The sequence below is a fragment of the Hibiscus syriacus genome, unplaced genomic scaffold (assembly GCF_006381635.1).
Source record: "Hibiscus syriacus cultivar Baekdansim isolate YM2019G1 unplaced genomic scaffold, ASM638163v2 tig00110029_pilon, whole genome shotgun sequence".
NCBI classification, from domain to species: domain Eukaryota; kingdom Viridiplantae; phylum Streptophyta; class Magnoliopsida; order Malvales; family Malvaceae; genus Hibiscus; species Hibiscus syriacus.
Genome location: NW_024062571.1, coordinates 849,251 through 921,339, shown reverse-complemented (window position 1 = coordinate 921,339; position 72,089 = coordinate 849,251). Strand labels below are relative to the sequence as shown.

The 72,089-nt window shown below is 32.7% G+C and overlaps 1 pseudogene; it reads left to right on the top strand.

The window, feature by feature from the left end:
• Positions 1–55,394: 55,394 nt before the first annotated feature.
• Positions 55,395–58,307, top strand: LOC120213527 (annotated as a pseudogene).
• The last annotated feature ends 13,782 nt before the right edge of the window (positions 58,308–72,089 follow it).

Below are 72,089 nucleotides of genomic sequence, written 5' to 3'. Positions count from 1 at the left end.
CCGATCTGGGAAGTCATATTAGGGCCACCGGAGCGACCCACTGTAAAATAACGAAAAATTTAAAACTTTACTTAAAACATGCAAAATCATAAAATGACTTATCACTGTTCAGAAATAAAAAAAGTTTTTAGACTCATATAGAAAACAAAATACAATTACATGCCCCCTAATCACATGTAGCGTACTCTACAAGAAATCCCGGAAGAACTCCCTTACTGATGTCGATAGATATACTGGTACGATTCATTTAACCTGCAAAGGTGAGTAATAGAGTGAGCTTCGAAAAGCTCAGTAATACAGAACTACCAGATGATGCTGATGAACGTGCAGATACATATAAACATATATTTTACTTATCGGTTCAGGCATTTACAAATCTTTATATTGAGTAGAAATCCTACTGGTATTTCAGATGGTACCGGACAATGACCTTTCAGTTCAAAGAAATATTTCAGATGACTGAGTTCAAGAGATCAGAATAGGTTATCTAGTGAGTTCCTGTAAAACCAGTAAAAAGATACAAATCTTTTAAAACATATTTATATATATATACCCCTATCCGTCACGTACAAAATGTGTAGGTTCCTCAAAACCATACAACCCCGTCACGTACAATAAGGTCCTGAGCACACAGCCGAGAAACCGGTAAGTAAGGCCCTGAGCCCAAAGCCGAGGAGCCTCCAGGTATTCTTTCTCCAACCATACCCCCCAAATAAAACATGTTCCGTCCGTAAACAGATATATCAAAAATCAAAACATAAATCATGTCAAGTATCATATCAAAATCTGAGTCAAGTATCATACCAGAATCCAAGTCAAGTATCAGATCAGAATCCATATCAGATATCAGATCAGAATCCATGTCAAGTATCAGATCAGAATTCAAATTGAAAATCGGATAAAATATTCTTGTGAGTAGGGAACACACCAGAATTTACAGATATTATTCAAAGATATTGGATAATTCTTAACAGGTAGAGGAACACGGATCTTCAGTATACCGATAGAATATCAGAATTCAGAATCAGTATTGGAAGAGTTCAATAACTGACGGAATCATCAATTATTTAGAATGTGATTTGAGCTGATAAGGAAGAAATGATGGTTCATGACATTTACAATCTATGTCAATTGATCGGATTATCGAACAACTCTTAGATAAATATCTCCCAAAATTAATACTTGTTGACTGGTCAATTCATTGTCCTTATAGGGTATTTACACTTTAATACCACAAATTCTTGTCCATATATTATCTTCGGAATCATCGCTGAAAAAATCTTCCAATGTCTTTATTTCATGTTTGCGCTTCCACTATATCATGAAATGTTGATATGTCTGATTTGTAGTTCATGACCCATAAGAACATTACATCATGCATGTTTTTTAATATTTCTAGACTCATCCAAATCACTTACTTAATCCTTAGTCCTTGGGTTTACTTAATTCATTTTGTGGTCCAGTCTATTTTAGTTATTTCAGGGTTTTCTAGGATAATCCAGACGTTTATGAATTTCAGATACATATTGTACTTTCGTTTAATTCAATTTGGTCTTTGTGGTTGATTTGTCGAACAAATATCCAATTCTCAGTATCGAAACGCTCTAAAGTTAAGCTGAGTCAAGTACTTCTAGAATTATCATCGATCCAAACTTGAGAACATGAACACACATTCAAGTAATATCTATGTCATTCAGGTATTGACATATCATTAAGGTTGATTGGCTCACTTAAGTTGTGTTCCATAACTTTTAATGGTAGTACAACACCTATATTTACTTGGATTCCTTGATTAATCCAAGACATTTACTTAGTATAGGCCATAAGGGTATTTTGGTCATTTTGGTGTTCAGTTTATTTCATTCATTTCAGAGCTCGAGGATATCCAATCATTTCTGAGCTCGGTGATATTCTTGGGTCATTTCCATTCCAAGGGTATTTTGGTCATTTTACAAATCTAGTGTATTACAATCATTTCCTTCTGTTTGATTTTATTATCGAATTCAAACTTATCATTTATTTCAGTCCTTTCGAATAATTCTGTCAAAAGAACAACCCCGATAATTTGTTCTTCAAGTATTTACTCATAACTCGGAATTTTCAGGTCAAGTGTCTTCTCAGATTTTTACCAACGGAATATCATGAATTTTCTTCACTAAGTCGGGATATTAACAATCAAATCCGTACTTTATCGATTTAAGTTCGAATCCTCAAAGTATTTTCTCATCAGGGTCAACTCATACTATTTTACCTCTCAAGGGCATTTTCATAATTTCTCAACCAGATAATTTCGATATTAGCTCTTAACGAAAATAATTATAATTTAAAGATCATATAGTTAATTGCTTTCCCGAACATTCTCTGATCTTGAAATGATTCCTTAACAGACTTCTAGCATCTTGCTCAAACCCTCTTGGTGTTAAACACCGGTTATCCGTATTTCCTAAGCAAAACTAACATTTCTTATGCACATCAGTAATTTTTACCGGATCAATATGTCTTTTCAGAGTTATTAACCAACTTCCAAAGACAATTCTTGTCATCTTACAATATAAGGGTATTTTTGTAAGTTTACCCAACCAAAGTATTCTCATAATTTCTCATCCGAGTACCTTTAATATTTAACCTTTGTTGATATAAAATATAAGTTACAAATCCAGGGTTGATTCCTTTATCACTAATAACAAAACTTGTAATTTAATTCTAACAATCTCTTAATCTCCTATATTAATCATCTGAACCATAATCAGTTGCCAAATTTCTACTATGTTTAGATCGAGTGTAGAAATTCCTTAACTACACAAATGAGACCAACATTATCTTATTCATGCATTTACCAATATTCACATGTTCCATAAAACATAAAGAGGTAGTAAAGTATTGCCTCGATTTTTGTACCACACTGATCGACCGTTAAAATTCCATTCGAACGCCCTCGATTTTGAAATCAACTTCCAATAATTCCTCAGATGCATATCAACAGAAATTACATAAAAAAACGGACCTTAATTCTGAAAAACGGATCGAATCGGGTGATAAATAAGTCAAAAACAGCTTATCGGGTTCGAATTTGGTGAAACGAACCCCAAAAATAGATTTAGGACATCAAAAACATAATATATGACTTTTCAAAAATTTTGAATTTTTGGTCAAAGTCAAAGTCAACGGGTTTGACTGGCAATTAGAGGCCTTCTGGTCCAAATTTTGAAAAACGGACTACGAAATCGGACTCGGAACGTCGAAAAATATTAGGATAGGTATACTTGGTCAAAGTCGAAGGTAATTTAATGCCTAGTCAACGCTAGTCAAAGTTCTGGTCAATAGTGGTCAACGCAGGTCAACGGTCAACAGTCGACCATTTTACACAAATATCACCTAACAGAAATTAATTACAAAATTAGTCACCTTCATCAATTATTTACAAAACTAACACCTGAATTTTACACAAATAGCACCCAAACAAAAATTAATTACAAAATTAACACTCAGACGATGCCCACTCTCATGGGTGGCGCGTGCGGCGCGTGTGAACAGTAACACGGTGTCGGATAATTCCCGAAAAAATTCCTAAAAACTATTTTAAGGCATTTTGAGGCACTTACCAAGCTCGGTTCACAATTTTGAACGGCGGAGAGCTCGATTCCTAAACGTCAGAAACTTTGACGGTCTCACCCCTCCACACGCCGACGACGTCAGAGAAATGGAGGACACCGACGGACTCGGAACGATGCAAGGAACACGCTGGTGGTTTCGGTTCGTCGATCAGAGGTCGAACGGCGAGTAGATCGGAGTTGAAAGTGGATTGACCGGTGGAGGAAAATGGGAAACATTCTGGGTACAGAGCACGGGAAGGGGCTATAAATTTTCTCATAAATAAAAATTGTTAAACTATGAGTTTAGCCACTGAATTCCTTTCACTTCTTAAAATGGTCTACCAACTTTGAAATTTTACAATTTAATCCTCAATTTTCTTCCAAAATATCAATTAAATCCAATACTTTATAATTTCTAAAATTTAGCCCCTAAATTGGGGTGTTACATAATTTACCCATTTTCTTTTTATATCACAAACTTACCCTTTTCCGTTAAAAGCATCGAGCGACCACCTTCAATTTCTTTTTCCTTCTCCTTGCATTCATTCGCACGAACGTCGTCATTGCTCCCATCTCTCGTTGTCATTTATTCGAGCCACGGCCAGTAGAGTAGATTGCCAAAAGCCTTGTTGCTTTTGCCACCATTAGCTATCTTCGTCGGTCCGTTTTTTCTAGATAAGAAGAATCGAAATCAAACCCACCCACCCCATTGCACAAACTGTCACTCGGGGGTGTCCATGACTATCCATGGCCTTGCTACGGTTAGGGCTTTGCGATGAGGCCGAACAAGCCCGGTGAAGGTCGTGCGTCACCCTCGGTTGGCCATGGGAGCCCTCTGTCGTCCTCTTCCACCCTTCAACTACTGTTTTGAGCCATGGTTTGGTCGATCATGCACTGTCATCGTCCCCTTGTGAATGATGTCGGTGAATTTTCTTCACTGGCAGTCTCATTTTACTGAAATTGAAAGACTTGAATCGAGTCATAACCTCACTTCCAGGTTCCCTCATTTTGAGCCGGATTTATTTTAAAAAATCGTTTCATCGTTGCTTTACTCGAGAAATTACGTGATTGGAATTTTAATATGGACATTGTATTTTCGTAGGAGATATCAAACTGGAAACAGAATTACTACCCCTTCGCCTTTACCCGCTAATTTCAAACTGAATCGTGTTGCAAGGACTGACAATGAGTTTTAGATTATACTTTAGATTTAGATTATTATGAAATTATTCTGTAGAAGCTGATTCAGTCTGACCCACTATTCGAGCCGGTCGTAGCAAATGTTATTTTCATCGGTACAGTTATTTTTTCAGGTGTGTCTCTGCACGGTGCTATATATTATTTTTCTGTTATTGTCTGGTTGATTGTTGTATACACTGTTGACTTGAGAGCATGTCTAAATGAAAAATTGATTATATATTATGAAATTGATAAAAAAAAATTATATGTGATGTATGTTGATATGTTAGACCCAGAATTTATGTGATACACTCGGATTATTTGTATGTGCTATATTTTTCATTCAGATCATATCAGAATTTGGATAAAATGTGCTATCATGTCATATTACGTTGGGATTGTGATAGGGGAAGTTCAGTGTATTCACCCAACGAGGGGAATTTCACTTCGAATTTAGTGGCTCCTCCCTTCAAGGCGGACTCAACTTTAAATTGTGTATGTAGAGAGTGGTTATGGGTAACCTACTATTCGGACGATGTAAGGTGTATGGGTGCATTCAGATTTGTATAATATTCTAACTGTGAACATTACTATTGATTCAAATTGTGTTTTTGACTTTTGATTGTTTGAACTTTAGAGGCACATCAAGCTTAATAGCTTACCCCATAATCTTTTAGATACTCGTACTTAGACGGCCAGTACTTGGAGATACACTTCATTTTTTTATCAAACAATTATATTCAATATGAACTTTTATTCGGATTTCTTATTTTGAATTTTTATTTGCATTATTATTTGGAGATCATTATTTTTTATGTATTTGGGACTTTGAACATTATAATTAATTTTAGAATTGTTTTATGCATGTTTTTAAATATTTATCATTTATTCTGGATTTTTCCACAAACTTTTGCTTTAAATAAAATTATGAAGTTTGAACTTGTGAATGGTTTATTTAATACAAATATTAGTTTTTGAGTTTTACATCAAAAACGGTTTCCTTGAGCAACAATTTACAACATGGACTCTTTAGATCCGACCTATTTCTTCTAGGTCAGGTAAAAAGTGTTACACAATATATACGTAAATGTGTTGTTTTAAACTTGAAAAAGGCTGGATTATGATGGATTATATTCAACCATAAGGGTCTTTTATATGTAGAAAACATTGTAATTACAATGTTGAATTGGAATGAATTTTATGAATTTTCCTACACTATATGTGCATGGGTTAGATAGATTCTAACATGTGCTTTTGATTTTTTTTGTTATATGTTTAATGTGTTATAGACTTTAATCAAAATCGAGACTAAACAAGCAATAGAGTAAACGAAAATGATTGAGTTTAAAGTTTTGTGAGGCTTATATTTTGACTTGTATAAAAAAATGCCATGGTGAGTGCCATACATACATAACACAATACATGGATGTTTTATATATCAATAGTAAGGCTTTCGATAAGACAACCTTCTTTATATTGTCATGAGATTTATGTCATTGATCATATAGTTGACATGTTCTAAATATGTCAAAAGTTGAATATGGAATTCATTGATCACTAACTTTTTTTATGATGATACATCATGAATGTTATTTATGGTATGAACTTCTCAGTTTTGAATTATATTGACATACATTGTCATGGATAAAATAAATTTTGAATATATGCCCAAGTATGTCATTGAGGGACAATGGTATAATTGAAATGTCATAATGTCTAGCAGCATGTTGCATATTTAGTTTAGCACTATAGTGTATATAAAGGAAACTTAGTGCATATCGTGGGCACGACCTTATGTGTATTAGCACTTCAGTTCATATTTTGACTCGTGTACCCAGGGTTCTTATAGTCTTATATTTGGGCTACGATTTATTCGTTAATAAATGATAAACATGTGAATAAGCTTATGAGATTTTGGAATAATTGACAAGTATATTGGTAAGAAATTTTATATATAGTTTATATCATGTTAATATATGGTAATACGACAAAAATACAAGTAAAGTGATTATAATGCATTCAGTACTGTTATTTATTTATATTTATGTGTTGTATTGCATTGACTATTAATATGATTACCTCACTAAGTGTATACTTAGTTTTTGATGATTTTCACGCATAGGTAAAAAGCAAAAATCAGAGTAACAAGTATTTGACATCCTACCTATCATTGAGTGTATCTACAATATTAGTAATGACATCTATCTGATGTGTTTTGATTTTACTAATTGGCATGTATATGATAATAGTGGATGGTTATAAACTAGTTTAGACATAGTTGTAATAGATTACTAACTACTTTATACTGATAAAATGAATGACATATAGTTATATTAGTGATGAAAATGGTTAAATGAATTATAGGTATAATATATAGTAAACAATAGAATAAAAATGGATGAATAGATTAAGGTTGAATTTAGGTAGTTTTTAGACAGTTATACTTTGATGTTATGCGAAAAATAAATAAATGATTTAATTTTTGTTTTTTTGGATAATTGGTTATTAGTGAATTTTAATAATTCAATTTGTGATATTCTGACTCGCATTCACGATTTGAGTACGAGAAAGGGTGTTACAATTCCATCTTTCAAGTTTATTTATTCATAACACTTGAACAAAGTTTTAATAAAAGAGTGCGGGAATTCTTTGTTTTAATGTGATTTCTTTTATGATTTTCGAGAGGACTTGACATTGGGATTGTTACTTATAGTCCACTTGGGAGAGGTTTCTTTTCATCAGGGCCTAAAATTGTGGAAACTTTGTCCAATGATGACAACAGGAAGGTGTTTCGCTTATCTTTCACAATTTCTTGAATAATTTCTCGTCTTGGATGAGCCTTGTGACCGAAATCCGAATTAGAAATATATATATATCTAAACATGAGTATATGGTTATGATTTTTTTGTGAATCCTGTAAATACATTGTGAATTTCATTGATGAACTTAATATTTAAACTTAATTTGTGTACCTTTTGAATATTACAAATTAAAAAAATATTTTTAAATTGAATATTAGTAGGATAATTATTCTATGAATATGTCAAATTAAAAGGTATTTGCTATCTATTTAACTTTGAATATTAAAGATAATTATATCCTTTTGAATATTTCAAATTAAAATAATATCTATTTAAATTTGAATAGTAAAAGGTGATTTTATCTTTTGAATATTTGAAATTAAAATATATTATTATATGTTTAAATTTGAATATTAAAATAATATCTCTATTGAAAATCCCCTATAAATTTTGAGTTAATATGATAGGTTATGCACAATTGACAAGCTTTTACGTTTAAAAAGTTCAAAAGTAGAAAAGTTTTTCTTCACTAGTTTTTCGGTGATAGATGATGGCAAGGATAGTTCGTGATCTCTACAATTGTGCTATTGTAGCTGACCATCTAGTTGTTGTATCCTGTGAGACATATGACCAATGATCTCAAGCACCAAAGGAGTGGTCGAAAATCTATTTTAAGAAAACTGTGTAGCGACAGCCCTCAACTGTTCTCGATAAAAATATCAATCAAGAAAAGATATTCTATATATCATTAATTTCATAATGATATTTGATTATTATTGACATTATTTTATTCTCGAAATTAACGATATTGCCTAAAAATCTTAAGATAGATTTTTTCTTATTTTTCGGAGATGATATAGATTCTTTTGAGTTTAATCCTTGCTCTATACAAGGGAAGTGCCAAAATTTGGTAAAACAAATATTGAGCAAAAAACAAGAGGAATTTACGTAAACGATAAGTTTTTTCAATTTTAAATTATGAGTTCTAAAATCTTTTGTCTATGAATTTAGAATGTAATTTTAATGTAGGAGATGGTTCCACTAATTTCTAATTTCTATACATGGATTCCAATTATTATATTCCAAAACCTTTTGTTTGTTTCAAAATCGGTGTAGCATGATGAGGCTACTTGTAAATCAAAGTTGTAGATAGCACACAATGTTCTTTGTGGTTGCGTACTTTGTGGGGGCACACATTGAATTTTGATAGTTCAAGTTTTTCGTTGATGTTGTGTTTTGTGAATACTACAAAATTATATGCAAATGATGTGCAAGTATACACAATCGCAATAAGTAATATAATGATAAGTGAGTGTCGTCCTTTGGGATTGGTGGAATTTATGAGCTTGACCACATCATTATAATAAATTATCTAAGTATAGAAATGATAAATACACTAATGATGCATAGGCACTGAAGATGAAAGGGTGAATTGAATGATAGTGAAAGAATGTGATTGTGTCATGGAAAGAGAACATTTTATAATGTGAAATGATGAAAATGCCAAGGCAATGTAAAATGGTAGAAATAGCAAATAAATGGAATAGCTTTATAATCCTTACACATGAAACTACTTCAAGAATGAATGATTGGGAGTCACTTAAGGAGATGAAAACTTATCTTTCTAGCTGATCTAGTCTTCTAATGCTTTACTTGTTCAACGGAGTTTGCTAAAAGTGTTCTCGCTATCTCTAGTCTAAGAACCTAACATAATAGAATGCCACAACATCTCCTCTCATTCTCAACTATGGCAACCTACACTATTGAAGACGCACTACCCCTCTTAGCCATTGAAATCCAAGCTTAGTCTTTCTCAAGTACTAAGGGATTAGGCTATAGTGATTAACTATACCGAATTGCTTATGTTAATCATATATTTTCTCTCAAATACTTGAGAATTACTAACTAGATTTCTCTCAAACATCTAGTCTTCATATAAGAAATGTACACACTCATGCCTCCTACAATCTTATAAGATGCACACATAAACAAAATAATTAAAAATAAAAGATAAGCATTCATCAACCATTCAAATAAAGTTTCAAGTATCCATCAAATGAACCCTACCAAATATAATTTAGTTCATTCAAATAAACCATAGAGTGTACCAAATCGTTCATTCGTCTCTACAACCCAATCAAAGTTTTAAGCTAAAAAAAGGAGTAAAGATTGGAGAAGAAAACACTAGGTGTACACGACCGACACTTCCTTCAAACAACCATGAACGACTATAGTGCGAGCTCCTCTCGGATGTTACGCCACTCCCTTGAGCTTCACAAATGGAAGAACACTACTAAAAATGGACGGGGGAAGAAGAAGAAAAGAGGTGATGCTATGTTAATGGAATAAGATAAAAACTATAGAGAGGATGATGGATCCTCTCTCTCTTTTTCTTATGTAGTTACTTTTAAATAAAAATTGAAGGATATTATTGGGAGATTTTTAACACAAAATACTCATCATACCAATAAATGCATTCCTTGTGCGTGAAGTTTTACTCCATAGATGGCAGTGTACCATATTCAGACCGTTACCATCAACATGAACGTGCTTGACAGACAACTGTCATCTTGTGTAAATATCTTGTTATATTTTATGTGCTAGAAATGCCAAGGCATTGTAGTCTGCTTTAGTAACATGTGATGATGCAACATTCTTCTTAGCGCACCCTAGCCACACCTTTCACAGCATATAACACCTTAACAAAATAAAATAACACAACTACCACAAATGCAACTACATGCTCCTAAAATGACCTATATGAACCCTTAGAAAAATAATAACTTAAGTGAAAAAGGCCTTAAAAGTATCCTTTTTATGGAGTTATCACACTCCCAAACTTAAGCTATTGATTATCCTCGAGCAACGTATATCAATTAACACAATCAAGATGTCATGGCAATTTTCAACAATAAGACAAAACTAAATTTCAACCCTTAAAAATATTGGCTTCAACATGCTCGACATATCAAGAAATCAAGTATTTTTCCCTAGGTCTTTGTGGTTATGTGTGTGCGTTATTGTATCTAATCTATACTTAATGAGTCTAGGCGATTTCTAATTAAGCTCGCTAGTTTCGCTACTACATTTTATTCATTCATTAAGCACACATTTATACTCCATTAATACTTAATTAAATTTTTTTATGCTGCTAGTAGGAGAGTTAGTCCATCATAACTATGGTGTACACTTGTTGTGGCTTTCATTTATTGAAATACAGTATCTAGGCATTGCTTTAACAGTGAAAACACATAGAGTCATTCCATGACTACTTTCATTCACTCGTATGCGTGTGGTTGTCATTTACTAAAGAGAGTTCCAGGCAATGCCATGAAAAAGAGAAGTGTCCCTCTACAGCTATGTCGAAGCATTTACTCATTGTTAAACAAAATTAAAACATAAGAGAGTTCTTTAAACTATGATTTATGATTTAAGTACAATGCCAAATTTTAATACCAAAGCAAACCATAGTTCTTTAATAAAAACTTCCTAAATTCCTTAAGTATATAAAACATACAAATTGTGTAAGAATAAGTCACAAAACCTCAAGTCCTAGAGTTAGTTATATCATTCTCAATAGTCATTTACATTCAATTTCTAGCCTAAAAAGGTCATCATCATTGGGTATCGTCAAAACATTTCATCTAATTGTCCTACCAATTACTGATGCCATGGCATAATGTTATGCTAATACTATCATGCATATGTTCTACAAAGGACGCTACCTGCCCCAAACTTGATGGAAGCATTGCCCTTAATTCTTAAAAGAACTAAGTAACTAATTAAACTAAATACAATGTCATTCTATGTAAAAATGAATGCAAAATGAGGACCTCAATTTCTATTGTGGTGGTAGTGGAGTTGCTTGCAATTCCACTCCTGGTGCACTTCCGTAGTGGGGTGGGGCTGGATTTTAGAGATATTGAGTAAGTTGTGGCAGCATGGGTGTTAATGTGCCTGCGAAAGTCTTGATACGATAGATGGTCCTTCACGTGGAAGAATGCCTTGGCTTTACACTTAGGCTGGGGGCTCCAGGAGACGGCTCGTTAGGAACAACATGATACGGGGATGGGTATCGCATTGGTAACCATTCTACCCTTTGTGCATGAGCTTTAGCGAGTCCCTACAGTAAAAAAGAATTTCTAAATATCCATTAATAATAAAATAAGAATAATTAAAAATTATAAAAATAAATTCTTTAGTTACGTATAAATAAAAAAATTCAATGTCATGGCATTTACATTTGGTTCACGGAGGAGGGGGCACACTCAAACGTCGTGCAGGTAAAGCACAAATTTGTCATGCAAAGGCGAAGCTCCATTGTAAACTTTCAAGCATTGACCGTTGACTCTAAAGATCATCCCATCATCTTTATTTTTTATATCAATTGCTCCATGGGGGGTAGCTGTGATGCATCTCAAATGGTCCTAACCATCTAGATTTAAGCTTTTTCACGGAGGAGATTAAGCCTTGAATTGTAAAGTAATACTTGTTAGCAAACATGGAAATGTTGTGGCTTCATCATTTGGTCATGAAAATTTTTAGTATTTTCCTTTTATAGCTTGACATTCTCATATGCTTACACCATGAACTCTTCCATCTCATTAAGCTCAAGAAATCTTTGATTCGTAGCTAATTGAGCATCAAAATTGAGCCTTTTATTGGCCCAATATACCTTGTGTTCCATATCAACGGGAGGTGACAGTCTTTTCCATACTTCAACTTGATGGGTGACATACCGAGAAGAGTCTTAAAAGCCATTTTAGATGCCCAAAGTGCCTCATCTAACTTTGGCGACCAATATTTTCACTTTGGATTGACCACTTTTTCCAAGATTGTTTTATCTCACGATTAGATATTTCAGCTTAGACATTCGTCTATGGATAATATGTTGTGGCAATCTTTTGATAGACTCCATATCTCCTCAATGCCTTGGCGATAAACTTGTTGTCAAAGTGTGTTCCCTTGTCGCTAATGATGGCTCGAGGAAGTTTAAACCGTGTAAATATATTCTTGTGCAAAAACTTAACCACACTTTTGAAATTATTTTTGATGTTGCAATCGCCTCTACCCACTTGAATACATAATCCACAACAAGAAAAATGTATAATTCACCACAAGAAGATGGGAACGGTCCCATGAAGTCAATGCCCTAAACATCAAATAGATCAATCTCCAAAATACCTTGCAATGACATTTCATGTCGTCTGGATATGTTACTAATGTGTTGGCATCGATTACAAGACTTGTAAAATGCTTGAGCACCTTTGAACAATGTTGGCCGATAAAAGCCTGATTATAGAACCTTGGCAGTTATCCTCGCTCCTCCAAAATAACCTCCACTTATGGCCGTGTGACAATGGTATAGGATGTTCTGTTGCTCCTCTTCAGGTACACATCGCCTAATGATTTGGTTTGCGTAATGATTTAATAAATATGGCTCATCCCAAAAGTAGAACTTTTCATCATGCTCGAACGCTTTCTTCCCCTAGCTATTAAATTTAAAAGGCAGTATACCACAAATAAGAAAATTAACAAGGTCAGCGTACCACAGGATTATCGTGGCATATAATATTTCTCATCAGGGAATTCTTCTTGAATATATAAGATGTCATGGCATTCAGAATTGCTTTCTAACCTAGATAAATGATCGGAAACTTTGTTATCAGTACCTTTTCTCTCTACAGCCTCTAAGTCAAATTGTTGTAAAAGTAAGATCCACCTAATAAGTCTAGGCTTTGCATCCTTTTTGCTCACTAAGTATTTTATAGATGAGTGGTCAGTGTGAACAATAACCATGGTACCTATTAGGTATGGCCTAAACTTATCAAATGAAAATACCACGACAAGTAATTCTTTCTCGGTGGTTTTTTAATTCACTTGTGTCTCATATAAGCTAGTACTAGCATAATATACGACGTGGAAAATTTTACCTTGGCGTTTCCCCAAAACATCTCATATGACATAATAACATGAGTCAAACATCAACTCAAATAGTGATGTCTAGTTAGGAGGAACTAAAATAGGCGTTGAGATCAATTGTTGTTTCAACTCAGTAAATACGCCTAGGCAAAACTTATTGAACACAAAGGGCTAGTTTTGTTGAAGCAATGTGCATAAAGGCTTAGAGATTTTGGAGAAATCCTTGATGAATCTTCTATAAAATCCAACGTGTCCAAGAAAACACCTGATGCCGTTGGCAGAGGTAGGAGGTGGAAAATTTTCAATCACTTCAATCTTAGCTTTATCCACCTCAATGACCTTGTGGGATATCTTGTGCCCTAAGAAAATGTGCTCAGTCACCATGAAGTGACATTTCTCCCAGTTCAAAACCAAGTCAGCCTTCTTGCATCTTTAAGAATTTTGCAAATTTCCAAGGCATTGCTCGAAGTCATCTATAGAAATAGAGAAATCATCCATGAATATATCAAAGAAATCCTCAACCATATCAGAAAATATGGCTTACATGCAGCACTAAAAAGTTGATGGGCATTACAGTGTCTAAAAAGCAACCTCCAAAAGGCTAAAGTTCTATAGGGACATGTGAATATGGTATTCTTCTAGTCCTCTGATTCAATGGTAATTTGATTGTACCCATAATACTCATCTAAGAAGCACTAGAATGTTTTACCTACCAATGGATCCAACATTTGATCGATGGATGGTAGAGGAAAATGGTTATTCTTTGTAGTTTTGTTGAGCTTACGATAGTCCATGTATATCCTCCAACTAATGACAGTGCACATGGCCAATAACTCATTATCTTCATTGGTCACCACAAACGTGCCACCTTTCTTGGGCACACATTTGACAGGATCATCCACGAGCTATTAGATATGGAGTAAGTCACTTCAACGTCAAGACATTTGATTATTTTTTCCATCACTACTTTCTTCATGATTGCATTAAGTATTCATTGTGGTTCTATCGAGTTCCCATGGCATTAATGTAGAAGGATTGTATGCATGCAAATCGTGGGACTAATCCCCTTCAAATCAGCCGTAGCCCATCCAAGTATTTTCTTATGTTGTGACAAAACATTTAAAAACTTTGTTCTTGGTTAGTAGTAAGGCTAGGTAAAATAATCACAAGCAAAGTATTATCACTACCGAAGTAAACATATTTAAGATGCCCTGGAAAAGCCTTTAGCTCTAGGTATGTACATGCAATAATTATGGCTTATGAGGAGTAAATTCATCAAAATCAAGGGGTTCAAAGTGCATACTTGATCTAGCTAATACTAAGGTAGATTGCTCCACCCCAGCTGTCAATTTGTCATGCTCCTCTACTTTCTCATCATCAAAAGGCCATCATAGTCTGCTAATTGAATAAAATTTCTTTGAAAAAGTTGTTCAATTTCCTCTTCAATCAATGAGTTCATTTCAAAGATGTCTTGGCATTCTTTGGAGTCATCAGCATACTTGAATGTATGAAAAACATCGAAAATCACACACTGATCGACAACTCTCATAAATTCACCTTTTTTACAATCAATCAAAATACGATCAGTGGTTAGTAAAGGCCTATCCAATATGATGGGCGCCTTGGCATCAACTTCACAACTAGGAATAAGGAAGTTGACTAGGAACACAAATTTATCCACATTCACTATGACATCCTCGACTCTCCCTCCAAGTCTAACATGGGATTAGTTGGAAAGTTGTAGAATCACTCAGGTGGGTCTGTCATTTCCCATACCAAGCTTTAATAATATAGATTTTGGTATTAAGTTCACACTTGAAATAAGGTCGCATGGTGCCTTTCCAACAAAATTAATTCCTATAGAACATGGAATAATAAAGTTGCCTGGATCATTTTACTTTGGAGACATCTTGCTCAATTTAGAGCAATATTATTTTCCATGGAATCTATCTCATACTTGTCATTTTTCCTCTTCTTGGTACAAATTTACTTAAGCAATTTGGCATAAACATAAGTCGGCATTTGTTCAAAAGCTTCCAAGAGCTTATCAAGAATGTTCACAAACTCTTTGAACTGAACTTCATTATTATGCTTCTTCAATCTTTATGAGAAGGGTGATGGGGTCTAACTTCCTCAACTGCGGGAGTATGAATTGTTTTTTCCTTAGAATCAGAAATTAGTGCTTCGACAGGTTCAATAGTAGAACCCTCGTCTTTTTCTTTCTCAACAATGATATCATCATACAATCCATGTTTAGCTTGATCAAAAGTGGGGGGTAGAATCATCATGTTGATTTCCCTCAAACTTGACTTATTGATTAATCTGAGTTCCACTTCAAAGAGTTAATACATTGCATTGTTCCTTTCCATGAGATTTATTGACTTTAGTGTCACTTGGCAATCATCCTTTCTGATGCTCTTGCAATGTAGCGGTAATCTGAACAATTTGGCCTTCTAAAGCTCTTAGAGATGAGCTACAATTTTGAAGTAAGACACTTTGACTAAGAATCAAAGTTCCTTGATTCTTAATTGAATTAGTGTGGTCTTGCAACATTGTCATCATGGTAGATATGAAATCTTGAATTGTGGCCTCCAAAGAACCAATGTTTACTAAAAATGAGGTTTTGTTGTTAGCAGTATACCATGGCATAGTGTTTTTATAGTCTTGATATTCAGTATAATTTTGTTGACGAGTCGGTTGACTAGAATTAGGGGATCCTTGATCACCCCATCAAAAATAAGGGTGTTGGCACCATCCTGGATTATAGGTGTTGGAGTAGAGATTATTATTGCAACGATTGAAATTGCCTACAAAATTGATGAACACATGATTGGTGAGGCAGTAGCTCTCATGATGATTGCCATGGCATAACAAACATGCCAAACAAGTTGTCTTTACTTTACCTCAATAGAGTGTTGTAGGTTTTTCAACATATTAGTGATAGTTGAGAGTTGAGCGGACACAGAGTCCTTGGTATCTAACTCGAATGCCCCAAGTACTTTTCTCCCAATTCCAAGCCGTGAGAAAGGAAATTAATAGTCATCATTGGCAATTCTATCCAAAATAGCAAATGCCTCTGTAGGTGATTTATCAAGCAATGTCCCATTTGCCGAGGCATCGAGCATCATCCTCGTACTCTGTTATAAAATGTAACTACTTGAGTCCAGTATTAAAAATCATGATTAGAACATTTGCAAAGAAACTCTTATAATGATCCCAACATTCATACATGGATTCGTCATCTCTATTGCGAAAGGATGCAAAGTTATTCCATAACTGAGTGTTCATATTTGGTGGGTTATAGCGCAAAAGAAAACATTTACAAAGATTGGCCCATGACTCCATAACCAGATGAAACCCCACTCAACCAAGCCCTAGCTCTGTCACGCAAAGAGTATGAAAATATCTTTAATTACAACACATCCTCTTGCACTCCTTGTTAGTAGAAGGAATAACATACCTCCAAAAGGATACGAATATGTTGCCTAGCATCTTCAACTAGCATGCCCCAAACCTTATAAAATTCAGCATATCGAACATCACAAGTTTAATCTCGAAATGGGATTTTTGAATTTCGGGTACTATAATTCTAGGATTCAAATCATCCAACATATGATTCAAATGGTCATGAATAGTACGAGGCCTATCAACAGGCGCAACATTGTGGAATACCTCGTCATACTGATTGCCTTCCTCTTGACCAATGCCCTAGTTCCCAATTTGATACATATTTGATTAAGCACATTGAGCTTGTCTCATTTGCATAAAAAGTCTCTCAATCTCAGGTTCAATTGGTTCTAATGGTTCGTCGTAATGTCTTCTGGTCATACACTAAGTAAGCCTGACAGAGAATAAAGTAAAATATCAAGTAAATTATAAAAAAATAAAGAAACAAAATAAAATGCTATGGCAAACTAATTAACTTCATATTGCTAATCCCCGAACAACAACGCCAAAAACTTGTTGTGTTTTATGAGTACTGTAAAATTATACGCAAATGATATGGAAGTATACACAATCACAATAAGTAATATAATAATAAGTGAGTATCTTCCTCTGTATTTAGTGAAATTTATGAGTTTGACCACATGATTACACTAAATTATCTAATTATAGAAATGATATAACACTGATGATACTTAGGCACTAAAGATGTTAGGGTGGTGGAATGATGGTGAATGAACGTGATTGTGTCATGGAAAGAGAACATTTTATAATGTGAAATGATGAAAATTCCAAGGCGATGTAAATGGTAAAAATAGAAAATAAATGGAATAGCTTGATAATCCTCACGCGGGAAACTACTTCGGGAATGAATGGTGGGGGAGTCACTTAAGGAGCTGAAAACTTATCTCTCTAGCTGATCTAGTTAGCTAAAAGTGTTCTCGCTATCTCTAGTCTAAGAACCTAACATAATAGAATGATACGACATCTCTTCTCAGTCTCAACTATGGCAACCTATACTATTGAAGACGCACTACCCCTCTTAGTCATTGAAATCCTAGCTTAGTATCTCTCAGGTACTAAGGGATTAGGTTATAGTGATTAACTATATGCCATTGCTTATGTTAATCATACTTAACTTTCTCTCAAATATTTAAGAATTAGTGACTAGATTTCTCTCGAACATCTAGTCTCCATCTAAAAAAATGGACACTCTCATGCCTCCTACAATATTAGAAGATGAAGCACACATAAAAAAAACAAGTAAAAATAAAATATAAGCATTCATAAACCATTAAAATAAAGTTTCACAACCATCAAATGAACCCCACCAAATATAACTTAGTTAATGGTGGGGTTCAAAAAACCATGGAGTATACCAATTTGTTCATTCGTCCCTATAACCTAATCAAAGTTTTAAGCTAAAAATAGATACAAGGTTGGAGGAGAAAGCCTTAGGTGTGCACGACTGGAACTTTCTTCAAGTCATCATGAATGTCTATAGCGCGAGCTCCTCTAGGATGCTATGCCACTCTCTTGAGCTTTACCAATAGAGGAACACCACTAAAATGGATGGGAGAAAGAAGAAGAAAAGAGGCGCTGCTACGTTAATAGAAGGAGAGAAAAGCTATAGAGAAGATGATGGATCCTCTCTCTTTGTTTCTTATGTAGTGTCTTTCAAATAAAAATCTAACGATATTCTTGGGTGATTTTTCACTCAAAATACCCATCATACCCCCAAATGCATTCCTTGTGCATGAAGTTTTACTCTATAGGTGGCAGTGGACCCTATTCAGGTGGTTACCATCAACAGGAACGTGCTTGACATACAATTATCATCTTGTGAAAACATTTTTGTCTTTTTTGTGCCAGAAATGCCAATGCAATATAGTATGCTTCAACAACATGTGATGTCATGACATTTTTCTTAGCTCACCTATGCTTCTTGTTACCTACACATCACTAACAATCCACACCTTTCTCATCATATAGCACCTTAACAAAGTAAAATAAAACAACCACCACAAATTCAACTCCATTCGACTACATGTACCTAAAATGACCAATATGAACACTTAGACAAATAATAAATTAAGTGAAAAAGACCTTAAAAGTAGCCTTTTTATGGAGTTAACAGTTGACAACAATAAAGTTAATCAGGTTGGTCCCTTTAATTCGAGAATATTCAAAACTTTTCCTTATACCTTTCTTTAATCTGAAATGATTTAGATATCGTGGTGAAAATGAGATAACAAAAAAATTTATTTTGGGATTTATCTTGTCGTTTAAACATGTTTGATTTAAAATCAATGTATACAAATTTGTTTAACAAAAATTGTTGTGAAAGTAACTTTGGTTGCTGATTTTGCTTCAAAACGTTGATTATGTTCGGTAACAAAATCAAAAATAAATGAGAATTAATTTTTCATTTATTAGAATTTATAGTTTTATGCTTAAAGTCTATTGGGATTTTAACAAAATTTATTCGATTAATATTTATAATAAAAATCGTTTGAAAGTAACAACTTAGTTACTGATTTGTTTCAAAATGTTAATTTCTAACTAAATTATGTGGTTTAAAAATCAGATGGTAGAATAAACTATAATTTATTTTTTGTTTATTGTTGGAATTATTATTAATTCTAATTTATTGTCTTAAAAGAAAAATGGGTAATCAATTGATTCACAAAACTCATGATCTAGAGTATTGCTTATACCCATGCTTTGAATTAAAACTCAACGAAGTTGACAACCATGAGCCACAACGAGAAACTTGTGAAATTCTGTGGATTGAATTTCAAAACATGACAAAAAAAGATACTGTTCTATTAGGTCATATTGAATTTGACCAAATATCGAATGATCCTCCTATTATTAAAGAGGATGAGGTAAACGTTATTACCGCATTCACTGTTGTTTAGGCTTCAGAGCACTTTGACTTCTTATACTAAAAATACATCCTAAATGGATTATCAGATACACAATATAAAGTGTATAGAATCCATAAGATGGATAAAAGAATTATGGATGTCATTGGACCATAAATACGAAATGGAATATGCTGACTCTAAGGAAATTTTAGTGGTCAAGTTCTTAAAATTTGTAATAATATAACATGCGAGGGAAAACAAATATTTTATTACCTCCATTGATTATAGAAAAAGTATTGTTACATGTATTTACTAAAAGAGAAAAAGCAAAGTTATAGAGAAATTTATTATCTATAAGCAAGAAGTTGAAAACCAACTTAAAAGATTAAGATGGTCAAAGTGATTGTACATAATATGATATTATTCATGAAGTGACATTTCTATAATCTCTTAAAATAAATGGAGTATCAAAGTAGAAGAATTGAACCTTAAAGGAAATGATGAATGTAATGCTAGAAAGTTATGGATTGTCACATAACATGTGGGGGGAAAGAGAAGTTGTTCTTTCAACTAATTATCTTTTAAATAAGGTTCCCACGAAAGAAAAGTGATTAGACACCTTACAAGTAATGAAAAGGTCAAAAACTTGTTTCATAAAAACACTTGAAAATGTGGGGTGTCATGAGAATGTAATGATTATATTACCACAGTAAATGAAAATAGATCCTAACCAATGGATTATATTTTCTTTGACCATCCTATTGTCTTAGAAGGATAGATTGATGCTAGTTGTAATTTGATTTTGAAGATATCAATGACACAAGTGAATATGTTTCATATTGGGAGGAGAAGCCATATCATGGAAATTCTCAAGAAAATGGTTATAATCAGATCAACACTGGAGTCTGAGTTTTTAGCTCTAGATGAGTCTAGAGAATAAGCTGAATGGCTTTAGAATTTCATAAAAGATATTCTTGAATGGCTAAAACGTGTGACTAGCATAAAATTTAAATTATAATGGTAAGCCAAGGCATATGTGTCATCGATATAATACTATAGATAATTGATCTCAAATGGAGTTATCTCTATTGATTGTATGATCAAAGGATAACATTGTGGATGCACTAACCAAAGGGTTAAATTTAGATCAAGTTGAGAAAACATCTAAAGGAATATGACTAAAGCCGATGAAATTTAAAGGGTTATATGTGAAGTAAAACCAAACCTAGTTGACTTGAGATCCCCAAGATCTAGGTTAAAAAAGGTAACCTAATTGCATAAACCGTGTATAGTCACTGTGGGGGTTTCTTATCCCAAGTATGTTCCTATGATGTAAAAAGTGGTCAAATTGGTATATGCTAAGCAGAGCTTTTAATAAACATTGTGTGCTTTGGTGAGCCGAGGAGTATAAGTCACCTATGTGAGAGTGAAATGGAGTCGTTGTAAGGAGACTATTGGCATAATTCTTTCAAACTCTTACAGAATAAGAAGATGTCAATGGCTTTAAGAACATACCCATGAGAACTAAATTCTTGTCAGAGAGATAGTTGTGTGAACTATGTCATCGTTTACACAAACGACAGAACAATTCAAGGATATCACATCTACTGGTTAGCCAGTAAAGTAAATATATTATCACAAGGGAAGGTTCAAAGGAGGACACCTACCTATTCTATGCAACTATCGATCATAGAGTTTATCACCACACGTAGTCAAAATGGTTTTGATAAAATCATCAATTTCATTCACGTGCGAGATTATTGGAAAAGGAGTGAATTTCATTGTTGCATTTAATATTTAAATTAAATTCGTGTACCTTTTGAATATTAAATATTAAAAAATATTTTTAATTTGAATATTAGTAGGATAATTATTCTTTAAATATGTAAAAGTAAAAGGTATTTGTTATGTATTTAACTTTGAATATTAAAGATAATTATATCATTTTGAATATTTCAAATTAAAATAATATTTACTTAAGTTTGAATAGTAAAAGGTGGCTTAATCTTTTGAATATTTCAAATTAAAAGATATCATTATATGTTTAAATTTGAATATTAAAATATATCTAGTTGGAGTAATTATCTCTTGAAAATCTCCTATAAATAATGAGTTAACCTGCTAGGTTATACACAAGTTGACAAGCTTTTACATCTCAAAAGTTCAAAAGTAGCAAAATTTTTCTTCACTAGTTTTTCGGTGATAAGATGAAGGCAATGATAGTTTGTGATCTCTACAATTGTGCTACTGTAGCTGATCATCTAGTTGTTGTATCCTGGAGATAGACGACTAACGATCTTGAGCACCAAAGGAGTCATTGAAAATCTATCTTAAGGAAACCATGTAGCGACATACCCCAATTGTTTCTGATCAAAAGTTCAATCAAGAAAATAGTGTGATTATGGTCTCAGAATATTATACTTTTAACAATTATAAGACATGGTAAATTCGTTCTTTATCATTAATTTTTATAATAATATTATTTTTATTATTATCATTGTTTTATTTTCTATATTATTATCGGAATTAATGATATTGTCTAACACTAACACTAGAATTTAAGTACCATAGTTCATGATGACTGAGGTTGAAAAATTATAATCGAAGGTTGAACTGGTTGGACCTTGCTTCCTCATTCAACCTAATGATTCATTACTCTCTAAAATTTTTTCAAGAATAAACTAATTATAATGTCCAAAAAATTAATGATAAAAAATGAACAAAAACATGATGAAAAGCTCATTTTTTTGTTCAAAGTATCCAAAATTAATTAAAAATCACATTTTATTCCAGATTGTTTTTATGGATTTTCTTATTTTTCACTTTGACTTGTATAGTTGTATTGTTGGACTAACCGATTGAACCAACTTATTCGGCTTGGTTTTTAAATACATTTGAATGACGCTTTTCTAGAGTTTTGCAAGACCCCAATTACCTCTTGTAGTCCATAGCATCACTTAAAGATAAAAGAACTTTTCTTTATTTGTATAGTTGAATTGTTCTATTCTCTAGAGCCGCTCTTCCATTCTAGATTGTGCATACTTGTATGTATATATATATATATATTCCTTATTTTGTTATACATGTTGGAAAGTGAAATTGGTTGTATTGGTAATTCTTTATCTCTCCAGCATTAATTAAATAGTACATATATATTATACAACTTTTGTTTGTATATTAAAATAATTTGATTCATAGAATGAATATACTTTCCTGTTTGGTGTTCTTACTATTAATTTATTTGTTTAATTTTTAACTTGAGGAAAATCAACACTTCTGCATATATACATACTGTTTGTAAGGGCTAATGGAGTGTTACGTAGGCTTTTATCTTTGTTTTTTACCGCCGACCACCGTTGGATCGTGATGGTCTTCAAGTATGGTGGTCCCTTCACTACTACGAGATCACACATCACTCACATCTGTCTGATGTGGTCTCGGCCGTCATGGACCAGAGGTAATATTTTCCTTCCTTTCCCCTTTTGATTTCTTCTCTAACCTTTTATCCTTTTCATTCGTAAGTTTTTGTTATGAGGTGGATGTGTTTGGTCCGTTGATGGTTTTTTCCTGATGCAATCGTTGGGAAATAGTGATTGTGCTGTGGTCGGATTTTACAAGAGAACAAGAGTGGCAGAGGCTGCACTTGTATGCCTAAACCGGTCAAAGGTTGTGTCAGGTGTCGACATGCCACGAAACTTCCATACAATCGATCCTAAGTTCTATGTACATGTTTGATCTTATTTGAACCACTTAGAACGTTTCATAATATATATGTAGCATGCTTCATAACGTCATTTAACACAAGTTACATGAATCTAGCATCTAAAGTCAAAATTTGCATAAAATGTCAACTTTAACCCAAGTCACCTAGTCATTTGTGCATTTTAGGTCATTCCATACAATCTATGACCTAGCATTTAATGTTACCTTAGTGTCACTTGTCTAGGTGATCAAACCACTTAATTAATGCACATATCAACATTGGTCACTTCGACCATAAATGAACATAAGACCACATATGATCAACAACATCATCATTCATTATTCCTTGTTCAAGTGTGGACCTAAACATTTCAAAAGTAGCATTATAGGTCTCATATGGTGCTTATCATACCACAATACTCAATATTCCCAAAAGTTATCCCACATTGCCTTAAATCACAATATAAACTACATAAAGTTTTAAAACGCTAAGGCTTGCTAGATCACCACTGGATTCTTGTTCCTCACTTCAAAATCAGTGACTAATCCTCTATAAAACTTGAAAACAACAGTTGTGAGCTACAAGCTCAGTGAATGACTAAATATTCTAACGTGATGAACATAACAAGGTTAAAGGAAAGCATCCTATATGCCATGAAATCCTCACTTGTTTTTACATACCAATGTCGTGCCACGATTTCTATAAGATGCATCATCAATGTAAATAAAATTCAGTATATAGTCATGCTTAAATTCATCCTATTCATTGTTATTGATTACATACCCTCATCCACAATTACCTTGCTTGCAAAGTCCACACCACATATATATTTCCATTTAAGATCATTGTCATTTTGTTCAAAATACAACATATATACTCATTGGATAAATGGACTCCATACCACACCCATTTTATTTGGGACTCACATATAGATCTCAAAACCATAATGTTCGGAGCAAAACTCAATGCACCAACCTTACCACTTATTATTCTCAAAGTAAAGCTCAACGCACCAATCCTACCGCTCGTTATTCTCGGAATAAATCTCAACACACCAACCAAACCATTTATATCCCTATTTAAAACACATAAACAAAACATAGAGTACCATATCCTAGAAATGCCTTTCATATCTGATGGTTCTATTAAGAATAATTTTCGAATTAATCCAAGTTTATCAAGAGTGGTTTCCATTTGCATAACATATACATATACATATACATTTCTAAATCACACTTTTAAACACAATACACATTGATTGTCATGATCAAACTTTAATGGACAACAAGTTACTCATTCATCCATGGATAACAGAGTTGTTCTATTCATCCCTCAACTCGTATATATTTCCAAAATTTCCAAAATAGCTTTCCAAAACAATTATGCATCAAATGTAACATAATGCAATCAACATACTTCTCATGTTCAACATGCTATATACTAATCTATATGCCACAATGACATATCATGCACTGACCAAGAGATAATCCACTCTTAGTCTAAGCCCTCGTTCAACCTTGAGATGTTCATCATCCATAAATGGACAACCACTCACCTTGATGAACCAATGACGATTCTTGCCTCTAAACAATTATCAAAACAACACCAATAATTGATGTAACAATTTTTATCACTCATGCACACATTAGACACCTTAGAAAACACAAAGAGTCAAGAAGGTGCACAAAACAAATAAGAAAATTTGGGTCCCAAAACAGAACGAAATCAATCGAAAATATCGAAAGCCTTACTAAACATACAAATTCGACCTTCTAACACCTAGGCATCAACTTCTATTGATTCAAGGTGCTCAAGAACAAAGAAAATCATCACTCAAAGGTCATCTAAGGTCACAAGAACAGTAGCAGCCAAACTAATCCTCAGATTTCCAAAAATTCGCTAAACTAAACATTGTTTTCTTATTTGCATCTAAAATCCAAGTGAAAAAATAATTTAATATCATCACAATTTGTAATCACCATTTTTCACCAGAACCCAACCCCAAAATTACAATTAGGCCTCAAGGCCCACACTCGAAGCCCAACTACCTAACTACCCAAAACACAACCTGGAGAACAGACCCGACCTATCTGACCAACCGCTCAACCCACCAATCAACACACACCACCCACTGCCCAACCAAACACCACCACTCCCTGCCATACATACTGTTGCCCCGAAACTCCACGCCACTACACAACATCAAAGGTTATTCATCCATGTTTATTTTTTTATTTTCATCATATTCGAATACTCTTTTGTTTTGTGATCTTACTCTGTTAATTTTGAACACAGTAGATAAAAGAAAAATTTTCTTTTCCCTTTTTAGTTCCCGATTTTAAACCCTAACCCCTTTTCAAAGTTTGGTTACAAATAATGTTAGATAAACACAAAAAATAGAAGCTTTTCAATAGCAATAATTAACACAATATCCAAGGTCATTTTACAACCAAAATACCTAAAAAATAAAAAATAATAATAACAGATTTGAACCGTACCTGAGTTGGATACTTCACCGTAGTTGGGGAAGTTGAATGGCCAAGTTTTTTTGGGTAGATTAGGGGTTTTCTTTGGTGTTTCCCCTAAAAGGGTTTTAGGTGACTAGATCTAGGCTCAAGGAACGTTTCGATCATTTTAGGATTTTCAGCCCCTGTGTACGGCATCCGGACGACAGCCGAAGGTGGTTAGAGGTGGTCGGCGTACTACTGGCCAAGGGGTTAATCTCGTTTAAACCCCTGAACATTACGCGCGATTTTGCAGTTTGGTCCCTTCATGAACCAAAACTGCCATTTGACATTTTCTGTGCATACGTTGTTAGTTTTTTGGTTTATTTATGTTTTAGTCCCTAATATTTTAGCGTGTTTTTTTATTATGTTCTTACAGGGTTTGAAACTGTTTTTCTTTTTTCTAGTCTGTTTTTATTTATTTTGGTAAAATTTCTTATAGGTCTCTGATATTTACCTTTGTTTTTGCATTATAGTCATGTGTAGTGACCTTGTATTTTTTAAATTTTATGGACTGATTTTATAATTTTCCCTTTTTATTTTAACATATTTTTTAATTTTAAATAAATTGGAAAATTTCCATTTAGTCCCTGTAACTTCCGCATGATTTTACATTTTTATCCATAATCTCTTTATTTTTATTTCATTTCCATTTAGCCTTTAAATTTTGGTTTATTTTATTTTAGCCTCGTTATATGTTTCATTTATTCTCTTTTAGCTTAGTAATTTAATATTTATGCAATGAGATCCTTGTATTTATGTTTATGTTTATGTTTATTTTATTTATTTTCTACTCTCTTTTTATTATTTGTTGTTTTAATTATTTTAATTAAGTTTATTATTAATTGTTTTGTTTCATGGTTTAAATTTTATATTTAGTTTTAAATTATATTAATATTTGAATCAAGCTCAGAAATTAGGATATTACATTAGTTTTAATCAGGGAGCAATTCGGGTCGAGTTTTCGTAATTGATGCCCGATTACTCGAATCTATTGCTCGATTTTTCAAATTTATTAATAATTAATATTTTCTAAAAAACTTTAAGTTTAATAGTTTAGAAAAATTAGGTTGTTAATTAGCCCCCCAACTTTATAAATTATAAATTTAGTCATAAGCTTTTAAATCTTTTATTAATTGGTATTTTTATATCTTAACCTTTTTAGTCCCCGAACTTCGATTAGTGTTTTAATTTTTGCATAATTAAATAGGATATATAAAGCCTCCATCTTAGGCTTGTTTTCACATTTAGTCCTTTAGTTAGGTGAATTCTTAATTTGGTCCTCACTTTTACTCGAGGTTCTAATTTAATTATTCGAAGAAATATTTATTAAAATTAATTTAAGTTAATGTTAGAACCTCCACTTTAGGTTTGACTTCAAACTAGTCTTTTATTTTAGGGAATAATTTGAGTTGGCCCCGTAACCCCCTCACACCGATACGGGTAACCCGATCTAATCTGGAGTGTCATATTAGGGCCACCGGAGCGACCCACTGTAAAAATAGCAGAAAATTTAAAACTTTTATTAAAACATGTAACTTATAAAATGATTTATCGGTATACAAAAGTAAAACATATTTTCAGAATCAATTATTAAAACAAAATAAAATTACATGCCCCCTAATCACAAGTACATACTCTGCAACCAACGCCAGAGGGATTCCTTTAGTGAAGTCGATAACCGTACTGGTACGATTCTTTTAACCTGAAAGGTGAGTAACAGAGTGAGCTTCGGAAAGCTCAGTAATACAGAACTACCAGATGATGTTGAAGGCTCAGTAATACAGAACTACCAGATGATGTTGAAGAACGTGCATATATAGATAAACGTATTTTTCCTTATTGGTTCATATATTTACAGATTTCTTTGGTTGAGCTGAGGTCCCATTGATAATTCAGGTAGTAACAGATAATATTCAGTTCGGATGGAAATATTTCAGATATCTACGTTTAGGAGATTATAATAGGTTATTTAGTGTGTTCCCGTAAAACCAATGAAAAGATACAAATAAAATTTTTCAGTAAAATCGGTTTATGTAACATGTTTTAAAAACATGAACATTACCCCATCCGTCAAGTCCAAATGTGTAGGTTCCCCAGAACCATACACCCACCGTCAAGTCCAGTAAGGTCCTGAGGACATAGCCGAGGAGCCGGTACGTAAGGTCCTGAGCACACAGTTGAAGAGCCTCCAGGTATACTTCCTCCAACATTACCCCCAAATAAAACATGTTTCATCCGTAAATGGATATATCAAAAAGCAAAAAATAATTCATGTCAAGTATCATATCAAAATCCAGGTCAAGTATCATATCAGAATCCAAGTCAAGTATCAGACCAGAATCCATGTCAAATATCAGATCAGAATCCATGTGAAGTTCATATCAGAATTCAAATCGAAAATCAGAAAAAATATTCATGTGAGTAGGGAACACATCAGAATTTACAGATATTATTCGAAGATATTGGATAATCGTAATAGGTAGAGGAACACAGATCTTTAATATACCGATAGAATATCAGAATTCATAATCACTATTGGGAGAGTTAAATAACTGACAGAATCATCAATTAATTAGAATGTGATTTGAGTTGATAATGAAGAAATGAAGGTTCAGAACATTTACATTCTATGTCGATTAATCGGGTTATCAGACAACTCTTAAATGAATAGTTCCCAGAACTAATGCTTGTCGATTGGTCAATTCATTGTTCTTCCAGGGAATTTACTCTTTAATACCACAATTTCTTGTCCATAGATTATTTTCGAAATCATCACTGAATAGATCTTCCAATGTATTTATTTCATTTCCATACTTCCATAATATCATGTAATACTGACGTACTTAATTATTTTGTTCATAACCCATTGTAATTGTACACTATGTAAACTCATCAGAGTTTCCAGACTTATCCAAATCACTTACTAAATCCTCAGTCACTGAGGTTACCTAGACCGTTTAGCAGTCAAATCCATTCCAGTTACTTCGGGCTTTTCCAGAGTAATTCAAATGTTCTTGAATTTCAGATACATTTGTACTTTTGTTCCATTCAATTTGGTCTTCCTGGTTGATTTGTCGAACGAACGTCCAATTCTTAGTACTGAATGCAATCTAGAGTTGAGTTGAGCTGAATACTTCCAAAATTTATCATCGAGCCAAACTTGAGAAGACGAACACATATTCAAGTAATATCTATGTCGTTTAGGTACTTACATATCATTAAGATTGATCAACTCACTTAAGATGTGGTCCATAACTTTTAAAGGTAGTAAAACACGTATGCTTATTTGCATTCCTTAATTAATCCAAGACATTTACTTAGTATAGGCCATAAGGGTATTTTGGTAATTTTGTGTTCAGTTTTTTTTCATTCATTTCAGAGCTCGAAGATATCCAATCATTCCTGAGCTTGGTGGTATTCTTGGGTCATTTCCATTATAGGGGTATTTTGGTCATTTTACAGATTCAGTGTATTTCAATCATTTTCTTCCATCCTGTCTTTTTATTTAATTCCAATTTATCATCTATTTCAGTCCCTTAGAACAATTCTAATAAAAGAGCACCCCGATAAATTGTTCTTCAGGTATTTACTCGTAAATCGGATATTTTCGGGTCAAGTGCCTTCTCAGGGTTTTCAAAAGGAATATCATGAATTTTTCTGTACAAAGATAGTATCTTAACAATTAAATCCGTAATTTATCAAGTTAAGTACAAATCCTCAAAGTACTTTCTCATTTCGGGTCAACTCGGACTATTTTTACCTCTCAAAGGTATTTTCATAATTTCTTAACTAGATAATTTCAATATTAGATCTTAATGAAAATAATTATAATTTAAAGATCCTATGGTCAATTGCTTCCTCGAACATTCTCTGATCTTGAATTTTTTCCTTAACAAACTTCTAGCATCTTGCGCAAATCCTTTTTGGCGTTAAAAACCAGTTATCCAAATTTTTTAAACAAAACTATTATTTCTTATGCTCATCTGTAATTATATCGGATCAATATGTCTTTTCAGAATTATTAACCAACTTCCAGGGACAATTCTTGTCATCCTACAATATAAGGGTATTTTTGTAATTTTTCCTAATCAAAATATTCTCATAATTTATCCTTCAAGTACCTTTAATAAGATAAATTATAATCTACATATACATGGTTGATTCCTTTATCACTTAATTCCCGAACTTGAAATTTAATTCCAACTGTCCTCCAATTCTTATAATAGTCATCTGAGCCATATTCAGATACTGAGTTTTTACTATATTCGAATCAAGTGTAGAACTTCATTAATTACACGTATTAGACCAACCATTTCCATTCATGCATTCACCAATAAAGCATTACCTCGATTTTCATGCAATACTGATCGACCATTAAATTCTATTCGAACACCCTCGATCTTGAAATCATCTTCCAATATTTCCTCAGATCCATATCAACAGAAATTACATAAAAAACGGAGCTTAATTCTGAAAAACGGATCGAATCGGATGATAAATCAGTGAAAAATAGCTTACCGGGTCAAATTTGGCGAAATAGACTTCGGAATCGAACTGCAGAATCGGACTTGGAACGTCGAAAAACGTTAGGTTAGGTATACTCGGTCAAATTCAAAGGTTGTTTAATGCCCGGTTAAAGCCTGTCAAAGTTCTGGTCAACTGTGGTCAACGCCGGTCAAGGGTCAACAGTCGACCATTTTATACAAATATCACCTTAACAGAAAATAATTACAAAATTAGCCACCTTCTGCAAATATTAACGAAACTAACAGCCAAATTTTACACAAATAGCACCCAAACAGAAATTAATTACAAAATTAACACCCAGACGATGCCCACTCTCGGGCGGTGGTGCGTACGGCACGTGAACAGTAACACGGTGTTGGAAAAATCCCAGAATAATTCCTAAAAATTACTTTAAGCAATTTTGAGGCACTTACAAAGCTCTGTTCACAATTTTGAATGGCGGAGAACTCGATTTTGAAATGTCAGAAACTTTGACTGTCTCATCCCTCCACGCGCCGATGACGACGGAGACACCGGTGGACTCAGAACGATGCAAGGAATATGATGGTGTGGGAGGTATCGTAAACGGATGATCGGATCGTCGTGAATCGAAAAAAAATAACTAAAATTGAGTTATTACCGACGATAGTTCCGACTGAAATTAACGACGAACGACGATGATTCACGATGAAAGGTTTGAGGGGTTCTGTTCCTCGGTCGATAACGAACACGATGGTTGTTTCGGTTCCTCGATAGGAGGTCGGACGGCGAGTAGATCGGAGTTGAAAAGAGGGTTATTAGAGAGGAAAACTGGGAAAATAATCTGGAACTGCGCACGGGGAAGGGGGTTTATATTTTCTCCTAAAGAAAAATGGTCAAATCATGAATTTAGTCACTAAATTTCCTGTACTTCTTAAAACGGTCTGCCAACTTTGAAATTTTTTAATTTAATCCTCAATTTCTTCCAAAATACCAATTAAATCTAAACTTTATAATTTCTTAATTTTAGCCCCTAAATTGGGGTGTTACAATTCTCCCCTCTTTAAAATAATTTCTTGCTCGAAATTCATTCATGTCACATAACTGCAGAAATGAAAATTCCATCAATTCATCCATATCTTCACGTAGTTTTTATAGAAATATGAATCCTCTACTAATCCTTAACCAGTTGAGCATACATTCTTATCAGAACTTTTCCTCATTTCAATAAAATAATCAAAACAGTTTATCCCTGCGAAAATAATTCAACATTGTTTACGAAAATAGGCTTCTTAAAGCGGTAACATATCCCAATTTTATTTCCGGATTCGGCTAGAATTTCTCAGATGAATAACTCTCACATGGCTTGTGAGGTACTTTACAGCGTTTAGACAGATGTTACAGGTATTCCTTTTTGTACAAGTAAAGCCTTAACGAATAGAAACTTTGGTTTACTCGTTACAAATAGGGACTTAGCCCTGGAGTTCCGGCTTAGAGAGGTATGATTGCAGTATAGGGGTATGTATTGACCAGACATATTTTGACATTAGACCGGTTGGTCTATTTTGAAAATTTTTAACTCAAACCATAGCTCTGATACCATTAAATGTAACCCCCTCACACCGATGCGGGTAACCCGATCCAATCTGGAGTGTCACATTAGAGCCACCGGAGCGACCCACTGTAAAAATAGCGGAAAATTTAAAACTTTTATTAAAACATATAACTTATAAAATGATTTATCAGTATACAAAAGTAAAACGTATTTTCAGAATCAATTATTAAAACAAAATACAATTGCATGCCCCCTAATCACAAGTACATACTCTGCAACCAATGCCAGAGGGATTCCTTTACTGAAGTCGATAACCACACTGGTATTATTCTTTTAACCTGAAAAGGTGAGTAACAGAGTGAACTTCAGAAAGCTCAGTAATACAGAACGTGCAGATACAGATAAACATATTTTTCATTATTGGTTTAGATATTTACAGATTTCTTTGGCTGAGCTGAGGTCCCATTGATATTTCAGGTAGTAACAGATAATATTCAGTTCGGATGGAAATATTTCAGATATCTAGGTTCAGGAGATTAGAATAGGTTATCTAGTGTGTTCCCGTAAAACTAGTGAAAAAATACAGATAAAATATTTTAGTAAAATTGGTTTATGTAACATGTTTTAAAAACATGAACACTACCGCCATCCGTCAAGTCCAAAATGTGCAGGTTCCCCAGAACCATACACTCACCATCAATTCCAGTAAGGCCCTGAGCACACAGGCGAGGAGAAGGTAAGTAAGGTCCTGAGCACACAGCTAAAGAGCCTCCAGGTTACTTCCTCCAACATTACCCCCAAATAAAACATGTTCCATCCATAAATGGATGTATCAAAAATCAAAACATAATTCATGTCAAGTATCATATCAAAATCCAGGTCAAGTATCATATCAGAATCCAAGTCAAGTATCATATCAGAATCCATGTCAGATATCATATCAGAATCCATGTCAAGTTCAGATCAGAATTCAAATAAAAAATCAGATAAAATATTCATGTGAGTAGGGAACACACCAGAATTTACAGATATTATTCGAAGATATTGGATAATCTTAACAGGTAGAGGAACACGTATCTTCAATATACCGATAGAATATCGGAATTTAGAATCACTATTGGGAGAGTTAAATAACTGACGGAATCATCAATTATTCAGAATGTGATTTGAGTTGATAAGGAAGAAATGAAGGTTCATGACATTTACATTCTATGTCGATTAATCGGGTTATCAGACAACTCTTAAATGAATAGTTCCCATAACTAATACTTGTCGATTGGTCAATTCATTGTTCTTCCAGGGTATTTACTCTTTTATACCATAATTTCTTGTCCATATATCATTTTCGGAATCATCACTGAATATATCTTCCAATGTATTTATTTCATTTCCACACTTCCACAATATCATGTAATGCCGACGTACTTAATTAATAACCCATTATAATTGTACACTATGTAAACTCATCAGAGTTTCCAGACTTATCCAAATCACTTACTAAATCCTCAGTCACTGAGGTTACCTAGATCGTTTAGCAGTCATGTCCATTCCAATTACTTTCGGATTTTCTAGAGTAATTCAAATGTTCCTGAATTTCATATACATGTTGTACTTCTGTTCCATTCAATTTGTTCTTCCTGGTTGATTTGTCGAATGAACGTCCAATTCTTAGTACTGAATGTGATCTAGAGTTGAGCTGAGCTGAATACTTCCAAAATTTATCATCGAGCCAAACTTGAGAAGACGAACACGTATTCAAGTAATATCTATGACGTTTAGGTACTTACATATCATTAAGATTGATCAACTCACTTAAGATGTGGTCCATAACTTTTAAAGGTAGTAAAACACCTTGCATTCCTTAATTCATCCAAGACATTTACTTAGTATATGCCATAAGGGTATTTTGGTAATTTTGATGTTCTATTTTTTTTCCATTCATTTCAGAGCTCGAATATATTCAATCATTCCTGAGCTTGGTGGTATTCTTTGGTCATTTCCATTATAGGGGTATTTTGGTCATTTTATAGATTCAGTGTATTTCAATCATTTCCTTCCATCATGTCTTATTATTTTATTCAATTTATCATCTATTTCAGTCCCTTTGAACAATTATGATAAAAGATCACCCCGATAAATTGTTCTTCAGGTATTTACTCGTAAATCGGATATTTTCGAGTCAAGTGCCTTCTCAGGTTTTTCAAACGGAATATCATGAATTTTTCTATACAAAGATAGTATCTTAACAATTAAATTTGTATTTTTTCGAGTTAAGTACAAATCCTCAAAGTACTTTCTCATTCCGAGTCAACTCGAACTATTTTTACCTCTCAATGGCATTTTCGTAATTTCTTAACCAGATAATTTCAATATTAGCTCTTAACGAAAATAATTAAAATTTAAAGATCCTATGGTCAATTGCTTCCTCAAACATTCTCTGATCTTGAAATTTTTCCTTAACAAACTTCTAGCATCTTGCACAAACCCTTTTTGGCGTTAAAAACCAGTTATCCAAATTTTCTAAATAAAACTTTTGTTTCTTATGCACATCTGTAATTATATCGGATCAATATGTCTTTTCAGAATTATTAACCAACTTCCAGGGACAATTCTTGTCATCCTACAACATAAGGGTATTTTCATAATTTTTCCTAATCGAAATATTCTCATAATTTATCCTTCAAGTACCTTTAATGAGATAAATTATAATCTACATATCCATGGTTGATTCCTTTATCACTTAATTCATGAACTTGAAATTTAATTCCAACTGTCCTCCAATTCTTATAATAGTCATCTGAGCCATATTCATATACCGAGTTTTTACTATATTCGAATAAAGTGTAGAACTACATTAATTACACATATTAGACCAACCATTTCCATTCATGCATTTACCAATATTCACATGTTCCATAAAGCATAAAGAGGTAGTAAAGTATTACCTCGATTTTCATGCAATACTGATCGACCATTAAATTCTATTCGAACGCCCTCGATCTTGAAATCATCTTCCAATATTTCCTCGGATCCATATCAACAGAAATTACATCATAAATGGAGCTTAATTCTGAAAAATGGATCGAATCGGATGATAAATCAGTGAAAAATAGCTTACCGGGTTCGAATTTGGCGAAACGGACTTCGGAATCAGACTTGGAACGTCGAAAAACGTTAGGTTAGGTATACTCGGTCAAATTCAAAGGTTGTTTAATGCCCGGTCAAAGCCTGTCAAAATTCTGGTCAACTATGGTCAACGCCGGTCAACAGTCGTCCATTTTATACAAATATCACCCTAACAGAAATTAATTACAAAATTAGCCACCTTCTGTAAATATTTATGAAACTAACACCCAAATTTTACACAAATAGCACCTAAACAGAAATTAATTACAAAATTAACATCTAGACGATGCCCACTCTCGGAATGTGGTGCGTACGGCGCGTGAACAGTAACACGGTGTCGGAAAAATCCCAGAAAAATTCCTAAAAATTATTTTAAGTAATTTTAAGGCACTTACAAAGCTCGGTTCACAATTTTGAACAGCAGAGAGCTCGATTCTGAAACGTCGGAAACTTTGACGGTCTCACCCTTCCACGCGCCGGCAACGATAAAGAAACGGTGAACACCGGTAGACTCGGAACGATGCAAGGAACACGATGGTGTGGGAGGTGTCGTAAACGGATGACCGGATCATCGTGAATCGACAAAAAACCAACTGAAGTCGAGTTATTACCGACGATACTTCCGAATGAAATTAACGACTAACGGTGATGATTCATGATGAAAGGTTTGCAGGTGTTTTGTTCCTCGGTCGACAACGAACATGATGGTGGTTTCGGTTCGTCGATCGGAGGTCGGATGGCGAGTAGATCGGAGTTGAAAGGAGGGTTGTTGGAGAGGGAGAACTGGGAAAATAATCTGGAAATGCGCACGGGGAAGGGGGTTTACATTTTCTCCTAAAGAAAAATAGTCAAAACATGAGTTTAGCCACTGAATTTCCTACACTTCTTAAAACGGTCTGCCAACTTTGAAAATTTTCAATTTAATCCTCAATTTCTTCCAAAATACCAATTAAATCAAATACTTAATAATTTCTTAATTTTAGCCCCTAAATTAGAGTGTTATAGACCCTCGCTTAAATGCTCGAGAAACCATATTGATTATTCGATTCGATAATTGGTTAAAATCAAATAGGATTAATATTATACCTATATTTTTAGGTTTGAGCTTCTAAGTTCTTTCAATTTCATAATTTGACACCTTAAGCTATAAAAAGCCTTTAATTTACCTTAGCATAATTAGGATTAAATAAAAATTTGTTTGATTGCATTGTTTTTTTAAAATGAAAATGTTCACTTATTAGGGAATTAATGGTATATCTCCCACAAGTATACTCATGGGGTAACTACTGGTTATTCCCGAAATAGGTCGACATCCTTTTCAAAGACCACATCATGATTTTCTAAAAAAGTGACAATATTTGGTTATTAGGCACAATAGTTTATCTCCCTCATTTACGCTTGGGAGCAAATGCAATCAGTCTCGATAAACGAATACCCTTTTCAACTTTGCATCCGTAATGACTTTTAAATTTAATAAAGATCGAACTCAATATTTTAAATTTTAAATATAGGGTAACCAACTAGGTACCAATTTTTGGGCGTTGTAGCAGTGCTAATCCTTCCCCACGCATAATTGACTCCCGAACCCAATTTTTTGGATTTTTCCTGACCTCAAAACTTGGTATTTTGATAAAAATATTTTATTAAAATCACCCGGTTTTTATGATGTCCCAATCATAGCAAAAATTATTGGTGGCGACTCCTCACATTTTGAAAATTCTTTTCAAAGAGAAAATCCAGAGTCGGTATCTGTCTTTGCCCACCCAGGCAAAAAATGGTGTCGACAACTTGACGACTCTGCTGGGGACTTTTGTTTTTAAAAAAACAACTTGAAAGTCGAGTCACGAGTTGGTTACCCTATATTTACGATTTTGGAAATTATGAATTCTATCTTGTTTTAATTTACAGTTCATTATGTTATTTGAAAAGAAAAAAAAAGATTTTCTCTCTGATTAATGCTTACATTTTTGTGAATATTTAAGATTGTTGCATATCATAGCTCTAAACCCGATCTCAAACCTGGTTTACCTATGTAGGGAGAAATTTCACACCTCACGAAGAGCATCCTAAGTTGACTCTCTGAATATCAGATCTGAGGTACACTTTTAGCGTGTGATCCCCTTAGCTGAACCCGATTCGTAAGTCTTTAATGGGCCAGAATAGGGGTATACCATAGCATGTTATAAAAAATGGCTTGGGAACCTTTTGCTAGAACCTAACCTCATATAGTGAATTTAGTAGACATACCCCGCTAGAGCCATATGGATAACTTAGGAGAACTAGAACACATATGGTTAGGACTATTAATTTTCTTTGTATGCTTTATTTTTCAATCTCAACTTTGAGTTGAATTTAATTATTTTTGCTAAGATTACATTTCTTGGACTAACCATTTCGACTAACTCGATTCTTTCTGTCTGGTTTCTACTAACATTGATTTCTTTTTTTCTGGTCTCGTTGCATTTTTGCATGAACATGACATATCATTCAAAGGTATTGATCCCTTAAATAATTGATCGTTTATAAGGTTCTTGAAAAACAATGCCACGACAATGCCTTTCGCTGGGGTCAGTAGAATTTTGAAGATGCTCTACGTAGATTGAGTAACGTCAAGGGAGAGTCTACCTACTGAGAAGTCAGACGTATGCCTGCTGAGGTAACAAGTTGGATTCAAGAAGATTCGACACTGAAGCCAGCAGTTGAAGATCACGAACCAGCTCGAAAGACTTCTAAAAGTAGGAGATGAAGTAGAAGCTTTGATGACGATGTAGTACCCAGATGCTCGTAGGAGCAGGACAACTTATAGACGAACCAGATTTTCACTTCCCAGTGTATCGAGACATTTTTGGTTTTTAAGAATTATACAAGGAACAATTACTTTTGGGATGAATTCCTTGTTTCATGTGCATATCGTATTTTGCACTCCCATTTTTGCATATTTCCATTTGCATGTTAATTTTTGTATTAGTATATATAAATTATACATTTCATGGTATACGTTGCGTCTCAATGTGAATTAATCAAGGACATGGGGAGTAACTTGCGAAGAATCTCGTGATAAAAGTTTTGAGGTAAGAAGAAGTTACCCCATTCATACCAAAAAAGATTGAGAGCTATGGACATGATGTTAGCACCGTCTGAAGTTCGAGGCACATCATCGAGATCTGTGGGGCACTGAGAAGTAATACCCAAATTTTGTTTGACCCAGGGGTATTGGCCTTTAACTCATAATGAGACGTTATGGGGATAATTAAAAAGAAGTTCTTCCACCCACCATGAAACCTTATCGCACTGGCTTTGTCATGTTTGAACACGTTTTTGTTCTTTCTTTATTTTCTCGGTTTTTTAAATTATGAGCAATAAATCAAGTTATAATCTTGTAATTCTTTGAATATCAAATGAATTAAAGGTTCTTTTACTACTTTATTAATTATAGATCATTGAAAAGGGGCAAGATTAAGTTCACCCCAAATCCGAACACCCTTACTCATTTCCTTGCACGGCGTGTGCTCATTACCAAAAGATCAAACTTTGTCATCACCTCCCTTTGAAACAATAAAGTCATGCCCTTATCCCCTGAGGCACCAAAACCTGTACTTTTTACCTTCCCAAACAGACATAACCTTTCCATAACATTACTTTTTTTTTCAGAATTATGACTTTAAAGTCACACATTTCCCTTCCTAGACACGGAACCAACATGCATTTCCCAACCTCAATATATCTCGGGATATAACAAGTACCATTCTTGCAAGAAAGACAAGAGGGAGTGTTAAGCATCAAGTTTTTGCAAGAGAATTCGAATAATTGGGGCATACTAGGAGCAAACTGAAGTAGAAATAAAGGAAATCATTGAAATAATTCTACCATGCATTAATTACATTGTTTTCAAGTAAATAAGGTTAATCCTGAATACTAGTCCCCCTGGGGATACATCTTTTACAAAGACTTCCGTGTATGAGATGATGAAAGACTTTGTTTCATTTATCCTTTCATATATATATATATATATCCCTTGTTGTCCCCTTTTAAGCCTATATTATTTTTCTTCTGATTCAACCCTAACCAAGGATCACCCTACATGTTGGGGGACAAAGATAAAGGACATCGACTTGGATGAGTGAAGATCATCAATATGGATTTCTCTACAAGTCATGATAAAATAAAGTGAGAAATAATGAGATACCGCAAGGTGGGCCAAATATGAAGCGCTCAAAGATCAAATAAAGTTTGACAACACATAAAGAAAAAGAAGAGATATAGCAAAAAAAATATAGAAAAGAAAGAAATAAGAATAAAAAAGAAAGAAAAAAAGAAAGAAGAAAGAAAACTGATCAAATACTTCAGGACGAGCGGTTCAAAGATATAGAATCAATTCGCCAGAAGATCAGAGATCACTAAAAGAACTTAAAAAAAAGACACACGAGTAGATTCAAGTCGAGCAAGACAATATTGAAGACAACATAACGAATCGATCATTGGTTCAATAACCCTTAAACTCATTTATTGGGCCTTTTTATCCCTTTATTTCATAACTGTGAGCCCCGACCTACGTTACGTGCCTGAAAAGTCCCTTCTAATCATACATGGATTTCTAAGTGGAGAGATTATCTTCATATTTCATTATGGCCCCCAGGATTAATTTTATTTGCAAAAATTAGTTTTTTAAAATTTTTAATGTATGATATGGAAAAATAATGAAATGAGGGTTCAAGACGTAAAATTTTCGATGATGTCTTTAAACCAAAGGAGAATTTGAGGTGAAAACCTAAAAAGGCAGCTCAAACACGAAGATTATCAACCACTGCACAGAAGACAATCTTATACATTTTGATAAAGCATTGCATAATCCAAAGGCGCTCACGAGGGCTGAGAACCAGTAAACATTCCCAAAAGAGAAGCATGACGGCTACTTCATCAACACTAGAATCAAGGATACACGATTTCAACCAAAGAAGCCAGCCTGAAATACATTACCTCCCCAAATTAACCGGAAAAACATTACCTTCCCAAGTCAGCCTAAGCTCTTTATCAGTATTAATCTTTAATAATTTTTTAAGGATTAAAAGAAAATTTAACTTATTTGGTATTTAATGAACTTTTTTTTACAATTTGTTTTGATTGTGAGCCGAAAGAAAATGACAACACTTTTGAATTTTATTCAACATTTTATTCGCATTTCTAAAATAAAAGAAAAGAAAAATATTCAAATAGGACAATCTCAAGTGAAAAATGTCCTTGAGGCTGGTGAGGCTCTTTCTGCCTCTTTCGAAGAAAAAGAATAAATGAGGCCAGAACAATGAGGCATTTCTTAAAAGCAAATAGTCCGAGAGATCAGAACGACTGGAGGACAAAACTTCTAACACTTCCTTGTGATGTTGTCAGAAGCAGATGATCGCCTTAGTTGAAAGTGGTACATACCCCAACTCATAGAAAAAATGAATGACAATTATGTTAGAAGATCTGACCACTTCAAGTGTCCATCTGGTTGTGGAATCGTGAAGAGAAGCCCTCAAGCTATTCGATAACATTATTGATTAGCGAAACCAGAGTGAAACCATTCGAAATCAAGATTTTGGCACAAAGGGAGCCATGAGTACCTACATTGGGGCATTACCAAGACCATATGTCATTAAGATCACAAGATTTAAATCAAACAGACATGGTGAATGACCCCCATCGCTTGCAGTGCTAGGGTCGAAAGATAAAAACAAAAAGAGCTCACCTTGAATTGACCCATTCGCACTTCAGTTAGCAAAGAACTCTTGAGAAACAATTTTGATTGAAAGGTCAAGTCAGAGACAGGTAAGGTGCCCAGTCGCCCACCTGATCACAACAAGAATTCAAGAGAGGAAATATTTCTTCTAGAATTATGTTGAAGAAGCGAGACAAAATATAGAACACGGGAGGGACATGATTGTACAAGATGATTAGTGTGACCATGTTAATGTTGGGGGCAGACTCCATACAAGAGTGATCAAGTGAAGGAGGACCAAGATCTCCATTTGGAAGTCAAAAGAGGGTTATTGATAAGCATTTATACATATAAGAAAGTCATGCATTACATTTAGATATATATTGCATTCATATTTTATGCATCAAAGCATATTTTTACATATTTTTTTCAAGAAAATAAGAGAATGAAAAGACATAACTTAAGCCTAGAATGAAGGGAATTATATTCCGAGTGGAAAAACCTCAAGAATTGAGGAACCCAATCCAAGAAGAATCATCACTTTGATGTGGGGGCACGTTGCCCAAACAACGAGATGTTTTCAAAAGATTTTTTAAATAAACTAAGCCTGATTTTTAGGGGTTTCTTGATAAATGATTCCAAAGAAGTTTTAGAGAAACTAAGCCTAATTTTTAGGGGTTTCTTGATGATAACTGAAAAAGAAAGATTTTAAGAAACTAAGCTTGATTTTTAAGGGTTTCTTGATGAGTAAGTCCTTTCGGCCATCAGTAAGTCTTTCGAGCATGATGCTTAAATCCTTCGGGTCATCTATAAGTCTTTCGAGCAAGATCACAAGTCCTTCGGCCCATCCATAAGAACTTTGGACATGATGTTTTCAACGTTTCCATTGCTTGATTCATGGCATTTTGAATCAGAAACGCCTCACTTGAGGGATCAACATCTTGCTTGAGATAATTTCACTCAAAAAAGAAGATTTTATCTCGCTTGAGATAGTTTCACTCGAAACAGAAGATTTATCTCACTTGAGATTGTTTTTCTTAAAACGAACAATGCCCCACTAGAGGGGTTAACATTTTCTTCACTCGATTCATGTCACTTCGAATCAGTGACGCCCCACTAGAGGGGTTAACTTTTTCTTTGCTCAATTCACGGTATATCGAATTAGCGACGCCTCACTTGAGGGATCAATATCTCGCTTGTGATAGTTTCACTCGAAACAGAAGATTTTATCTCGGTTTAGATAGTTTCACTCGAAAGAAAAGATTTATCTCACTTAAGATTATTTTTCTTAAAACGAACAATGCCCCACCAGAAGGGTTAACTTTTCCTTTGCTTGATTCATGACATTTCGAATCAGCGACGCGTCACTTGAGGGGTCAACATCTCGCTTGAGATAGTTTCACTCGAAACAGAAGATTTTATCTTGCTTGAGATGGTTTCGCTCGAAATATATGATTTTTATCTCCTTTGAGATTGTTTCACCCGAAACAAAAGATTTTATCTTGCTTGAGATGGTTTCACTCGAAATAGAAGATTTAATTTCGCTTGAGATAGTTTCACTCGGAATTGAATATTTTATCTCGCTTGAGATAGTTTCACTCAAACAGAAGATTTATCTCACTTGAGAATATTTTTCTTAAAACAAACTACGCCTCACTTGAGGGATCAACATTTCCTTTGCAAGATTCACAACACTTCAAATCAGTAATACCTCATTGGAGGGATCAATATTTACTTTGCTCGATTCACAACACTTCGAATCAGCAATGCCCCACCAAAAGGGATAACATTTCTTTTGCTTAATTCACACAACACTTCGAATCAGCAATGCTCAATCGAGGGATCAACATTTCCAGTGGAAAGATCATGTTGAGAAGAACCCACAGCTTGAAGAACTGAAGATGGACTAAGCCAAGAGAACGAAGCAAGATGACATCATTTGTAGCAAGGACTCGACGATTTCACAGAAAGAGATGAATTAACATTCCCAACGAAGATTTTGCAGCTTGATAAGAAGAGACCAAGATGAAAAATAGTGCTTTATTATTTTTGCTTTATTCCTGATTCACATCAATAAGCAAAGAGGGATAGTTGTAATTACCATTTTTCATCAGAACCCAATGCCAAAATTAAATCGAGCCCCAAGGCTCAAACCCGAAGCCCAACTACCTAACTACCCAAAACCGACCCGTCTGACCAATCGCTTAACCCACCAATCAACACACACCACCCACTGCCCAACCAAACACCACCCACTGCCCAACCAAACACCACCACTCCATGTCATACCTACTACTGCATCAAAGAAACCACGACACTCCATGCCACTGCACAACATCAGACAACAGAGAAGAAACAAAATTTCAATTATGTATTTGTTCTAAAATAGGTATATAAAAAACCCATGGAAATCTGTAAGAGGGATCTCACTCTTGGTTTCTTTATGGGTTTTACAATTTTATAACAAAGTTTTTTCCAAGCAATAACAACAAAGGTTATTCATCCTTGTTTATTTTTTATTTTCATCATATTCGAATACTCTTTTTTGTTTGATCTTTCTCTGTTAATTTCGAACACATTAGATAAACAAAAACATTTCTTTTCCCTTTTTAGTTTCTCGGTTTTAAACCCTAACCCCTTTTCGAAGTTTAGTTACAAAAAACGTTAGATAAACACAAAATCAGAAGCTTTTCAATACCAATAATTAACACAATATCCAGTGTTATTTTACAGCCAAAATACCGAAAAAATAAAAAAAATAATAGATTTGAACTGTACCTGAGTCGGAGACTTCGCCAGAGTTGGGGAAGCAGATCGACCAAATGTTTTTTTTTTGTATGATTAGGGGATTTCTTTGGTGTTTCCCCCTAAAAGGGTCTTAGGTGGCTATATATAGGCTCGGGGGACTTTTTGAGTCATTTTGGGATTTTCGGCCCCCATGTGCGGTAGTTGGAGCGACAACCAGAGGCGGATAGAGGTGTCGACCTACTACCGACCGTGGTGAGGGAAGAGCTCTTTAATGTTTTTTTTATCCCTCGGTTTGAAATGAATGAAAAGAAGGAAAAAAATTGGCTTATATAGATAAAATTAATGGGTTAATTTCCCTGAACATTTGGTGCATTTTTGCAGTTTGGTCCCTTCTGGGACCAAAACTTCCATTTGACCTTTTCTGTTCATACGTTTTTATTTTTTGGTTTATTCATGTTTTAGTCCTTAATACTTTAGCCAGTTTTTGCATTCTGGTCCTACAGGGTTCGAAACTGTAATTTTTCCTTTTTCCTTTTATTTTTTATATATTTTGGTAAAATTTCTTTTAAGTCCCCGATATTTACCCGTGTTTTTGCATTCCAGTCATGTGTAGTGACCTTTTAATTTTTTTAAAATTTGTGGACTGATTTTGTAATTTTTCCTTTTTATTAACAGATTTTTGTAAGCTTAAATAAATTGGAAAATTTCCTTTTAGTCCCTATAACTTTCGCGTGTTTTTACATTTTTGTCATTAATCTCTTTATTTTTATTTCATTTCGATGATTTGTTTTATTTTAGCCCCATTATATGTTTAATTTATTCTCTTTTAGCTTAGTAATTTAATATTTATGCAATTAGGTCATTGTATTTATGTTTATTTTATTTTATTTTATTTTATTTTTTTATTATTTGTTGTTTTCATTATTTTAATTAAGTTTATTATTAATTATTTTGTTTCATTATTTAAATTTTAGATTTAGTTTCAAGTTAGATTAATATTCGAATCAAGTTTAGAAATTAGGATTTCACATTAGTTTTAATTAGGGAGCAATTCGAGTTGAGTTTTCGCAATAGATGCCCGATTATTCGAACCGATTGCTTGACTTTTAAAATAATAAATTAATATTTTCTAAAAAAACTTTAAGTTTAATAGTTTAAAAAAATTAGGTTGTTAATTAACCCCCCAACTTTAGAAATTATAAATTTACGTCCTAAGCTTTTAGATCTTTTCGAAATAGGTATTTTTTATATCTTTACCTTTTTATTCCCCGAACTTCGATTAGTGTTTTAATTTTTGCATAATTAAATAGGTTAAATAGAGCTTCCATCTTAGGCTTGATTTCACATTTAGTCCTTTAATTAGGTGAATTCTTAATTTGATTATCCTTTTTTCTCGAGGTTCCAATTTAATTATTCGAAGATATATTTATTAAAATCAATTTAAGTTAATGTTAGAACATTCACTTTAGGTTAGACTTCAAACTAGTCTTTTAATTTAGGTAATAATTCGAGTTGGCCCTCGCCTAAATGCTCGAGGGACCATCTCAATTATTTGATTCGATAATTGGTTAAAATCAAATAGGATTAATATTACAACCTACATTTTTAGGTTTGAGCTTTTAGGTTCATTTAATTTCATAATTTGACACCTTAAGCTAGAAAAAGTCTTTAATTTACCTTAGCTTAATTAGGATAAAACAAAAATTTGTTTGATTACATTGTTTTTTTAAACCTAAGGCAATGTTCACTTATTAGGGAATTAATGGTATATCTCTCGCAAGTATGCTTAGGGGGTGACTACTGGTAATTCCCGAAATAGGTCGACATCCTTTTCAAAGACCGCATCATGCTTTTCTAAAAATGAGACAATATTTGGTTATTAAGCACAAAAACTTATCTCCATCATTTACACTTGGGATCGAATGCTATCGGTCTCGATAAACGAATTCCCTTTTCAATTTTGCATCCGTAATGATTTTCAAATTAAATAAAGATCAAACTCAAAATTTCTAATTTTAAATATAGGGTAACCAACAAGGTACCAATTTTTAGGGGCTTGTGGGGTGCTAATCCTTCCTCATGCGTAATTGACTCCCGAACCTGATTTCTAGATTTTTGCAGACCTCAAAACTTGGTAATTTGATAAAAATAAAATATTTTATTAAAATCACCCGGTTTTTATGGGGTTCCAATCGCACCTAAAATGATTGGTGGCAACTTCTCACATTTCGAAAATTCTTTTCAAAGAGAAAACCCCCGAGTCGGTATCGGTCTTTCCCTGCCCGGGCGAAAAAACGATGTCCACACAATCATAATTAAAAAACTTAGATTCATCAAGAATCATCAAAAATCAAATAAAGAAATCATCGCCTTTAATTATTCCGAAAATCATTCTCATTTTACAAAATCACCAACAAAACAATGTGATATTATATTGATCACTAATCTATTGGATCTTTAATCATTAAAGCACCATAAGAACCAAGAAAGAGTGATTACTTTACTGGAAGTTAAAGGAAAAATGAAGAAGAATATGATCAAAGATCAATGAGAAGAAAGCTTGGAGTGATGGAGAATTTTGGCCAAAGGGAATGTCAATCAAAGTGGAACTGAATGATTAAATCAGTGTATAAAGGAATTAAAATCAGCAAAGAAATTGAGTAAAAAGGAGATGGAAAATTTCAGCCATGGGAGAGAAAATAAGATAAATACATAAGTGTTTGGATGGGAGAAATGACAGATAGTTACAATATTACTTTTAGGAAAATAAAAGATGAACGAAACAAAAATGCAAAGGAATGAGAGCTAGGATTCACAGGAAAAATGGAGGGAAATGAAGAGGAATCAAGTCTTAGTAAAATTGCTTTATAGATTTCTAGATTTGATCCACTTAACAATTTGGTCACTAAAATTTATATTTTCAAATTTTACATTTTAGTCAATTCAAGAATTAAATTAAACCTTTAAGATCATATTTAATATTTCAAAACATTTCAATAATTAATTTTCTAAAAATTCAATTATTTTTTTGAAAATCACCGGTTACTGACCCAAAACTAATGACCCAGATTTGGGGACATTACAAACTCCTAAACAATTGAAATCCAACTTGAAAAAAATCATTGAAAGATACATCTTACTAACAACGTCTTTGATCTCGGCTGTCACGTATGAAAAAGACATTTTCAATAGAACACACATTTGATAAAGCAATGTTACCAATACACATCTTTATTTTATGTGACTGTTAAGAGCTCTCTTTGTAGAATGGTAAAACCATAAAAGAAGGCTCTTTTTCTTTACCGTTTCTTAAACTGGATAGTTAACATCTTTTTCCCACTATAACATCTTTCACCCTTTCTTCCAACCTAAGTTTTATGACATTTATGGCATCTTTCACCATGTCCACAAGGTCTTTTGATGGCTTCGATAGCTCTTTGTGGAATTTATATTTTGATATAATAAATAATTGTAAAATTGATTTTGAACATAATCGAATTTGTTAAAATATCTCAAAAATAATTCAAAGCTCAACTTAACTTGAAAAAATGTTTTAAATTATCTCTAAATTAGTGGAATATTTTCAAACATATACTCGATCATTTTTATGATTTAAAAATGATTTTCTAAGGATTTTTAGATCAAAGGATTGATCCTCTAGCAAAAGGACAAATCCTATTGACCAAAGGATGATCCCCTTGAGTAAGGATCAATCCCTTGAATTCTAGTCGCTATTGAACCAAAAAGAATCGATCCATCAACACACAGGATCATTCCCTTACCCAAATGATTTATGCCTTTGCTGGAAACGATAAAAGTTTGAAAATAGATCGCTCTTTTTTCACTAAATGATGGACCCCTCATACATTAAATGTCATTTTTCTTTGAAGGTAACGTCTATAATACATCTGTAATGGCTAAAATTCAAATAGAATGCATAAAACCAAGATTAAAATATCTCAAGAATAACAAGAAACAACATTCAAAGCAATATCAACATCAAAGAGTACTTAAGAGCTTATTTGTTATATTTTTTCTTTGTAACACACTTATGAGCTACATTATTTATTTTTCTCAAGTATGAATTGTATGAAAGCTTAATTGTTGAAAACTTTTTTCCCTTCTTTAGTTTGATAAATTTCTAGTTCCTCTTTGGAGAGAGTGTAAATAAGGTTTTAGGGTATAAACCTTGAGAATTACTGTAAGGGTACACCATGTCCTTAAAGGTTAGCAAATGTAGTGGGTTTGAGAAATTCTTATTTGGATACTAAGGTAGTGGATTTAGACTTGTTTTACAACTCAAACAACTCTAAAAGTTCTATGCAATCTCTTATCTTTTGATTGCTTCCATACTAAAAAAATTAAAAGGCCAATTCACCCTCTCTTGGTATGTTTCGATTTATCCAAAGAGTTAACAATTGGTATCAGAGGTTGACTCATTTAAAGTTCTAAAAACCTTTTAAGATGATCCTTGGAGAGCTCTTGCAATTTCTTACTTCAACTTCTATTACATTGAAGATTTATAATCGATCAACAAGTCATTATATTTAATGGAGCAATTTATGCCTATTGCAAGAATAGGATGAAGCTATTCATTCAAGTAAATGATATAGGAGATTTGAACACTAGCATGAAGGGTTTTTCTACTCCAATAAATAAGATGGATGTTTGGAATGAAGAAGAAAAAAAGATATTCCAACTTAATGCCAAGGCCATGCACATTTTATTTTTTGCACTAGGCCGAGATGAATATGGAAGAGTCTCCTCCTGTTCTAATGCCAATGAGATTTAGGACAAACTCCAAACCACTCATGAGGAAACTAATAAAGTGAGAGAAACAAAAAGTTGTCTTTTCAATCATAGTTATGAGAACTTCAAGATGAAACCGGATGAAGATTTCAAGGCTATGATAGATAGATTTTCCTTGATTGTTAATGGTCTCAAGGGATATAGAAAAATCATCTCTAATAAAAAATCTTGTGAGGAAGATTATCTTTTCTCTTCCAAAGTTTTGGAAATCAAGGAAGACAATGAATATCAAAGTAAAAAACCTAAAGTCTCTCACTCTTGATGAGCTTATTGGTTCATTGCTCACTCATGAGTTGATGGTAAATAAGGAGGAACTAGAAAAAGAGAAGAAATAAGTTTGCATTGTTTTATGATCCTGTACACACTAAGCATGCAGTTCTAATGAAATAGAGGATGAAGAATATGACCAAGCTCTTCAAAAGATTCAAACAATTTATGTCATCTGAAGAATAAAAGATGAATCATGAATCGAAGAACGAAAATGATCCTCTTCAACTGTAAAAAAATCAGGATGTGTCAAGTACGATGGTTCCCAATTAAGGAAGAAGGGATCAAGCAAGGCTAGACAAAAGAATTATGTTCCTACTTGGAGTGATTAGGACTCCACCGATGATGAAGTAACCAACTTTTGTCTCATGGTTATCGAAGAAGATTCAAATGTATTTTATAACCCATATGTTTTAAATTCTTATGGATTTGATAAAAATGTGAGATGTCTATGATGAATTAGCTTTAGAATATGAAGTCATGATAACAAAACATAATTCAAAATTGAAAATGACTTATTTTCTAAAGCCAATAATAAACTTGAAAGAAAAGTTAATGATTTGAAAGCAAAATTAATTGATTTTGAACAAAAGAATATAAACTTGAAAAAATTGTTTTCCAAAGCCCATGTGGTTCATCAAAAGAAAATTTATGATCTTGAGAAAGAAAAATTAATTTTAACAAAATTATTAAAAGTAAATTTGAAAAAGAAGATTGCTAAAAATCAAAATTTGTAAAAAAAATAGCTTTTACAATAAACAAGATAACTCCACTAGATTTTTCAAATGAAAATTTATTAAAAGTGTAAGGGTCCCTAAAGGACTAATAGCTACCAAAAATAAGGATATCATATTCCAATGGATACCTTAGGGGGAAAAATAATTGACATTAATGTCAATGGACCGAAAAAAAGTTTGATACCAAAATTTTTATGATTGTCTGTTGTAGGTGTGTTGGAGCAATGGTGAGTAATGTTAAGTAATTTGTAAGCTCTATACACATTAAAAGGAAGGACACTTGAAGAAGGGGAGACTTAATCAATCTACCTTGATTCAAGTGGTAAAAAGTTAAATTGCAATTTCAATTGTTCATGTTGTTTTATATGATTTTATATGTTTATAAGCATGATTGAGTGTCTTCACATAGTTCTTAATTGCAATTAGTTAGAAGGAATTTATATTGCATGAGTTGCATATTTATGACCCAATATGCTTGTATTGTTGATTTTGGCCTTAAATTTGCAAATTTCGTTTGTTGATGTAAAATCATGTCCTTCATGCCATAATTGATCATGTATGTTGATTTTTAAAAATATAAAGTTTAAATATACAAAAAATGTGCATGTTTAAGACATATAGAGCCTTTGTATGATTGTATGACTTGACTGAACTTTAGTTATACAAATTATGGAAACAATCGATTAATATTGAAATTCTGTATAATTTGATGTTTCAAGTTAACATTCATGCATAATTAATATTCTCTAAGTCATTGAATTTAATTTCAAATCAATTATATGACTTATATTGCATCAATTCGTGTCAAATGTCATCCTAAATGGTCATTGGTGTAAAAATGTAATTTTTCAAAAAAAAAATTATTGATCACTTGCATTTTCCTAAATGATCCCTTTGCTAAAAGGATCCATCCCTTTTTGTGATGAATTGATCCCTTTAGGCCATTTCACCAAGGGAAAGTTGTTTTAAGGTTGTGTTTGCGCATATCACCCTCATGTTGAAACCAAAGCACCAAAACCTCCCCAAAACACTCATATATTTGAAAATTACTCAAAAGCCTTCAATCCAAAGGGTTTTGTGTGATAATCATCCCTCCATCTTCGTTTCAATGGTTTAATTTATCCTCTTTAAGGAATCATCAATTTGGAGTAAGTTTTCCATAAATCCTAACTTTTTAATTTTAAGTTCGGATAAAATCGGGTTGAAATAGGTGGTTCTAGAGGATATGTTCATTGTAAAAATTATTGTTTTCTTTCAAGGAGCATTACTTGTTACCTATTTTTGCCCAAAACCGAACTTTTATCATCCACTCATAGGGTGTTTGATAAAATACCCCAACCAAAATCCACCAATAACCCAATTTAACCATACACTATCCTAAATATTTGTTTTAGTTCTTCCAAAAATCCATTTGAGTAGCTTCCAAGAATTCTTTTTGATCCCAAACAATTGATTTTCATCAAATCCTTCAGCTTTTTAAAAATATCAAAGAGAAAATCTATATCTTCTTAAGGGAAAAACTCCAAGCAAACTTTAAATTGCTTCAAAATCCATAGATACATATTTTAGAAATTCCAAAGGCTCTGAAAGATTTATATATTTTTTCTCTTCTCGGCCAGTTAAGTATACCGTAAAAATTGATTTTGAAATTTTAAATCTATTGGATTTTCCTTATTTACAAAAATTTCAAGACAAAAAAATATTGGATTTTCTAAAATTCCATGGCCCAACTTTTCAAAATTTGGTTTTGCCTTTTACTCAAATGCTAGGATTTCATGCACTAAAGCTTCGGATGGAATCATTCATAGAACTATTACCTTTTATCTTATGGGTCAACTTCTCTCTATCACCATTGATTTTATTGCTCAAACATTTAACTTACCTCTTACCAGTGATGATAGTGAGAAAGGACTTTTTCCCATCGATATGCACTTAGCAAACGATAAAGCTATCCTTCCCCCTTCCATGACCGTATTGTTCACTTGATCATTACTCATTTCATCCGAACTCGTGGATCCAAGTATTCGACTGTTAGGGAAAGTGGCTATTGGTGGATCTATTCCGTCAAAGTAAGCCACAAATTACACATTGTGTCTATGATTTTCAATGATATTGCAAGTGTCATCAAGTCTAAGGCTTAACCAAATTCGGTATATGTCATGTACCTTAGTCATATTTTTTAGCTTCTTGTTATTGGCATTTCCTATGAGCACGGTGTGTTTCCTTCCGATGATATTATCTTCAGCAGAGTTAAAATATAGAAGATTAATTATAGCGTGCAGCCCGAGGGTTTTATGCATAGGGTCTGAGTTTGTTATGAGGATCATGATGTTGTAGAGCATGGAGAGGATGATCATATGGACGAGGCTCATGGTTAGCATGAGGGCACAGCATCACACATGGGTGCGACACCACTCGAGATGTCTATTTGAGAGATTCATAAGTCTATGATACGAACTTTCGGATCCTTTCAAGCTCATGTTGACTCACACTTTGATGAGCTTACGAGTAATAAAAATGCATTTAAGGCTCGTAAGATTGAGGAGGTTTGGGTAATCCAGTTTTAGCTTGATGGCTTTTCTTTCCCTCTTTCACCTGCATCATAAAGCCTGCATTTTTATCATTATTATTAGTCATTACTGCATTTATTTTGGTGCTCTTGATGTCTAAATTGGATATTTTGTATTTGATATTTATTATGTGGTAATTTGTGTTTTATGGGTTTTAATATTAAGTTTCTTTTATGTTTGTTTGATTTATAATTTATATGATTATTCTTGATTTTAGCTATATTTTGATGTTACTTTATCTCATATATTCTATTGTAATAACATTTTTGAATTCTTTTTATATAACAGAAATGGAGCTACGTAAAATAAAATTTGATTTTTTTTAAAAAAAAAAGTTAAAGTAAGATCTTATTTTTTTAATTAATTCAAAAGGTCTTTTACTATTTTTCTAAGGAGACATTTTTCATAAACAATTTTCAAAAGAGTTTAGTTATACCAAAAAGTGGGAGGTCATGGAATTTATATTTTGATATAACAAATAATTGTAAAATTGATTTTGGATTTAATCAAATTCGATAAAATTTTCTAAAAATAATTTAAAGTCCAAATAACTTGAAAATTTTGTTCTAAATGTTTTCTAAATTAGAACATTTTCAGACATATACTTCATCTTTTTTCGCACTTTAAAGATGAGTTCAAAGGTTTGATCCCCAAGCAAAAGGATTAACCCCTTTACTAAAGGATCGATATCCTCCAGCAAGGATCAAAACCTCGATGAAAAGGATCGACCCCTTTGTTTGCAACAATCAACAATTTGAAAATGGATCAATCCCTTTCACCAAATGATTGATATCTTATGCATTAAATGCCATTTTTCGTTGTATGCAATAGCTATAATGCATCTCAACGACTTCTAACAATTATAATTCATAAAGAATGTATAAACTCAATATCAAAACATCTCAATCATAACTAGAAATAGTATTGAAAGCAATGTCAACATCAAAGAGTCCTTGAGAGCTTACTAGTTATATTTTCTCATTGTAACACATTTGTAAGTTATATTGTTTATTTTGTTCAAGTGTGAATTAGGTGAGACCTTAATTGTTACGAACTTATTTTCCTTGTGATATTTTTGTTTAGTTTAATAAATATATAATTCCTCTTTGGAGAGAATGTAAATAATGTTTTGGAGTATAAACCTTGTGAATTGTTGTAATGTTACGCCTTATCCTTAAAAGTTAGCAAATCTGCTGGATATGAGAAATCCTTAATGTGGATACTGAGATAATGGATGTAGAGTTGTTTTAGAAGTTGAATCACTCTAAAATTGTTGTGCAATTTATTATCTTTCAATTGCTTCCATACAAAAAATTTAAAAAGGTCATTTCACCCCATCTTTAGGCATATTTCGGTTAAACCAAAGAGCTAACATTCTTATCGAGCTAATTCAATTCCTCTACTATGGTCCATTAATCCACCATCTTGTATGGTAGGCACCATGTCTTTTTTTCTCTTCAGTTATGTAGGAGTTTGTTGACCCATAAATACACGTTCTAATCATTTTGGTAAACCAACAAGCACTTTTATGCTAATTTAACATTCTTTTAATTACCCATATTTAATTAATATTATAATTGTTTTCAAAATCATACTTTAAAACTTAATCTTACTTTTCAAAAAATCATTTTGTCTTGAAACTAATTTCTAAAACACCAAGGAAAATTGAATTAGCTAGTAAATCTACTAACCTAGATTTCAAGGTGTTACAACGCATCACATGAATATCATTAAGATTGTTATAAAAATATTGAGGTTAAATACAAAAAGATGAAGAGTGAAACGTACCCTTTAGGATTTAACAAGTATTTCTATCGAGGTTATTTCAAAAAAAAAAAAAAGTATTTCTATCGAGGCAAGAAGCATGAATAGTGAAGAATCAATGAATACTCAATTCCCGAGTGTTTTGTAGGCGAGATAGAGATGAAGAGAGACTCGATAGATGATTATATTTTGGGATGTATTACATAGCAAAGGTTACATGGTATTATAGTGCCATGCATGCCTAAAAATAATAAATCTAAGAAATGATGAAGGATGATTTTTATATTTGACTGGTTAAAAAATAAAATTAAAAGTAATAAAAAATTAAAAAAAAAACTATTGTATTTGTGCTAATTTGGTCTCTTGGATTTTGATCTTGTGCCATTTTTTTTTTCATTTTTCTCTTAGAAGTTCAATAACTAGTGGTTGTATTTAAATCAAATTCAAAAGATTTTCACAAATGATATGAAATCCTTTATATTCTTTTAAAACATCAACACATTTTACTACATCAACAAATAGTTATTATTTAAGACACGTGTCCCAATTAGATGATGATATTGTCAACATCTACTTGAAAAAAAAAACTTGGAGAAGTTGAAGGTTAAATTTCAATAACTAAGATTTCATTTGTTTAAATTCCATTGGTTTGCGTATCATTTATTAATGACGTTAACTGCATGTCGCATAATAATTCATGAATTGAAGATCTAAGTACTAAAATAAAACTTTGTAAAGTATAAATATCATATTTAACATTTGATCAAAGTATAACTATAATTTGCGACATTGTTCCAAAAGAATAAAGGGATAAGAACAAAGCTTTGATATTTTCAAATTGTTTATATGGATTGGCTTATGTTCTTCTTCTTATTCCGAATAATTGGGTGATTACAATGCGCACACATTTTACAAAAGCAATTGTTTGACTTGTTTCTTTTCTAGGCAAACGTAAAATATGAATTTCCATTTTCTAGATACTAAACACACAACGACCGATGTAAATAAGGTTTAAGCGTATCAATGTTCACCTTGAATTTTTGATTTTTTATAAGGTAAAGTATAGTAATGGTTACTGAACTTTTTTAAAGCTTTCATTTAGGTTCCAACTTTTAAAACTTGCAATACTGTCCCCTAACATTTAATCCGTTTGTAATATGGTCCCCCAATAGTTACGTTGGGGACCATATTACAAACGAACTAAATATTGAGGGACCATATTATAAATAGACTAAATATTTAGGGATTATATTACATGTTTTAAAAGTTAGAGGACCTAAATGAAAGTTTTAAAAAAGTTTAGTGACCATTACTATGCTTTACCCATAAATAAATTCAAACAAATACCTATATAAAAACCCTTGTTTCCAAAAACTGTCCCCCCCTTTCCCTCCATTTTGTCTCTCCGTCGTTTATAAATTCATAATTTTTCAAAAAATGTTTTGAATCTGTTCAGATTCGTATAGAGCACTGATCTGTTTTTGGTTTTTGTGTTTACCCTCTGAAAACTCTTAATTCTTTGTAAACGGGTTGAGTTTTGTTAGGTTTTTGTGAAACTCGATCTGTTTTTTTTCCGGTGCTTTTGGAGATTTTTTTTTGGGTGAGGGACAGAAAAGACTATGGCAGAACAGGGTGTCTTGGATGGGAGCCAACAAGTGGATCTCTCCAAGCACCCATCTGGCATTGTTCCCACTCTTCAGTAAGTCTCCTTTTTATTTACTCTTCTTTTTGCAATGAAGTTATACAAATGCTTAAGATTTGGTTGAACAGAGTTTTTCGATTGGAAGAACTTTGGGATATGTGTGTTTGAGATTTTGGTGAATGGGATGTTATTTGGTTGACCAGAGCTTGTGAAAAATATCTTATTGTGGAGACGTGTAGTCATTTAACTCATAGAAAATATGCTTTGAAATGATGAGAAATTTGTAGATAGGCATTTCTTGAGTAGGCTTGTGTAAGGCAATTTTGAGCTGGGTTTTGATTCTATTGTGCCAAGATGGGGAGTTTAGGGGCCATGGTGTGTGAGTTTCTTGTTTCTTTATATGTTAAAAAGAATCTAAAGTGGTTTCTTTTTGAATCTGTCTCAAAGTAGGTTTCTCTTGAAAATTTTAATGATAATGAATTTTGATTTTGTAATGTAATAGTGGAAAAGCTTTAATTTGATATCTTTGGAGTAATATCGTTTTATATATCGATTGATGTGCTTGATATGATAAAAAATATAGTTTCTTGGATATCTTTGGATTAGTTTTGTTATGGATGATAAATAAATTGGATCAAATATGATTACACTAGCTTAGCCTACTGGCCTGCCAGTGTAATTAAGCTCCTCAAGTTTAACCATATATTACGCTTGAGTCGTGTTCTTAGTGGAACCAGTTATCCGTATAACTGAAGTTGAAAATTGTTGCATTCAGTAAAATCTCTTTATTAACAATTAAGATTAAGTGATTGACTGAAATTCTGCATCCGATCTTGTATATTTTCTATGCTTTTAAGGTTTTTAACGATTCAACCAGTAACAAAGTCTGTATCTGTATTGAACTGATGAAAAAGACCAAAAGACGGGAAGTCCTTTATCAACTCTCTTCGATTGGACTGTGCTCTGAATCCTATATGGTTTTGGGTTTGACCACGTTTATATATGGAAATCTTAGAACTAGTTTTACTGTGTTTCATTTCAAGGAACATTGTATCAACTGTGAACTTAGATTGCAAGTTGGATCTTAAGCAAATTGCTTTGCAAGCATGAAATGTTGAGTATAATCCCAAGGTATGCATGGGATGGTTAAATTCTAGTTTTGTTTTTGTTAATTCGTGAAGCTTCTCTTTCCACTGCTAATATTTGGTTGTTAACCCTTTTGTTTGTAAAATAACCCTACAAGCGTTTTGCTGCTGTCATTATGAGAATCAGGGAGCCAAAAACCACGGCTTTGATTTTTGCCTCTGGAAAGATGGTACTTCCATTGGAAATTAACATCATATACATTCATTTGGTTGTTGTTTTCAGTATCAAAATCCTTTAGTAAACAACTATTGTTTGCATCAGTTGCTTGAACATAGGCGTGTTATCATTGTTCACTTATTGAATTACTAAAACAGTTTCCCTTGTCCTTATAAAAAAAACAGTTTCCCTTGCTTCTTCAGGTCCGCACTGGTGCTAAAAATGAACAGCAATCTAAACTGGCAGCAAGGAAGGTAAATATTCTTCTTTGAGATTCTTATGCCTTTTATTGTGTTTGTGAACTATGTTAAATGTGAAGTTAGCTGTTTGATATAATATTTACACACACACATGCTTATCATTTGGATAGAAGGATGCAAAATGAAGTCCTATAGTGACATTATTTTTGTGCTTTCAGTATGCCATAATCATCCAAAAGCTTGGTTTTCCTTCTAAGTTTAAGGTTCTTAGACAATTCCTTTTCTCATGTGCAAACGGTGCTCCTCAAATTGCATGTATAGACTACAGACTAATATCTCTTCCTTTGATGGTGTTTTGCCCTGCTCATTTTTAACCTTTTTTGCTGTGATCGACAGGACTTCAAAATTCAGAACATTGTCGGGTCTTGTGATGTCAAATTTCCTATCAGACTTGAAGGTCTTGCATACTCCCACGGTGCATTTTCAAGTACCCTTCGATATTTGTTTACCTATTAAATAATAATATGGATATGCATGTTTCCTTTCCAGGTATGGCTGCCTGGTTGTCTGTGCACTTCTTTGCGTGTGTATTATGCCCATACAATGTTTGCCTTTTCATTGTGAGCTCCTTGAGTTTCACATGAGGGCCCTTATGGGTGTTAAGCCAAAGGGATGGAGGTTAAAAATTCTCGGTACAAAGATTTTAAAACATAGATTTGGTTTCTGGTCTGGATGAGTTCTAGATAGTTACTTATGTTTGTTTGGTTATTCAATTTTCGATTTTCGATTCCTTTTGTTTGGTACAAGGATTATGACTCATCTTTGCTGTTGTTTTAATGCAGTATGAACCAGAACTCTTTCAAGGTCTGATCTACCGAATGAAACAACCAAAGATTGTGCTACTCTTTTTTGTGTTAGGGAAGATTGTGATCACTGGAGCTAAGGTGATTGCATTTGGGCCTCCGTTCATCCATTTTGTATTCTATGTCCAACTGAATTACTAATTCTCTTTGTTCCAGTGAATCAGGTCAGAGATGAGACATACACAACCTTTGAGAATATATATCCAGTCCTCACAGAATTCACGAAGAACCAGCAATGGTAGGAAGCTACACCTTGTTCTCTCTCTGAAATGATTGACCAGTATTATATATTTATTTCGAGTTTCACTTTGACTTATCTTTAAACTTGCTGGCAGATATACCTTCGAATGGAACTTTGATTTTATTAGGTTGTTGATAGTAGGTTTTCCTCTACCACTGTTCGGACTTGGATTCGAAGTGTGAATATATGAAGAGTGGAGAGGTTGCTTAAATGCATCATTTAAGCAGTAGTTTGTTAGGACATTTTGGCCCCAGTGGTTAAAATTGTCCCTTCATCTTTATGTATAATTGTCATGATATTGATATTGTAATTTTGGATGTGATATGAACAAAATTTATTAAAAGAAATCTGACTTGATGTTGCATTTTTAGCTTGATGAAAATCTTTATTGTTAGTTCGGTGAGAGTGCTATTTTTATTCATATTTTAATACACTACTATCGCATTCTTATATTAAATCAATAGATATAAATTAAAGGGTAAAGTATAGTAATGGTCATTAAACATTTCTAAAGCTTTCATTTAGGTCCCCAACTTTTAAAACTTACAATATAATCCCCCAATAATTAGTCCATTTGCAATATGGTCCCTCAACATTTAGTCCGTTTGCAATATGGTTCCTGATGTAACTGTTGGGGGACCATATTGCAAATGGACTAAATGTTGGGGAACTGTATTGCAAGTTTTAAAAGTTGGGGGACCTAAATGAAAGCTTTAGAAAAGTTTAGTGACCATTACTATACTTTACCCTTTTTTATATTAGTTATTCATTTTATTGATGTTGTTCATCTTAAAATTTTAATTATCATCTTAAACGAAAAGTTTTATTATTAATATATGTGTGTTCATTCTAAAAATATTTTTACATTTACCACCAAACACGATAAAAAATATTAGAAACCTTTGCAAATTGTCAATGTTATTATAACAATTTTAGTATATAGTCCTTTATAAATTTTCTTTTGAGTTAATTGCATCGTCATCCTCAAACTATGATATTCTTTTTAAATCGGTCCCTAAACTTCAAAATGTTCCAATTCTATGCCTAAATTATAACTATCATTATATATTTGTCCTCAAAATTTTTCAATATTTTAATTTCATCCCAAATTATATGTATATACTAGTCTCGCTCCATGTTAATAAAATTGTTTGGCTAAGTTATATTATTTTATGTTTGAATTTTTCTAGGTTAAACTATGATTACAATTTAATTACATATTTGGATGAATTTAGAGATGAAATTGGAAGATTTGAAAGCTTTGGGACCAATTTAGAGTGAGAGTAATAGTTTGAGGATGAAATTAGAATGTTCAAAAGTTTAGGAGCCAATTTAGAATGAGAATCATAGTTATGCAATTAACTCTTTTCATTTTTATGAAATTTAATATCCAAACATCTATTGTAACATAAAATTTAGTATGTTGCACAAAGGTTTTGAGTAAGTAATCATTAAGTCATTAAGGAATCTATGGGGTTGGCAATAAGAACATATTGGGCCGCAGTGAGGGACACAATTAGGACTTCACATTTTAGGGGCTAATTTGTCTAACTCTAAAATTGATAAGGCCTTACATCATATAAACCAAATAATATGTCTACTTGAGAACTGAGACTGCTGCTAGTATGTGATTGAAATTTTTTAGGATAAATTACAATTTAGGTCACTAAACTATGAGTAGCTGACTTTTTAGCTATTGAACTTTTAAAAATTACAAAATAATCATTAAATGTATCAAAATATTACAAAATAATTATTGTGACATTATAGAAAGTGTACAATTTTGATAAATTTAATCATCACTTTTTAATAATTTGGTAAAGCTAAATGATCCTTTTGTAACAATCCGATAAAAAATAATGATATTGTTTGATAATTTTATTGGTTATTTTGTAATTTTCAAAAGTATAATGACCAAAATAATCATTTAAACATGGTTCAATGTCCTCTGATTCACTTTACCTCTTATTTTAAATTGTGAACCAATGGCATTTAAACCTTACGAGACAAGGAGAAGATTTTTTAAAATTGTACATTAAATGTTGTGTTATAAAAGGATCAAACTCCAAAACATAAACTCAAAAAGGTCTTTTCTTTCTTTTTTTCTTGAAAACTTGCTTTTCGAAAACAAGGATGTTTCCTAAGAGGTCTGAGAGTTAGAATGGTAAGGAGGAAAAGGTGCAATAGTCGTGCTTTGGAGCCATTGGGATCATGGGAATCTACATCGACAGTGATGGAGGAGCGATATCAAACTATTAGGGGAGTTGAGTCGACAATTTATACTCAATAACCTTACTAATATGTGGTTCACGATAATCTCATTTAGATGGATCAACACTTAGAATCTCAATCTACGTGACATTGTTTATAACAACCCATCTCAACCTTTCCCAGGACACCGACGGTGCAACCGATGATCTTCATTGGTAGTTGTTACTTGTACTTGTTAGTCTCTAAATTTATCAATTTTTTTATTTGTTAATCCTTTTAACTTATATTTTTTTATCTTTCTTTTTGTCCTCTTAATAATATAACATTTGTGGCATTGTGTCATGAGTGTCATATTATTAAGATGACTAAAAAGAAGTCAAACTATATTTTTAAAGGATGATGAAACCCATATTTTTAAAATAATGTTATTAAAATAATGGAATGCTACAGTTCCTCATAATTTTTTCCTATTTTTTGTTTAAAAATTTCATTCTTTCCATTTTTAATTTCAAAACTATATCTCTTCAATCTTTTTTTCATGATAATAAATGCAAAAGCAATATATCCCATTAATTGAGTATTTATTTTGGTAAAGTTTTATACAATGTTTGTTTATTTTCTTCCTTGCAATGGTATTGTTAAGGTTATTACTTAGGAATATAATTGCGCTGCCTCCACTCTATGCCCCTATATATACCCCACCACTTATATTATAATACATGTATTACTGATATAATAGCAAATTAAGAAAGTTTATCATTTTCTTTATTTCCTTATTTCATTTATTTGTTATTTTCTTACTAAAACAAAATCAACATTAGTTTGGTAGTATTTTCTAAAATTTTCAATAAATTAATTTAATTTATTATATTTAAACCCTAAATACTAAAATCAAAATATAAATATAAATAAAATTTATTAAACTGAATTATTATAAATAATTTAAGTTTTTAAAAATATATTTAAGAATAAATAAAAAATAATTTATAAAAAAATTAAATTAAATTCAATAAAATAATATAATATTATTGAAATTAAAAAAAATTACCGCATTAATGTTGGTTTTGTTTTAATAAAAAATGTAAAATTAAATGAAAATAAGGGAATAAAAAATGCTAAACTTCCTTTGTTTTCTAATATATTATTAATACATGTTTCATAATCTAAGTGGTGAGACGTATATAGGGACATGGAGTGGGGGCAGAAGAATTCTATTCATTACTTAGTTCATATATGTGATGCATGTCTAATCAATTTATGTTTGTGTTCACACATGTCATAGACATTTTTTTTACATATATCCTTTTTTTCATTTTGACTAATCAAAGATAAATATAATTGAAGATATTTATCCCTCTTTTGAGATTTTTAACCCTCCTTCACGATTGTTATTTGCCTCAAGCTTATAGAAAGGAGATTGTATGTGTTTTTTTTATATAAAATTCATATAATTTTTCTTTAATCATTTTTTACCCTTTTCTTTCCTTTCATTTTAGCCCATTTTTTCCAGGTATGTGTAAGAAGTTTTATGCAGAAAGTGCCAATTGGAAAGTGATTCCTACAGAAAGTGCATTACATGACACAAAAGGATGCTAGATTGAAAAAAATAATCTTTGACTGGGTGTTAGAATGGAAAATAATTTTTGATTAGATAAAAAGCCTAAAAAAGAAGTTATTACTCATTTATTTTCACTCATTCGATATTCTTCTCTTCTCTTTCACCGTCTTCCCTTCTCAATAACATTTTGTTCTTTTCTTAAATTCTTTACTTCGATAATAATTTAACTTTCGATTATCCTTTCATAAGTACAAAAGAGCAATCAAATCAGTTTCAAATCCCTCATTCAAGTGTAAAATTAGGAAGCAATGTGTTAATCTTGGAGGGCAATTGTCTACTTTGTGATTACATTGGTCAAGATGTTTTCGCCTCTAAAACAATGAAGTACCGCGATGCATTAACTTCTTCTATTTATATATTTTATTATATTCTACTTGTCAGCGTTAATTTATCTATTTTTTAATAATTATTTCTTACATTCATCATTCTTTCGATATTGTCGTAGGAAAATATCGAGGTTTTTTAAAACTAAATTTGTGATCCACCAAAAATAATCGTGGAAGTAGGGAATTTGGAGATTTATTTAGTTTTAGGTGCATGGGTAAAATATGGGTAAACTATACGGATAATCCTTTATATTTTTGGTCCGTACAATTTTAGTCACTAGTTCAAAAAATAGTAGTTTGGTCCCTTACGTTATTGACACGTTCGGTTTTAGTCCCTTTTTCTTTAACTCATTAACACCTTCTATTTATCTGTTTTGTTATATTTGTACTTGTCAGTGTTAATTTATCTATTTTTAATAATTATTTCTTACATTCATCATGCTTTTAATATTGTCAAGGCAAAAATTAGCTTTTTTAAACTAAATTTGCGATCCACCAAAAATAATCATGGAAGTAGGGAATTTGTAGATTTATTTATTTTTAGGTGCGTGGGTAAAAAAGGTAAACTATATGGGTAGTCCTTTATATTTTTGGTCTGTTCAATTTTAGTCACCAGTTCAAAAGAAAAGAGTAGTTTTGGTCTCTTACGTTATTGACAAGTTTGATTTTAGTCCCTTTTTCTTTAACTTTCATTAACTCATTAACGAAAATATGAGTTGGCAATTAAAAAATAAGAAATTATGTGTTTTCTTCTTCTTCTTCTTCTTCTTCTTCTTCTTCTTCTTCTTCTTCTTCTTCTTCTTCTTCCTTCTTATTCTTCTTCTTCTTCTTCTTCCTCTTCCTCTTCTTCTTCTTCTTCTTCTTCTTCTTCTCTTCTTCTTCTTCTTCTTCTTCTTCTTCTTCTTCTTCTTCTTCTTCTTCTTCTTCTTCTTCTTCTTCTCCTTCTTCATTCATTCATTTTAAATCCAAACTCAATTTTTGTAAACCAATAACCAAAAACGCATACCAAGATATGATGCATGTATTCTGTCAACAATGATGCCCTCTTCAAAGCCCGTGATATTCAAACCTTCTTGAAGAATAAACAAATCCAACAAGTCAAAGATATAATTCAAGAAGGAAGCCCAACAAGGAGGAAGCGCAAATTACTCCATTATACACTTAAGAGTTATTGAATCACAAAGACACAAGTGGACCTTCCAACTGATCCACACGCCCAAGCCTTGAAAAAGAAGACTAGAAAACCAGCACTCTTGAGGCAACTTTTTGAATAGGATCCAGGTGTTATTTTGTCAACATGCCTTCTAGAAAACGACTGACTGTCTCTTAGCTTTCCAATGATTTTTGAAACGCATCAATCATATGTCATAAACTCAAGATACTTCCATTTTAGTGAAGACAGTGCATGCCAAAATTCCTAAACTAGATTAATATAAGATTTTGTAAATATTACTAATTTTTAATATTTTTATTGATTATTTATGATATAAATTAATATAGGATGTTACATTATCATTTAATATTAGATTTAATGTTTTTATTATTTATTAGGAATTAAGATAAATTCAAAACATTATATTTATTTTCACTCATTAGATTTAAGAGGTATCATTGGTCGAGATGTGACCATCCAAGTCTTTGTTATTCATTAGCACTAGCAATTAGGATTAGATTATACTAAAATGGTTGTACCCTTTCCTATAAAGGAGGTGCCACCACCATCGTAAAATCACTTTTTTCTTGATTAATAAATATAACGTAAGTACTCTTTTTGCAAGTACTAATTACCTTATGCCTTTGAAGCTTTTTTATCACTACGTTATACAAGTTCAACGTGAGGGAGATATTCATATTTCGGGTTTCCTATCTAATCATTGAAGTTCTTCGATCAATTCTTGTTCCAAGGGTTCATCGGATAACTATCAGAAACTTGATTCTTTATTGAATCAATATATATTCAATGTCAATCTTGATTTCATTCTTGATCTCAGGAATTCATCATCTCCTTCTTTCCATCTTCCTTATCTATCTTTATTGTTTCTTTAATTTTCTTTTATAATTCTCGAATTATTCTTGGTTGTTTTTCTAATATTTATTTTGATTTTGGTGTGAGAACAACCTTTTTTTTCAACTTAATCATAAGTTAGAGCCTTGTAGGATTCTATGCTTGACGAATCAATCACCCTCTATTGTGATCGTATCAATTGGTATCAAATTTAGGCATTCTTGGTGGCTTCTTGAAGTGCTTATTGTGTTTCTTGGTGTCTTCTTTTCAAGATCAATGCTAAAACTAGGTTTGGGTTGTTTTGTTCTTTTTTAATTTTTCTTGCAATCTTTCTTCTCAAGTGACATATATTGGGGATAATATGTCTCATTGTTGCTCAAAAGAAAAGAAAAAGGATTGAAAAAAATGTGAAAAAATAAAAAAAATAAATAAAATTAGCGTATGAGCAATTGAAGGAATTTTGAACCCACAATTTCCATAGCACAACTAAATCAATCAAAGAGGCTACACATAAAATTTAAAAAATATTTCACTTCAGAAACCCCTCAAACAAAGTTCATCATGTTCCTCCGTAATTTTTCAGTTTTGGGGTAATATGCCTTATCCCTTTATTATGTTCGTCATAAGGTTTAGATTTCATATGTCGAACCCTTTTTTATTGATTACAATACATCTTTTATAACTTTCTTGATCCTTGTGTTAGTAGGATTGTAAAAGTTGAATACTTTATTTCTCCTTGCAACTTACTTCAATTGGTGTTATTCTTTATTGGATTCTCAGTGCTTCTAGGGTTCTTTGTTAGGGTAATATCCATCAAACTTTTCATTGAACGTGAATAAGATGGTTATAAGAGACAAGATTATCTTTCATGCTTCCTAGAGCATATACTTTCTTCGAGTGAACTGTGAGGTTTTTTGTTTTCTTTATTTCCTTTCACCTTAAAATTTTCTTTGTGAGTGTTGTGATTTTCAGGATGTTTGATCCAGCACAATCTTTTATACAAAGATCCAACATTCCTCAGTTCAAAGAAACGAAAAATATAGACACTATTTTGATTGGGAGACCAAAGTAAACCTCATATTAACCTATAAAAAAGTATTCCAAAGAAAAGAAAGTGTCGTTAGCTACATTTATGCTTTGTGTTGGTGGACACAACTTTGACGAGAATAACGGTTCTATCATGAGAGACAGATTGATTCATGGGAATAATCGAAGAGAATTATGCGAAAAAAGTATATTCTTGCTCAATACTACCAAGATAACAAAAGACGTATTCCAAGTAGTTGAATTGTAGGTGAAACGAAAAAAGACACATGAAAAGACAACGAGATCGAACCGATAACATGGAAAAGCATCCATGTACCTTGGCCACAATGATGGATAAATTTGAAAGTATTAAAGAAAGACTAGAAAAAAATCAACAAAAACCACATCAATAGCCCACCAGAGGAGCCAAATAGCATTGTTGAAATGGTAGAACCACAAAGATAAGAGCAGTAATAATAACTTACCTTTGATACAACCAAAACAATTTACATGCCTTAACAAACCTCGACATGCTACACCAAATAAAGAAATCTTTAATAAATCACTTTCACTTTATCTTGTACAAATTCAAAATTTTCACAAAGCATAAGTGGGAAGTGGGATCACCTCTTGTAAAAGACTGAGAGTCAATAGGCTGAGAGCAAAATATGTCAAGTCATGTCCCAAGTTTGGTTAGTGAAAATAAACACGAGGTAAAAGTTGAGAGAGATATCAAAGAAAAAGACAAAGAAGAGTAAGTAAGCAAAAATTTTCCTAACTATGACCAAAACTTTGTCTAGTGGTGTTATGACCTTTTTATAGAATTTTGATAAACTAATTCAAGAAGTTCAACCAACTAACAACACCTTTGACAATGATTCTTTCTTATTCGAACTGAATGAACATACTCTCTTAAAAGTATTGGATTCGAGGATGAATACTCGTGAGGATTAGGGGAATGATTCGAGCATGAGAGAGGTCAAATTATCCCCCTAAAAAAGAGATTAAAGTCACAAATTGAGGATAATGAAAATTTACCACTCGATAATAGTGAACATGATGCAGTGTGTAATACCCCAAATATCTAGTCAGAGACTTTATTGAAAAGATTTGAAAATTTAAGATTTATTTGAATAAGTGGTAAAAGATAAAAAAATATTTGGAATAATGTTTAGACTAAATTGTAACAATAGATAAATTAAGAGGACAGTTTGGTCTTTTAAGAGGGAAAATGAATTTAAAATATATCCCTTATTAGGGATTTTAAAGGGGGAAAGAGGAAAGTTAAGCTATTTATATTATTCTTCTTCACTCACGTGGGTAGTGCTCTCCTCTCTAGCATAAGGTAAACTTCAATTAGTTAGTTCTTCCTTTAAATCTTGGGTTGCTCTTGTAACATTAAGTGATATGTAAGCTTAAGGAAGGATTAAAGAAGATTAAAACTAAGTGGTGGATATTTTATGCGAGATTTAAAGAAATGGGTTTTTAAATGATATGTTGATATATGAGTTTTTATTGAGGTTTATTAGTAGAATTGACTTGTCAAAGGAGTGAATAAGAGATTAGAGACATTGGATAGGATTAAAAGAATGTTAGAAAAAGTGATATGATTCTTGGATTGAGATGTTCCATGGAGATTGTAAAGGTTATAAGAGGCTAAATGAAGGAAAGTTAGTTGGGTTAAATAAAAAAGAGTTTAATAGTATTGTTGGAGGTAAAAGTAAAAGATTAGAAGGGAACATTTAGTGAAAATCGAGATGAAAAATTGTAAATTTGGGCAATGGTATCGGTACCTGTTGAAAACATTTTGTGTTTCGATATAACAAATTAAATTTAAATGAATTTTAAGATTTTACAAATGATTTTCTAAGTATATTCGATTTAATTAATTGAATATCAAATTATTACTCCAAGTCTTTTAAGATCAATTTCAAACCTTACTAAATGTGTAAAATTGTGTTTTATACTTAATATATTTTTGAAACAAATTTCACAAAGTATTTTGAACCAAAATCAAGCCTAAAATCAATTTTTCAGAGTGATGCACCGATGCACCAATCCATGCATCGATGCACCAATCCATGCATCGATGCACCAATCCATGCATCGATGCACCATGAATTAAATTGAACATCGAATGCATTTCATGCATCGATGCACATAACATGCACCGATGCACTGAGGATTTTATGAAAACATCGAATGCATTTGATGCATCGATGCACTCTGGCTATTTTGAAACATCGAATGCACTTGATGCATCGATGCACTCTTAGTGCACCGATGCACTAAGGGTCCAACGGTCAAAATATTTGAATTTTACACTGATGTACCGATGCACCATGGGTATGCACCGATGCACTGACGCTCCCAACTGTTTTAATTAATTGTTTTCACACTTAAACGACTATATTGACTCCATTAAGCATCCCCAATGTTCAAAATCATTTGAAGCTGTATTTAAACAAGCTTAGAAGGCATTGATCAATAACAAGAAACATCAAGCAACTAGAATCAAGAGAGAATCAAAGAGAAAGCATCAAACCTCAAGTTTGAGCATTTCAAGCCTATTTTTCATTGAATATTCATTTTGCTTTCAAGAACACTTATTGTGCTCAATTGTATTCATTCTAGAGTATTCTTTTCTTTGTTCTAGAATTGTGCAAACAATCTACCTTGTGAGGATTTCCTTGTAAGTTTGCAAATTTGTATTGTTCTCTTTGGGAGAGAGTGTTCTCAAGAATTTGGGGTATAATTCTTGAGGGTTGGTAAGGTTACTCTTTGTCCTCAAAAGAAGACAAATTAGTGAATTTGTGGAAAATCCTTAGTGTGGATAGCTAAGGTAGTGGACGTAGACTTTTGTTGAGAAAGTCGAACCACTCTAAATCGCTGTGCAATTTCTTTCAATTTTCTACAAAAGTTTCCACCAAATTTTTATTGCCAATTCACCCCCCTCTTGGCCAATTTCGTCAATCGATTAACTCACCAATTAGTATCAGAGCCTCACTCATTTAAAGGTTTAATCGCCTCTTGAGTCGATTCATGAAGAGTTACATCGATTATCAAGTCATCAATGGCCTCTGCTTCAAATTTCGACTCCTGTCTCGATTCGATGCCTGTCAACAAGCCTCCTTTCTTCAATGTAGCTAACTATGCCTATTGGAAAAATAGGATGATGTACTTCATTCAAGCAAGTGACATGGGAGCATGGAATGTCGTAGAAGAAGGATACTTTAAACCTCTCACTCATCTAAGATTATAGAGTGAAGGAGAGACAAAAATGTTCTAGCTCAACTCCAAAGCCATCCATATCATATTTTGTGCTCTTGGACCAGATGAATACGGAAGAGTTTCATCTTGTACAACCACCAAAGAAATATGGGACAAACTTCAAGTCACTCATGAAGGTACCGATGAGGTAAAGAAATCTAAAATTAGTATTCTAACGCATGGCTATGAAAATTTCAGGATGAAACTAAATGAAGATATCAAAGCTATGACGGATAGATTCTCAACGATTGTCAATGGTCTCAAATCATATGGAGAGATCATTTCAAATGAAAAGCTTGTGAGGAAGTTAGTCTACTCCCTCCCAAAATCGTGGCAATCAAAGAAGACGGCAATCATCGAGTCTAAGGATCTAACGTCCTTAACTCTTGTAGAGCTAATCAGTTCACTCCTCACTCATGAAATGATGCTTGAAGATGAGGTGGACCTTGATAAGATTGAAGAAACACCAAAGGAGAAGGAGAAAAAGGAAAACATTGGATTTGCTTTCAAATCCACAAAAGATTAGAGTGATTCGGATGAAGATGACGAGGAAATGACATTGTTTTCCAAACGGTTCAGAAAAATGATGAGACCTTATCGAGGAAGAATATTCAAACAAAATGAAGGCCTAAAAAATGAACCAAAAGAGAAGGACCCGATCATTTGCTATGAATGCAAAAAGTCGGGGCACGTCAAATATGATTGCCCACAATTGAAGAGAAAGGGTCAATTAAAGAATAAGTACAAGGCTCATGTGGCTACATGAAGCGATGAAGAAGGTTCTGATGAAGAGGAACAAGAAGTAACAAACTTGTGCTTGATGGCATTCGGGGAAGATTTTAAGATAACCTCTAACTCATCTGATTTTGATGATTTATCCTATGATGAGTTATTAGAGGAATAAAATGGGTTGACTACGGATTATGAGAAATTGTTTTTAAAATATAAAAATGATGTTTCAAAATTAAAAAAATGAAAATAAACTCATATCCAAAACCAACAACGATCTTGAAAGTAAAATCAAAGATTTGCAAATCAAACTAGAATAGTTTGAAAAGAAAAATTTGGATTTGCAAAATTTACTTTCAAAGGTCAATGATGATCATCAAAAGAAAATTGATGATCTTAAAACTTCTTTTTATAAAGTTGGAACAAAACGTTTTGAAAATGGAGAAAATTCAAAATCCAACTTTGTTAGAAAAAGTTTTAAAAACTACAATCATAGAGGTCCCCAAAGAACCTCTAATGGAAGAATTGTTAGAAGTATATGGGTTCCTAAAGAGCTCATTACTACTAAAGATAAGGATATCCTACACAAATGAATACCTAAGGGGACTAGGATTTTGGAAACTAATGAATATGGACCCAAAAGAATTTGGGTACCAAAAATTAGAAATTAATCTATGTTTGTAGGAAAAGGAGCATTGCTACAAGGCACGGGAAAAAAATCCAAATTCATGGTACCTTGATAGTGGATGCTCAAGATACATGACCAGAGACAAAAGCCGGTTCATTGAGCTTAACGCCAAAAATGGAGGAGAAGTGACTTTTGGTGATGATTCAAAAGGTCACATTGAAGGTATTGGTACTATTGGTAATACCTCTTCCATATAAATTAAGAATGTTTTATATGTGAATGGATTAAAGCATAATCTATTGAGTATTAGTCAATTTTGTGATAAGGGATTCAATGTCATGTTTGATATTAATGGTTGTAAAATCATTGACATTGCATCTAATCAGATTATGCTTGTTGGTCATAGAATAGGAAACATATACATGGTGCATTTAGATTCTATTGATATGATTAATTTGTGCCTAGTTGCTAAGGATGATCATGATAGTTGGTTATGGCATAGGAGACTAGGACATGTTATTATGAGTGTTTTGCAACGGCTAATTCAAGGTGATTTAGTTCGAGGGTTGCCTAAGATTAAATTTGATAATGATAAAATCTGTGATGCTTGTGCTAAAGGAAAACAAAAGCGAATTTCTCTTAAATCCATTAATGATGTATCAACTAGTAGAGTGTTACAATTGATCCATATAGATCTTGTTGGGCCAACTAGGACTACTAGCTTGGGTGGAAAACAATATGCATTTGTCTTGGTATATGACTATTCTAGATATACTTGGGTTCTATTCTTAAGTACTAAAGATGAAGCATTAGAAAAATTTATCACGTTTTCAAAAGTAATCCAAAACGAAAAAGGTTACTCTATGACTAGTGTTAGGAGTGATCATGGCACTGAATTTGAAAATCTTGGATTTACTGAGTTTTGTAATTCTAATGGTATTAGTCACAATTTTACAGCACCTAGAACCCCTAAACAAAAAGAAGTTATTGAGAGGAAAAATTGAACTTTAGAAGAAATGGCTAGAACCATGCTTTGTGAAAATAATTTGCCAAAATATTTTTGGGCGGTTAGCCACAAATACCGCTTGTTATGTTGTAAATCGAGTAATGATTAGGACAATTTTAAAGAAAACTCCATATGAAATTTTCAAAAATAAAAAGCCTAACATTAGTTATTTTCATTCTTTTGGATGTAAATGTTTTGTTTTGAACAACGGTAAAGAAAACCTTGGCAAATTTGATGCTAAAAGTGATGAAGCAATTTTTCTGGGTTATTCCTTAAATTCTAAAGCTTATCGAGTATTTAATAAAAGAACTTTAGTTGTAGAAGAGTCTATACATGTTGTTTTCGATGATAATCCCCTTCTGAGGAATGATTCTTTTATTAATGATGATGTAAGTATTATAAATACAAATGACGTTAGACATGACGTTGGAGAATCATCATCAAAAGAAGAAACGAAAGATGAGGAAACTCATGATCCCCTCGAGAATCCAACCATTGAAGAAAGGGAAGTATCTTATCCAAGAGAGTACAACTATGTTAAGGATGGTGAGATTATAGGTGATCCATACAAAGGGGTAACAACTCGATCTTCTCTTAGAAATATTTGTAATTATATTGCATTTATTTCATGCATAGAGCCTAAAAATATTAAAGAAGCATTAAATGATGAACATTGGATTATGGCTATGCAAGAAGAATTAAATCAATTTGAGAGAAGTAAAGTATGGACAATAGTTGAAAGGCCTAGTAATAAATCTATTGTAGGTACTAGATGGGTATTTAGGAATAAGCTTGATGAGAGTGGTAATATAGTGATAAACAAGGCTAGACTTGTTGCTCAAGGGTATACTCAAGAAGAGGGCATAGACTATGATGAAACATACGCTCCCGTAGCTAGGATGGAAGCAATTAGAATGTTATTAGCATTTGCATGTTTTCATGAATTTAAATTATATCAAATGGATGTTAAAAGTGCATTTTTAAATGGTTTTATAAAAGAAGAAGTGTATGTGGAACAACCTCCAGGTTTTGAAGATTCAAAATTTCCAGATCATGTTATTAAATTGACAAAAGCGCTCTATGGTTTAAAACAAGCTCCTAGAGCTTGGTATGAAAGATTGTCAAACTTTTTAATTAAAAAAGGTTTTTCAAAAAGGAAGGTTGACACTACATTGTTTTTAAAGCATAAAGGTAAAGATTTATTAGTAGTTCAAATTTATATTGATGATATAATATTTGGTTCTACT